The sequence below is a fragment of the Nicotiana tomentosiformis genome, chromosome 2 (genome assembly GCF_000390325.3).
Source record: "Nicotiana tomentosiformis chromosome 2, ASM39032v3, whole genome shotgun sequence".
NCBI classification, from domain to species: domain Eukaryota; kingdom Viridiplantae; phylum Streptophyta; class Magnoliopsida; order Solanales; family Solanaceae; genus Nicotiana; species Nicotiana tomentosiformis.
In genome coordinates this window covers 135,755,000-135,827,088 of record NC_090813.1, presented here as the reverse complement: position 1 = coordinate 135,827,088, position 72,089 = coordinate 135,755,000, and the positions used below count along the sequence as shown (strand labels likewise).

The following is a 72,089-nucleotide window of genomic DNA, read 5'->3' as shown; positions in this document are numbered from 1 at the left end:
CGTGTTCGGGGCATTAAATGTGGAGAGACGTGCGTCTAATCAACCTCCAGAAGTTTTCAAAGGGAGTCATAGTAATTCTAGCTAAAAGAGTGTTTTTACCAACTTCCCGGTAACACAAAGTTATGTCACCGGAAAGCAGGGGGACTATCTTTATAGCGTACAATACAGCATGACACGTGGTCATCTAAAGGAAGGACATGTGGAACCCAAAATGGGGATGGCCACCGAACACAACTATTCCGCTTGTCACCGGAAGGAATAACGATCATATATGTGTATTAAATGCTTCGTGCCATGTAGAATATTAATAAAGAATATTTTGCAGCATTAAGGGCGACGGTCCATTACAAGGAATTTGGCATTTATATCTACCATTATATCTTCATCAATGGCCCTCATAATTAACATTAAAGGAGGGCACGATCCTAGGACTTCCTTCCCTAGACACGGCTATAAATTGAGAGCCCAGTTATCATTGTAAAGGACATGAATTCTCTGGCTAACTTACACTACATTCTATACATAAGCTCTACTATTCCATCTATATTTTAGTGCTAAGTATTTTATATATCTTCAGTTATTTCTTTATTTTTAAATAAAATTAATTAACTTGGCTAGAAACAATGAACAAATTCAACTGTACCATTTTACGGGTAAGCATTACTCAAGAACTATGACATTAATATCCTATATCATCAGGGAAAGGCTAATGTTGTGGCGGATGCTCTTAGCCAAAATTCATGGGTATTTTGGCTCACTTAAAGGCATATCAAAAGTCGTTGGCCAAGGAAGTTTACCGACTTTCTCGTTTGGGAGTTCGTCTTGCAGACTCTAGTGAAGAAGGTGTGGTTGTGCAAAATAGGGCTGAATCATCACGTGTTGCGGAAGTCAAGAAGAAGCAATACGACGATCCATTGTTAGTACAATTGAAGGAGGGGATTCATAAGCATAAGACTATGACTTTTTATCTTCGTATGGATGATGGTACACTACGGTACAAAAGGCGATTATGTGTTCCAAACGTGAATGATCTTCGAAAATGAATCAAGATCGAGTCTCACCAATCCAAGTATTCCGTGCACCCGGGCTCTATAATGATGTACCATGACCTTAAGGAAGTATACTGGTGGAATGATATGAATAGGAATGTAGCGGACTTTGTGGAAAGATGTCCAAACTATCAACAAGTAAAGGTCGAACATCAAAGGCCAGTGGGTTGTCACAAAACATAGAAATTCAGATATAGAAAGTGGAGATTATCAATATGGACCTTGTGGTCGGACTACCTCGCACACCTTGCAAATTCGACTCGATTTGGGTGATTGTGTACCGACTCACAAAATCAGCAACACTTCTTACCTGTTAAGGCTACCGACCCATCGGAATATCATGCTCAGTTGTACATCAAGGAAATTGTCAGGTTGCATGGCACTCAAGTTTCTATTATCTACGATCGAGGGGCACAGTTCATAACTAACTTTTGGAGGAAATTTTAGCAAGGTTTGGGCACTCAGGTGAATCTAAATACAACTTTCCATCCACAGACCAGCGGGCAGGCTGAGCGGACCATTCAGACACTCGACGATATGTTGCGCGCTTGTATTCTTAACTTCAAGAGTAGCTGGGATGTTCATTTACCACTCATAAAATTTGCCTACAACAACAGTTACAATGCTAGCATTCAGATGGCACCGTTCGAGGCTTTATATGGTAGAATATGTAGATCTCACATTGGATGGTTTGAGATTGGAGAAGCAGAGTTGATAGGTCCAGACCTCGTGCATCAGGCTATCGATAAGTTTAAGATCATTAAGGAACGGTTGAAAACTGCTCAGAGTCGCTAGAAGTCCTATTCGGATGTGCGTTGAAGGGATTTGGAGTTCAAGGAGGATGATTGGGTATTCTTGAAGGTTTCCCCCATGAAGGGTATAATGCGGTTTGGAAGAAAAGGAAATTGAGTCTGAGGTATGTCGGACCGTACAGAATCATTCGAAGGATTGGTTAGGTGTCTTACAGGCTTGAACTACCTCCAGAGATGTCTTTAGTGCACCTGGTGTTTCATGTATCCATATTGAAGAAGGTGGTTGGAGATCCGTCACTTATTGTTTCGGTTGAGACTATTGAGTATAATGATGAATTGACTTATGAAGAGATTATAGTTTCCATTCTTGATAGGCAAGTCTGAAAGCTGAGAAACAAAGAGATTGCCTCCGTGAAAGTGTTATGGCAAAGCGAACAGGTCGAAGAGGCTACGTGGGAAGCCGAGGAAGAGAAGAAGAAGAAGTATCTTCATTTGTGTGAATAACTATGTTGTATTTTCCATGAAAAATGTTAAAAGCTAACTTTCTACAAATTATGTTTCCCCTGTACAGCTTATGTTAAGGATACTCCTTTTTGATTATGTAATGTTTATTGCGTTGTGGCCAATGTTTTTTCCATGTTGTTTTACATCGTTGTGTTATGGTTATGTTGTTAGGACTGGTTATGGGATTCTCCGGTAGGTGCATAGGCCTAATTACAAGGGAGACTCTGGCGAAGCTTTTGGAAATTTAGGGAGTTAGCCAAAATTTGAAACTGCTGGTGTGTCAAGTAATGGTTGAGTCCCATTGGATGCTAATAGCATATTTTGACCCTCATTCGAGGACGAATGATCCTAAGTGGGGAAGGATGTAAAGACCTGTAAAATTTTACCTAGAACTCGGGGTTTCGTGGTGCCGATATAGGCTAATGTATTTGAGTTGAACAGTGCGTTGGGGAGTTGATGAAAAAATATTGCAGAACATGGCATTTCTACGGTCCATTATGCGACCGTATAACTACTCCACAGACCGCAGATCCTCCGAGGAGTGAAGCAGATAAATGGTCAAATTTTGAAGGTCATTTTGCGGTAAAATATGCGACCGCATATCATTTTGCGGGCCGAATTTCTTTCGCAGAGTTAGAACGAAGAATTTCTTTGGGTGATTTTGTGGTCCATTATGAGGCCGCATAACTGGTATGGGGGCCGCAGACTGGACAAGGCTAGACCAGTTTTGGGGACCATAAAATGGATCGCGAACTTGATTTGCGGTGCACTCTAGGACCGCAGAGTTGAGTTCAGAGGGTTTATTTTCTAATTTTATAACCCGATCCCATTTTGATTAAAAACTATTGAGGCTCGTTTAGAAGGCAAAATCTGGTGTTTAGAGAGAAGGGAATAGAGCTAGAGTGAGGAGGAAGGGCATCCAACACCTCCATACATCAAATCCTTGCCCAAACCTTGAAGCTCAATAAGGAAAAAATTGCAAATTGTCTACTAAAGAGGTATGGTTCTAGCCCTAGCCTTCAATTTCGATTTTTTTGTGGGGGATAGGTAATGGGGAAATGGTTCTTGAGAATACGAGTTGGTTAATGATGCATGCATGTGCTAAAAGACCCTTGTGAACAAAATTGTACACCTAGTGCTCGATTAAATGCCTATATTGGCTAAAGCCATAAACCTCTCCATAATTAGATTGAAGTCGCTAGGAGTTTCAGAACGTTGTAGTGATTTAAGGAAAGCTCAAGTGAGGTATGTTGGCTAAACTTCTCTTTTAGAATAGAATCCCATGATTCTTGTGTAAGTCACAAGTGTGATTGGCCTATGATTCTGGTTCCTCGCATCCCGAGTTATTCCTAATAAATTCGATTATTCCAATTAAGCATTGTGATAGAAATTATATGTTCAAAATGTGTTTCAGTTGCTCCTATCACATCATGATCCTCCAGGAATGTGTTCAAGTATGGTTTGTCTATTGAAATGTTATGAGTTCAATTCATGAATCAAATAAAAGTTATTATGCCAAATTGTGAAAGAAAACTCAATGTGCTTAAGACTCGTGATTGTTCATATACATGTTTAACACCTTTGTCCAAAATACTTTTATTGTTGAAATTTATGATGATTCTTGAAAGTGTAGGAAGTAAACATGAGATATAACGTGCAATCGCCATGCCAAGAATGGAAACTACACTTGTGGAAAATAGCGCCAATGAAATGAAAAGAAGTGTAAAAGTATGTAATGTGTTGTAACTCATTTGCATAATAAATATTTTGGGATATCGCTTAGTTGCCTAGGGAGGGTAGGTTAAATAACCTAATCCCGATACTATACGTGCCGGTGTAGGAGTGATTGAGGGGTAAATCCCCATATTGATGTGTTGAGATTATTCCCCTTAAATGGGATGAGATTGGTGTGTTGAGATTATTCCCCTTATTTGGGATAAGGTGATTGCTAGCTGAAAGTGATATCGATCCACATGCCATGTGGTGAGATGTCTTAGCCGATCGGCTGAGATCGGACACCGTGTCGCGCACATGGTGGTGTTGTGATTGGATATCTCGGGGTGATATGGCTTAGCCGATCGGGCCGAGATCGAACTCCGTGCTAATAAAATGGTGGTATGTCAATACTAAATTTCTCCCAACTCAAAAATAATGATATTTACTCGAAAATCTTCTTTGTCTTAACTTGACACTTTAATGTTGTTCGAGGCCCCCATTGATTCCATGTTTCATTCTCATTTTACTGCTACTCATTCTATTGAGAGGGTGTTTAGTCTTACATACTAGTACTATTCCATATGGACTAACGTCCCTTTGCTGGGGACGCTGCATCATTAATGGATGCAGGTGGTTCCGCAGCAGGCGACATTGATCAGTGATAGCAGTACACCCTCTCGTCAGCTGACTTGGTGAGCCCCACTTCTTATCGGGGTCTTGTATCTTTTGTTCATTATGTATGATGTTTTGAGGTATAACTGGGGCTTTGTTGCCGGCACTATCATAGTAATCTTGTATATCAGTTAGAGGCTCTGTAGACACAGTGTGGGTTGTATATTGGTGTTTGGGAAGTCAAACTACAAATGTTTTATTTGTATCACATGTTCCCACCTCTAAACTATGAATGTGTAGTGTAATATATTCGGAAATCTTTAATGAAGTTCTAACGGTAATGAAATTTTGATTGTCCATGTAACCTTATCATTGTCTAATTAATGGAATACATCTTCAGTCTATTCATGGGTATGGTCGGGTAGGAAACATCTAGCAGGCTTACTTGACCGGGTTATCTCGATTGGGAGTCGGTCGCGCTCCCCGAGTTTGGGGCATGACACACTAGCTCTTCGGGTCGTCTAACATTCTCTCTTAACTAGGGACAGATGCCATACTAAGGTAAATATTTATCCCTTCTATGATTCTCGTGCATATCTTCTGAATTTTCTAAACATTCTAGTATTCATATTTGACTATAGTATTTTAGAGTGCACTATCTGGGTGTCTCACAAATAGAACAATTACCATGTTTGCAATATCTTTCGGAAATGTCAGCTAATGCTAACAATCCATCCACCATTTTGTGTTACGCTATCCCCAGCTAGATCCTGATATCTCATCCCTCTCTTAAACATTTCTATTTGCTCCTATTGGGCACAACTGAGATAGGTATGGCCAATTGTACATACCTCTGTTACTATTGAAGGTAACTCAAAATGTGTATATTGCTCTACGTGCATTGTAAATACAAATAATCCTCACTAATTGGGTACCTCATACACTCTTTCACCTTGTTGTTGTTACATGTTCAAACTTATACTTTTACCTTCTGATACTCCCATTGTCTGCTATTCTCGGGGTGTGTTTGATATTCCCATCTTAGGGTCTTAAGCTGGAAATTTGCACAAATGGTATGCAGGATCTGATAGGGCCTCAAAAAGGGCCACGTCATCAAGAACGCTATCTCTATTAGTGCCAGTACTTGTTGTTGTATTATCCCTCTAACTAGATATAATCTTCAAATTGCAAACATCTCTGTATCATTAGCAAATATAAATCCCGACTCAAACTCTTATGACTCAGCCCTATAGCAGGAATTTGATTTGAAAGAAGGGTAATGGACTCCTAAATGCCTTGTAGCTTCCTATTTATATAATGTGATACACAACACATCTATAAATAAGGCTCTACTAGACACGGCTTATAGACTCCCTAGGATAGAACTGCTCTGATTCAAAGTTGTCACGCCCCAAACCTGGAGATGCGTGGCCAGCACCCGGTACCATACTAGGCCCTAGCATACCACTCTCTAATTGTGAACTCTTGAGGGGTAACCCTAAACTTGGGCCGACGAGACCTACGTGCAAATTGTGATCAAATTGCCATCCTTCCTTTCGGAGAAGTTAAAAAATACTATGATGGCTCCGTTGCTTTATATGTTTATTTTTTATTTATTTTTTTGTCTGTGATTCAGCAATCCCAAAGTTTCTTTTTAATCCGATCAAATAAGGAAAAATTCAATACCAATCAAGGCCGATGAGGCCATATTTTGAATCATCTACAAATAACGTCTCTACCATTTAAGGGGTAAACATACCCCAAAAGCTCATATACATAACTGTACATGCTGAAGAGGCCGCCATAAATGTCTCTGACCAGCAATACCAGACTGAACATATACACAGGGCTGGCAAGGCCAAAATACTGATTTACAAAATACATAAGACTCGTCTACAAGCCTCTACAGATAACTGAATTGTGTCATGGTCGGGAAAGGGCCTTGACCTACCCATCAAACATGTATATATAAAATGGAGTCCAAATTCTAGACCTAGTAACTCTAAGGAAATGGAGCTTACCGACCAAGATAATATTTGAATCCATCAATTCGGGATAACACAAAAAACAACAATAACACAAAAATCCAACATATATACACCATTTTTCGACCTTATATCCATCATAAAATACCACAAAATAGCCCAACACGCCCTAATCACTTCATACACAAAACGACAACCATAGTAGTGTCAAACAACCCAAAATTGTAATGACAAATGACCAGCCCAGAACCCCGCCATTATGTGGTGTTTCTCGACATCCTTCCTCCTCCCAAACTCAATAAAAATAGTAGCAAAATAGACAACCCAACAGCAACATGAAACAACCCACAAAACAGTCCACTACAAGTTAAACAACTCGAATTCTCAGCTTCTAATCACCGTCCTGTGAGTTCCTCTAATCTTTTGACTGGAAGAAAACAGTACCTAACTGAACATAATTTCCCGATAAGGGAGAATACGATAACTTATGAGACTAGGATAATGTACATAAATTCAGGAGTATGAACTTCTCTTTATGTCTCGTTATCAAACGCATGTAGTTGCGAGATCATGTCAAAATGAAGGAAGGGTTTAGCCTTAACATACCATATCACAATCTGTCTAATAACCACGTTTAACTTGACTTGTTGCACTTTAATTAACAACAACGATAATAATGCTATTGTTAAGCTATGAAAGATGCAACTACCATGCATCGAACGACAAGCTTATTTATATTAAAACGAGCAGCATCTCCTCTATAATCTTTACTTCCTATCAATTCGGGATAACACGAAAAACAACAATAACAAAGCAATCCAACATATATACACCATTTTCTGACCTTATATCCATCATAAAATACCACAAAATATCCCAACACACCCTAATCACTTCATACACAAAACGACAACTATAGTAGTGTCAAACAACCCAAAAATGTAATGACGAATGACCATCCCAGCACCCCGCAGTTATGTGGTGTTTCTCCAACCCTTAATCATCCCAAACTCCATAAAAACAATAGCAAAAGACACAACCCAACAGCAACACGAAACAACCCACAAAACGGTCAACTACAAGTTGAACAACTCGAATTCTCGACTTCTAATTACCGTCCTGTGAGTTCTTACTATTGTGGAACGAATATCTTTAGCTTTCCATAAGAAAAAGGGATGAAAGAGGGCAGTTTAATTGCCTTGTTTGGTGAAGATATTAGCTCCTAACTTGGTTCTTCAACTCTTAGATTTTCCTCCAACTAGAACTTGAAAAAAAGAGAAAATCATTTAGGGTTTTGTGTTGAATATTTGGGAGAGGCTTGCTAGGGTGTATCTCTGATTTTTGGCTCTATAATGAGTGGAATATATGAAGGAAATCAGGCCTTATAAGGTCCCTTTCGCCGACCCCAACTAGCCCCTTTATGTTGACTTATTAGGTCCTTTCATTTAAGCAAGTAGATGACACACCTACTTGTCACCTATGTAGTCTGCATTCTCGCAAAAATACAAATATCTCTATACTCTGATGTCGTATCGATAGACGGTTTAATGTGTTAGAAACTAGACTTGTAGATTTTGAATTTGGTAAGTAGATCATTCCGTAATTCCTAGTATATTTGGAGAACAACTCAGCTACATTTGACCCAATATTCAGCATATTTACGGATGTAACTTGTGATGACCTTTGCCAACTTTTGTTTAACAACTCGCTTGACTTCAAACATAACACACAACTATCATACGACTAAAATAACTCATAACATAACATGATTACCATGTTAAGCACCTTAGTCTCACCCCAAAAGTACATGTTTTAACATTCCCAACTTGTCAACTTTCGACGAAACTTATTTTCTTCAATTCGTTTAGCTTCTAAGCGTTCCAACCCTCTTGGTACTTGTTATTCATGATCTTAAATATTTGAAACATCCACGGCAAATGATTAACTTGCTTTAGGTACTTTAAAAGATAATCTCATTTCTGAGCTTACTTCAATTACTTACAACATACTCTCACGTATGAAAACATTGGGGTGTAACAACTACACGATCGTGTCTCAACCTTCGTGGTTGCGAATAACATATGAGACACCAGAAAACCTAGCAATCCAAAATGGGAGGAAATGGCCCGTAGACCATTAGAAACACACTGAGGCCCCAGAGACATCTGTCCGATCATACTAACAAGTTCCATTGCATAACGCAGACCTGCTCGAGGCCTCAAATTACATCAAACAACATCGAAACTATGAATCGCATGTCAATTTAAGTCTAATGAACTAATAAAATTTCAACTTCTACCACTCTAGTCGAATCATATCAAATCAACCCAGAATGACCTCGTATTTTGCATGTAAGTCCCAAATGACCCATCAGGGCAATTCTAATTTCCAAAATCTCAATCTGAACCCGATATAAATAAAGTCAACTACCGGTCAAACCTATCAAACCTTCAACTTTTCAATTTTCGCCGAAATGCATCAAATAAACCTACGAGCCTCCAAATCCAAATCAAGACATATGACTAAGTTTAAAATACCATACGAAGCAATTAAAATCATCAAAACACCATTCTAGAGTCGTCTACACAAAAGTCAAAATTCGGTCAACTCTTATCACTCAAGATTCTAAAACAAGAATCATTTTTTCAAATCAATCTCGACCACGCACAAGAGTCGTAATACACAATAGCAAGCTACTCGAGACCTTAAGCCGCCAAACGGAATGCTAATTCTAAAAATGACCAGTTGGGTTGTTACACAATTAAGTTTATTTAAATTAATTTTAAAGAGGCTAAAGACTAAATGGCTATAATTGCAATTCCACAATTAAATACAAAATGGCCATCTCTTAAATAAAACCAGTCCAATACACAGGCCCAATTCACATCTGACCCGGTCCAAACACCTAACTTTATTCCGCTTTGGCAATCCGCCCCAACGCCTAAGAACCAATGGAAACTTTCCCCACCACCCATCTCCACCACTCACATAAAAAATACACACGTATGAGTTGTTAATCCATTCGATCAACGGTCCACAATTTATCTTAATTTCCCTTTAATTTTAATGCCTCCCAGATCCAATCTCAGTCATTAAAACATATGGATCCAATGGCTAACATATTTTCTCGTTTGTAACTTTTAGCCCATGAATTATCAGGGTCGTTGATCAAGTGATCCAACGGCCCAGATCTCATCCACTCACTTTAACTTGGAGACCAATCGATTTAACACCAAACCCTAAAATCATTTCATCTAAGACCAGCCGCCCCTCCTTTCCCCATTCCTCTCTATTCTTTCAACTCCCATCACCCTAATCAATCAAAAACGATGCACATTTGTGCAAGGTCTTAAATCACCCACGAAATCATTCTCATTGTTCCCTAAATCCACGAATCATGCCGTCTTCTTCCCCGTTTCATCACACATATTTAAAAAGCCCCAAATTCGAACCCTAGCCTAAAACATTAAACTTTGAATCTCTAGATTTCTCTTGTGCTATATCAAATCGGAGCATGTATGAATGTATCTCAAAGCCTCATCATGGTTATTCGAGGTCCATAGGTCAAATGCAATGAACTATGGACATTAAGCTTTATCCGATAGTTCTTGCCTTCAGCGGTTGATCCCTCTCCTCCTAGGTGAAAAACCCCACTGATTTCCTTGTGTCTTCTGTGATTTCACTCGCTTTTCTTCCATAGTCTAGTCTTCGTCACTCTCTTCTATCGTTTGTTTGAACCTATTGAAACCCTATTCATTGAATGCCACTATAAGTACGACCTTAAATTATAATACCAAGCACAACCTAATACGAGTACACAATAGCTTAAAGATTCAATTCACAATAATAAAAAAACTTAGGTTCTAACTGATTCTTCATCTTTTCTCTCTTTCCTATTCAGAGTTCTATCCACTGGTAATTGTTTGAGCTTGTGGTACCCAAACGGCTAAAAAGGTTCTTTGTTTGGTTTGCTGCTCAAAGGAAGGCCAGTGTACTTTTACCATTTCTCTCTTTTAATTGTTTTAGTTAAAATCATGTCTACTATGTTGTTCTCTAATGATTTTTTCTGTTCATGATGCATTGTTATTGATCTATGTTTGATAATCATATTTCCCATATGAACCAACTGTTTTTCGTAATACCTTGAAACTAAGTCAATACTAGTCGACTACCTTTGTAATATTAATGAATGTTTATTTAAGTTAAACAATATGCGTGCTGATTAAACTTCTATAACTATCTAAAGACGCCTTAATGATCCTTTACATTTGCTCTGACTTTAGACTTCCCTGATGTTCTACTATGGCCTTCATGTTTTCATGCCTCGACCTCGAGAAGCGCGACTGGTGCTCAACAGAGTTACCTTGATTGAGCAAGCTTGCACATTTCCATCTACCTAACTCACCCACAAATAAAGAGAAGAGTGCATTTCACTAATTAGTCAGTAAGAAATCATGTGAACGACATTGGTTCCTTTCCATTAGTTACATCATTAACAAGTCTTCAAAATAATACATTGTACAATCATAGTTAAAGTGGAACAGATGATACAATTATAATTTTTTAGTTTAATCTTCCCAAAAACAAATACAACCCACACTATGTCTACGGAGCCTCTAACAGGAACAAAAGAGTGATGTGACAGTGCCGGCAAAAAGGCCCTGGCTATACCTCAAAATGCTATGTACAAAGGATAATAGATATAGGACCCCGAGATGAAGTGGGGCTCACCAAATCAGCAGAGGAGAGGGTATGCTTCTATCATTGATCAATGCCACCTATTATGGAACCACATGCATCCATTAAAGATGTAACGCTCCCAGCAAAAGGGATGTTAGAACATATGGAAAAGTACAAGTATGTAAAACTAAACACCCTCTCAATAGAACGAGCAACAGTAAATGGAGAATAAAACATGAAATCAATAAAAGACTCACACGGTATCAAGGTGTAAAGTCAAAGGAGAGGTAAATTTCAATAGGATTTGGTAATACATGTTGGGAGATCTTTAGCACCGATACACCACAGTGTTTTAGCACGGAGTCCGATCTCAGACCGACCGTCTAAGCCGTCTCACCCCGAGACGTATACTCACAATACCACCATGTGTGCGGCATGGCGTCCGATCTCACCCCGATCAGTTAAGCCGTCTCACCACATTGTCGTGTGGGTCGACATAACATCATATCTTGCTAGCAATAATATCATCACATCAAAGGGTAAACATCTCAAGACACCAATCTCATCCCATATAAGGGGAAATAGTCTCATCACATTAACATGGGGATTCTCCCCACAATCTCTCGTACACCGGCACGTGTAGTTTTAGGGTTAGGTTGTTCCGACCTACCCTTCCTCGGGGGCTAAACGATACTCGCAAGGCATTATTGTTAAAAGTACTTACCACTTAATTCATATTCTTTTACATGTCATTCATTTGATTGGAATCATTGGTCATAACACGATATTATTCTTGACACGTTAGCCGTATTTCTTAATTCATGCTCATTATTTCACTTTCAGTCATTAACATGGATAATCAGCAACAAGGCCTTTCAAATTAGGACTTTAAACACCTACTTGAGAAACTTTAGGGTCTTAGGCACATGTGAATTCTTACACAATTGACATGATAGATATCATAAAAATTCACGCTTTTAAATCATAACATAGTAACACACATCCCATACTTAAACCACATTCTCAAACATTAACTCAACTTAACAAGAATCTTTGGAATAAATATTGAACGCATAATTATATCGACACAAGGCTTATTTGACGAAAATTCAATTTATAAAGACCATCATGAGACTTACAAGCACATTGCGGGGTTCAATTCTAAGAGAAGAGTTTAGCCAACATACCTTGCCTCGAGCTTTTTAATTTACTACAATATTCCGAAAATCCTAGCCACTTCGATCTATTTAGAGATATAGCAAAATTGAACACAAATTAGGAAGGAGTTCATAGTTCCAGCTCACTTGAGCATTTTATCAAATACTAGGTGTGCATTAAAGTTTCAAAGTCCTCTTATGGTGGATTCTTTTACCCCACTACCCAAAATTCACCCAAAAGAGTTCAAAAATCCTCCCACTACCCTTGATGGTACATGCATGTAAAAATAAACAACTCCCACATCCAAGAATTGCTTGACTTAGTACCTATTTTTAATTAGAATCACGAAATTGAAGGCTGTGGAGTATAAACTTACCTCTAGGATGAAGACCTAGTGAATTCTCCTTGCAAATTCTTCAACTTTGAGCAAAACTTGATGGATGATGAGCTTAGGAACTCCCTCTCTCACTCTATGTCACTCCCTCTCTATATACATATACGTTTTCCCCTTAAAACGATCCCCAAGGGTGTTTTATAAGAATGGGGTCGGGTTCAAAAATTAAAAAATAGGAGCCCCGTCACATGTATGTGGTAGTATATGCGACCGCATAACGCTTCTGTGATCCGCACAATGGGCCGCATAACGCTTCTGCGATCCGCACAATGGGCCACATAATGGCCCCCAGAACTGCGCACTTCTGCCTCACTCTGCCACTGCTATATGGTCCGCAGACCCATTCTATGGTCACACACGATACGCCACAGAACCTCCCTCCGAAAAATTTTATGTTGGGTCTGTGGCCCACATAATAATTATGTAGCCGCAAAATGGACTGCATAATGGTCTAAAATTTTGTCCCAGTTTTCTGCTTCGATCTACGGCAGATCTGCGGTCTGCATATCAGTTCTGCAACCACAGACTGGACCGCATAAATGCCCTGCATTTCCAAATATTTTCTTCAGCACCACGAAACCCCGAGTCTTAGGTAAAATTATATGGGGTCTTATATCCTCCCCACTTAAGATCATTCGTCCTCTAATGAGGGCTAAAATACGCCATTAGAATCCAATGTAACTCGACTGCTATGACACACACCAACAGTTCCCAAATTTCGACTAACTCCCCAAATTTCCAAAATTTTCACCAGAGTTTCCCCTGTAACTGGGCCTATCCACCTGTCAGAGAATCCCATAAACCAATCATAACATCACAACCATAACACAACGATGCAAAGTAATACAGAAACAACGCCGACAATAACGCCGATAACAACGCCATAAACATTGCATTACTAAGAGAGAGTACTCTTAATATAAGCTGTACAGGGGAAATTATGATTTGCAGAAAATTAGTTCTTAACATCATAGATACAATTACATTGCAATTCAAATAATTTAGGGTACTTCTTCTTCTTTTCTTCCTCGGCTTCCCAAGTGGACTATTCAACTTGTTGGTTTCGCCATAACACCTTCACAGAGGCAATTTCTTTGTTCCTCAACTTTCAAACTTGCCTATCAAGAATGCCAACTAGAATTTCTTCATAAATCAATTCTTCGTTACGCTTAATAGTATCAACCGGAACAATAAGAGACGGATCTCCAACTACCTTCTTCAACATGGACACATGAAACACAGGGTGCACTAAGGACAATTCTAGAGGTAGTTCTAGCATGTAAGCTACCTGGCCAATCCACTGACTGATCATGTATGGTCCGACAAACCTCAGACTAAATTTCCCTTTCTTACCAAACCGCATTACACCCTTTATAGGGGAAACCATTAATAACACCCAATCATTTTCTTTGAACTCCAAATCCGTACGATAAACATCTGAATATGACTTCTGACGACTCCAAATACCTTAATGATCTTAACCTTTTCCATAGCCTGATGCACAAGGTGTGGCCCTATCAACTCCGCTTCCCTAATATCGAACCATCCAATGGGAGGTCTACATCTCCTACCATATAAAACCTCGAATGGTGCCATCTGAATGCTGGCATGATAATTGTTATTGTAGGCAAATTCTATTAGCGGCAAATGATCATCCAAGCTACCTTTGAAGTCAAGAACATAAGCGCGAAACATATCCTCAAGGTTCACCTGAGTACCCAAACCTTGCTGAAATTTCTTCCAAAAATTAGCCGTGAACAGTGACCCTCAATCTGAGATAATAGAAATTGGAGTGCCGTGCAACCTGACTATTTCCTTGATGTACAACTAAGCATACTGTCTTGCTGTGTTTGTAGCCTTAACAGGTAAGAAGTGTGCTGATTTCGTGAGTCGATCCACAATAACCCAAATCGAGTCAAATTTCTGAGGAGTGCGAGGTAGCCCTACCACAAAGTCCATGCTAATCATTTCCCACTTCAACATTAGGATTTCTATGTTCTGTGCCAACCCACCGGGCCTTTGGTATTCGGCATTCACTTGATGAAAATTTGGACATCGCGCCACAAAGTCTGCTAAATTTCTATTCATATTGTTCCACCAATAGACTTCCCTAAGATCATGATACATATTTGTAAAGCCCGGGTGCACGGCATACCTAGAAGTGTGAGCCTCGGTCATGATTCTTTCCCGGAGACCATCTACATTTGGAACAAATAGCCGCCCTTGGTACCTTAGGATACCATCATCCACGCCAAGAGAAAAGGCCATGGTCTTATGTTTATGAATCCCCTCCTTCAATTATACCAGCAATGGATCGTTGAATTGCTTTTCCTTGACTTCCACCACAAGCGACGATTCACCCCTATTTTGCACAATCAACCCTCCTTCACCAGAGTCCGTAAGACAAACTCCCAAACTAGCCAACTGATGAACCTCATTAGCCAACGGCCTTTGATATGCCTCCAAGTGAGCCAAACTGCCCATAGATTTCTGGCTAAGAGCATCCGCGACAAAATTAGCCTTCCCCGGATAATATAGGATGTCGATGTCGTAATCCTTGAGTAACTCATGCCATCTTCTCTACCTCAGATTCAATTCCTTCTATTTGTAAAGATATTGAAGGCTCTTATGGTCCGTGAATATATTCACATGGACCCCATACAAATAATGACGCCAAATCTTCAATGCAAATAGCACCGCCGCAAGCTCTAAGTCAAATGTTGGATAGTTTGTTTTCATGATTCTTGAGTTGCCTAGAAGCATAAGCTATCACCTTGCCATGTTGAATTAATGCACACCCAAGTCTGATACTTGAAGCATCACAATATACCACAAATCCATTTGTACCCTCTGGTAGAGTCAACATTGGTGCCGTAGTTAATCTTGATTTCAACTCTTGGAAGCTCCTTTCACAAGTGTCTGGCCATTAGAATTTATTAGTCAACAAAGAGGCAAGAGTAGAGAACCCCTCCACAAACTTCATGTAATATCCAGCTAAGCCTAAGAAACTGCGAATCTATATTGGAGTAGTAGGTCTAGGCCAATTCTTCACGGCTGAAATTTTCTGGGGGTCAACCTCAATTCCTTCACTAGAGCCGACATGACCCAAAGAAAGTGGCAGATTCAAGCCAAAATTCACATTTTGAAAATATCGCGTATAACTGGTGCTTATACAGAGTCTGCAAAATTGCCTAAGATGATTGGCATGGTCCTCCCGACTCTGCGAATAAACAAGAATATTGTCAATAAACATAATCACAAAGGAGTCGAGGAATGGTTTGAAGACCCGATTCATAAGATCCATGAAAGTTGCGGGGGCATTTGTTAGCCCGAACGACATTACCAGAAATTCAAAGTGCCCATACCGGGTCCTAAAAGTTGCATTCAGAATATCCTGCTCCTTGATCTTCAGTTGGTGATACCCGGATCTTAAATCAATCTTGGAGAAGTACTTAGCACCATGCAATTGATCAAACAAGTCATCTATCCTTGGTAACGGGTACTTATTTTTTATTGTAACCTTGTTGAGCTGCCGATAGTTAATATACATTCTTAGCGACCCATCCTTCTTTCTTACAAATAGAACTGGTGTGCCCTAAGGCAACACACTTGGCCGGATGAAACCCTTCTCTAACAAATCTTTTAATTGTTCTTTTAGCACTTTCAATTCTGTTGGTGCCATTATGTAGGGTGGAATAGATATAGGTTTCATTTTTGACATCATGCCGAAATCAATCTCCCTATCTGGCGGGATCCCAGGGAGCTCATCCAGAAAGACCTCCGAAAATTCTTTCATAATAGGCACAGACTCAAGTGTAGGTGCCTCAGCATCAGTGCCCGTAACCCAGACCAAATGGTAGATACACCCTTTGTTAATCATCTTTGTGGCATTAAAGTAAGAAATAAACCTACCCTTCGGCACCACATTATCCCCCTACCATTCAATCACTGACTTGGTTAGAAATTCAAACCTAACGGTTCTAGTTGGATAGTCAAGCTTGGCAAAACATGAATAAAGCTAATTCATTCCTATTATTACATCAAAATCGACCATCCCCAATTCAATAAGATCGGCCATGGTGTCTCGACCACGCACCGTGACAACACAATCCCTATAAACCTCTGCGGCCACAATAGACTCACCAACCAGAGTAGGTACAGAGAATGACTCATGGAGGTTTATGTTATATCCCAAATTCTATAGCAAGATAGAGAGTGACATAGGACAAGGTGGAACCGGGATCAATAAGAGCATACACATCATGAGATTGGACAGTCATTATAATTGTGACAATATTTGGAGAAGCCTCTGAACTCTAGCGACCCCTCATAGCATAGAAATAGATGTGTCCTCTAGAACTCTGTGTGCCACCCCAAGCTGTACCACGCCCTGCGGGTGCTGGGGTGCCTCGAGGTAGATGAGGTGCTGCTGATGTAGTAGCTGCAGAACTTGTTGGATGTGTTGTACCTCTGCCCATGCTCTGGTGAGACGAACGACAATCCCTCTGAATGTGGCCCCTTAAACCACACCCGTAGTATATGGGCTGGTACTTGTAGTAGGTCCTAACATTCTTATTCCCACACCTAGGGCATGGGGGCCTCCGATGCTGCTGAAATCTCCCACCAGACTGACCCTGCTGGTAGGATTCCCTATTTCCTTGGCTGGGCCTAAAATGGTTCCCCTACTACTGACTGGGCCCTGGTGGCAGTGCATGGACTAAAGACTGAGCAAAAGACTGGGGTGGCTCTGATGACCCTCCCCTGAAAGTAGTCTTACCTCCACCACCACCACATATACCATTGAATTTGCCCGCTGACCGGGCCTTGTTGCTACTCTCTCGCTCCATTCTATTCTTCAGCTTGCGGGTCTCTATGGCTTGAGCGAATGCCACCATCTTACCATATTTCATGTCAGAATTCAAGGCAGTTGTAGAGGCCTCATTAATAACCAATGGGCTAAGGCCATGCACAAACTAGCATACTACAGCCTCCATTGTAGGCAACATGTAGATGGCATATTTAGACAGACGTGTGAATATGATATGATACTCCCACACACTCATGCTACCTTGTTTCAAGTTCTCAAACTCAGCGGCAGGGGCTGCCTTAGTCTCGGCAGGCAATAAATGATCATCAAAAGCATCGGCAAACTCACTCCATCTCGCCAGAGGGCTTCCCTCCTCACGGGAGTCCTACCACATCTCAAACCAAGAATAGGCCATTATTTCAGATGGTAGGAGGCCAACTCTGCTCCATTCATCTCAGTAGCACGCATAACTCAGAGGGTCTTGTGCATCTCATCAATAAAATCCTGGGGGTCCTCCTCAAGATCAGTACCTGTGAACACTTGAGGGTCCAATTGGAGAAATTTGTTCACCCTGGAACTAGTAGAATCCCCTGGCTGACTAGCCGAAGTGGGTGCATCATCTGATCTCTAGGCCTGGGAAGACACTATTTGAGCCAACATCTGTATGGCTCCTCTAAGATCCCTATTAGATATACCGAGGCCGGAAGCAGTGGTTGGAGGTGGAACTGGAATATCAGTTGGAGGGATCGTTGCACCCTCAGTGGGTGCAGGAACTAGTGTGGTCTGACCAGGTGTAGTGGTATCAGGCAGTGTAGTAGTTGGGGAATATTCTCACCCATCGGGTGCTCACCCACATCATCAAGTAAAGGGCCAACTTCCACTTTTGGGGTGGCATTGGATCCTTGACCAGTTCTTGCTTTCTTCCTAGGCGCCATATACTGAAAATTAGAGCAATGCACGAGTTAAAGGAGGAATAATCTTACAATCAGTTTTATCCCAAGTAGCCTCATAATTATAGATATGGTCGAAAACACACCATAAGAAGGACTCTACTAGACACGGCTCGGAGACATCCTAGGACATTTTAAAACCTTAGGCTCTAATACAAAGTTTGTCACACCCCAACCTCGGGGAGCGCGACTGGCGCTCAACAGAGTTACCTCGATCGAGCAAGCCTGCACAATGCCGTCTACCCAACTCACCCACAAATAAAGAGAAGAGTGCATTTCATTAATTAGTCAGTAATAAGTCATGTGAACAACATTGGTTCCTTTCCATTAGTTACGTCATTAGCAAGTCTTCAAAATAGTACATTGTACAATTATAGTTAAAGTGGAATAGATGATACAATTACAATATTTTTAGTTTTACCTTCCCAAAAATAAATACAACCCACACTATGTCTACGAAGCCTCTAATAAGAAATAAAAGAGTGTTATGACAGTGCCGGCAACAAGGCCCCGGCTATACCTCAAAATGCTATGTACAAAGGATAATAGATATAGGACCCCGAGATGAAGTGGGGCTCACCAAAATTAGCAGAGAAGAGGGTAAGTTGCTATCACTGATCAAGCCACTTGTTATGGAACCACCTGCATCCATTAAAGATACAACGCCCCCGGTCAAAGGGACATTAGTATATATGAATAGTACTAGTATGTAAAACTAAACACCTTTTCAATAGAACGAGCAACAGTAAAATGAGAATAAAACATGAAATCAATAAGAGACTCACACAGTATCAAGGTGTCAAGTCAAGGGAGAGGTAAATTTAAAATAAGATTTGGTAATATAAGTTGGGAGATCGTTAGAACCGATACACCACCGTGTTTTACCACGGAGTCCGATCTCAGCCCGAGACGTACACTCACAATACCACCATGTGTGCGGCATGGTGTCTGATCTCAGCCCGATCGGATAAGTCGTCTCACCATATTGTTGTGTCGATCGACATCACATCATATCTTGCTAGCAATAATCTCATCCCATTTAAGGGGAATCATCTCAACACACAAATCTCATCCCATATGAGGGGAAACAGTATCATCACATTAACAAGGGGATTCGCCCCACAATCACTCCTACACCGGCACGTGTAGTTTCGAGGTTAGGTTGTTCCGACCTACCCTTCCTCGGTGGCTAAACGATACTCCCAAGGTATTTATTGTTAAAAGTACTTACCACTTAATTCGTATTCTTTTACATGTCATTCATTTTATTGTCATCATTGGCAATAACACGATACCATTCTTGGCACGTTGGCTGTATTTCTTAATTCATGCTCACTGTTTCATTTTCAGTCATTAACGTGGATAATCAGCAACAAGGCCTTTCAAATTAATACTTTACACACCTACTTGATCAACTTTAGGGTCTTAGGCACATGTGAAGTTTTACACAATTGACGTGATAGCTATCATAAAATTTTACGCTTTTAAATCATAACATAGTAACACACATCCCATACTTAAACCACATTCTCAAACATTAACTCAACGTAATAATAATCTTTGGAATACATATTGAACGCATAATTATTTCAACACAAGGCTTATTTGACAAAAATTCAATTTATAAAGACCATCACGAGACTTACAAGGACATTGCGGTGTTCAATTCTAAGAGAAGAGTTCAGCCAACATATCTTGCCTCGAGCTTTTTAATTTACTACAATATTCCGCAAATCCTAGCCACTTCGATCTATTTAGAGATATAGCAAAATTAAATACAAATTAGGAAGGAGTTCATAGTTCCAGCTTATTGAGTATTTTATTAAACACTAGGTGTGCACTAAAGTTTCAAGGTCTTCCTATGGTGGATTCTTTCACCCCACTACCCAAAATTCACCCAAAAGAGTTCAAAAATCCTCTCACTACCCTTGATGGTACATGCATGTAAAAATAAACAACTCCCACACCCAAGAATTTCTTGAATTATTACCTATTTTCAAGTAGAATCACGAAATTGAGGGCTATGGAGTAGAAACTTACCTCTAGGATGAAGACATAGTAAATTCTCCTTGCAAATGCTTCAAGTTTGAGCAAGAATTGATGGATGATGAGCTTAGGAACTCCCTCTCTCACTCTATGTCACTCCTTCTCTCTAGGAATATATGTTTTTCCCCTTTAAAATAATCCCCAAGGGTATTTTTTAAGAATGGGGTGGGGCTCAAAAATTAGAAAAATAGGAGACCTGTCACAGGTCTGCGGTCGCATATGCTACCGAATAACGCTTATGGCCCCCGGAACTGGGCACTTATGCCCCACTCTGCGACTGCTCTGCGGTCGCATGATGCGCCGTAGAACCTCCCTCTGGAAAATTTCATGTTGGATCCGCGATTAGTTATGCGGCCCGCATAATGGTCCGAAATTTTGCCTCACTTTTCTGCTTCGATATACGGCATATCTGCGGTTCGCATTTCCAAAAAACAATTTGCACCATGAAACCCCGGGTCTTTAGTAAAATTTTACGGGGCCTTACACATGTCAGCTATACTAATATTTCCTTAGTGTTACTTGTATCATACACTTGAAGTTGTTTATCTGATAAACTAAACTAAAATGGATATGGACACTTAATGATAAATACTGTCACGCCCCAAACCTGGGAAGGCGTGGCCGGCACCCGGTGCCATATTTGGCCCGAGCGTACCACTCTATAATTGTGAACTCTGTAGGAGTAACCCTCTACTCAAGCCGACGAGGCCTACCTTACAAAAATCAAGTCCGACGAGGCCACCATGAATGTCTACAACCAGCAATACCAAACTAACATGTACACAAGGCTGGCAAGGACACAATACTGATATATAAAATATACAGGACTCGCCTACAAACCTCTAGAGATAGCTGAAATGTATCATGGTCGTGACAGGCTATTCATCAATTCCATAAATATGGCGGTTGCATTTGTCAACCTGAAGGACATGACAAGGAACTCGAAGTGGCCATATCGGGTCTTGAAGGTTGTCTTCGGAATATCTTTCTCCTGAACTCTGACCTCGCGGTAGCCCGACCTCAAATCTATCTTTGAAAAACAACTAGCCCCCTGCAACTGATCAAACAAGTCATCGATCCTTGGAAGTGGATACTTATTCTGGTCTTTCTGGCACTTGTTGCATGAATACTTTAGTTCTCACGCATGCTGGAATATTGTGCAATTCATACGATCACAATAATTTATTTTGATTTTTTTTCTTACTTCCCGTTCATTAGCCATGATAGGCGCTACTTTCTTATGGAGTGCATACAATGTTATAGTGGGACTATTGTTTCAAGATCATTTCTTCTTTAGGTCACTATGCTTATGTTGAATCCTTCTTCCTTATTTCCTCGGCTAGTCTTTTGTTGTAGCACTTAGGGGAGACCATCTGACTCCTGTAAAGCTGCGAGCTTATTACATCGTATACCTGAAGGAATGTTTGGGAGAAAGATATTCCGAAGATAGCCTTCAAGACCCGATATGGCCACTTTGAGTTCCTTGTCATGTCCTTCGGATTAACAAATGCACCCGCCGTATTTATGGACTTGATGTATAGCTTGTGCTAACCATGATATAGTTCAGCAATCTCTAGAGGCATGTGGATGAGTCATCTATATTTTGTATATCAGTATTGTGGCCTTGCCAGCCATATGTACATGTTAGTTTGATATTGCTGGTTGTAGACATTCATGGTGGCCTAGTTGGCCTTGATTTTGGTAAGGTAGGACTCGTCGGTCTAAGTTGAGGGTTACCCCTCCAGAGTCACAGTTATAGAGTGGTACGCTCGGGCCAAATATGGCACCGGGTGCCTGCCACGCCTCCCCAGGTTTGGGGAGTGATAAACTTGGTATCAGAGCAGTTATATCCTAGGGAGTCTACAAGCCGTGTCTAGTAGGGTCTTGTTTATAGATGTGTTGTGCACCATATTTTATAAGCAGGGAACTACAGGGCATTTAAGAGTTTGTTACCCTTCTTTCAAATCCAAACCGTGCTATAGAGCGGAGTCATAAGAGTTCGAGCCAAGACTTATGTTTGTTAATGATATAATGATGCTTTCAATTAGAAAAAATATAGCTAGCCAGAGGGATAATAAAGCAGTGAGTAAGGGCATTAGCAGAGAGAGAATTATTGACGACGTGGCCCTGTTTGAGACCCTATTAGATCGTGCATACCAGATGTGCGAATTTCCTACTTAAGACCCTTTAACAAGAATATCTAATATACCTCACGAATAGCAGGCCATGGGAGTATCAGAAGGTAAAAGTATAAGTTTCAACAGGTAACAGAAGCAAGGTGAAGAAGAGTACGAGTTACCCAGTTAATGAAGATTATCTAAATTTCCAATTCAAGCAGAGAAATATAAGGATTCTAAGTTACCTTCAACAGAAATAGAGGTATGTACAATTGGCCACACCCATCTTAGTTATGCCCTACGGGAGCTAACATATATAGTTTAAGAGAAGGATGGGATATCAGGATCCACCTTGGGTTAGAGTAACCCAAAATGGTTAATTGAGCCAGGGGAGCTAAAAGTGAAACAATGTTTTGTTGATGTTTTCGGAATAATGTGATAGACAAAAATATTAGCAGGAGAATAAGAAGAGAGTAAATGAAGCATTATGAATAAGGTATGATAAATGGGTGATAACGGTAAATCAAAATATGGTAGGATGACAGAGTCTATGGTCAAGTAAAGGAAAGGACAAGAGGTGACAGGCCTTGAGACAATAAAAGAGTATAAGCCATGAAGTCATATCCTTATTTCGAGAAAATGAGTTGGTGACTCCAACTTAATTACCAGAAGGCTAAGTTAGACCCCTCGGAGTAATAGAAATCATCATAGGCTAGTAAACAAAATAAATGGTACATGAATTAGGGATAAGAGGATTGATAATAGTCGACATCATGATAATTCCAGAGACTGTGTTCTGGAAAAAGTAGAATGGACAACAGGAGAATAACCTTTAAAGGTCATTCAAGAATATGCTTCCCTAAAGCAAGCACTGTGATCATAGTTAAGCATAAGGGACTAAGTGTGCTAGTTACACTAGGAGTCAACCTCGTGCGTACAAAATTCAGATATCCTTTATACATAAAGGTTACCACAAGGCGAGTAAGAGTTAGTGAATATCTGAAAAGATGCCACACATGAAGAGGTAACTATGGAATTCTTTCTCTCTCTCCTATCGACTATTGACATAGAATTGTTTGCGCGCCTCTGGAATTCCGAAATCCTCATATAGGCATGTCCCCGATACTATACTAGTCAAAGGAATAGTAAAGGAAGAATGCGGTAAAAAGGCGGAAGGGATGAGATTGCATTTATTTAGATCCTACAGATATGTTATGACTCTAGAACATTATGCAAGCAAAATGGCAGGGAGATGCAGTAAGGATTCCCTCCCGGGATGTTATTGATAAATAAGTGCGAATGAACACTTGATACGTAAGGAGCCAATGCGAGAGGTAAGTTAAGACAAAGGAAACAATCCAAGAGATATTACGCGGAATATAGATATGAGAATGGACCAACGAGTAGTTAGTAGTTGATTCAGGAAGAGCCTAGTTATGGCTAGACAAGAGGATACAGATAAATCAGCAGATCATGCTAGATCAACCTAGTGAACCCCAGCATAGGGAATTCAGTCTCACAGATACGACATCGTAATCCTTAAGAAATATTCAGATAGAAGTTGAGGGAGTTATAGTTTCCGTATAGGTGTCACTAAAATAAAAGAGAGTGTCACGGGGGAGACAATAAAAATTTAAATTCAGAAGTAACCCTATGAGAACAAGGGAACGGAGGTAAGTTTACGGCTCCATTTCATCCATTTTTTCTACTGGAGATGTATAGAAAGTCGTTCTATAATTGTAATAACTCACGGGACGGTGATCGGAAGCCATGAGTTCGAGTTATTCACTTGTAGCAGACTTTTTTATGGACTATTTTATGTTATTGTTGGATTGTGTTTTGCTACTATTTTATGGAATTTTGGAGGAGAAAGGATGTGGAGAAACACCACATAAATTTAGGGTGGTGGTCTGGTCGTTCGTCATAACATATTCAGGTTGTTTGACACTACTACAGTGGTCATTTTGTGTATGAAGCGATTGGGGTCTGTTGGGTTGTTTTGTAGTATTTTGTGGTGTATATAAGGTTGGAAAATAATGTATATATGTTTTATTGTTGTGTTCTTGTGTTGTTGGTATTATCTTGAATTTGGAGGAAGCAAGGATTATAGGGAAGATGCTGCCCGTTTTAATACAAAATAAACTTGTCGTTTGTTGTGCGATAGTTGTACCTTTCGTAACTTAATGATAGTATTATTATTGTTGTTGTAGATTAAGGTGTGTATAGGTGAGTTCAACTTGGTAATTGGAAAGATTGTGATAAGGTATGTTAAATCTAAACTTTTCCTTCATTTTGGCATGATCTCGTAACTACATGAGTTTGATAATGAGACATAAAGAGAAGTTTGTATTCCTGGACTTATTTACATTATCCTAGTATCATAAGTTACATTATTCTCCCTTATCGGGACTTTATATTCAGTTAAGTATTGTCTTCTTCCAAGAGAGCATAGGGTCTATATATACAGTATTACAGTATTTTCACCAACATCGAGCTATAATTGATATTTATGCTTAAGTATTATGTTGAGCCTTGTCACTAATGTCTGCCTTTTCTCTTTTGTACATGCAACCGAACTGGGCTTGCTGAGTTCTCAAGAACTCAAGCCCAAGTTCCAGCCCGAGTCGGAAGTCACTGAAGTTGCAGCTGTTCGTTGTTCGTTGGGCCTAACTTTCTTCAGGCTCAAACTATGAGTCCATTCCCTTCCTTTATTACTTTACATTATCTGTTGTTACCTTTATGTATGCATGAAACTGATAATATTTGAGTGAATGCTTTTCTTTTTATCTCTTTGAATTACTTTAGCAACCTAGGCAAGCTAAAAACCATAGTTAAACTAAAAAGAGGTACTATATCTTCAGTAGTTGAATAACTTCAACTTGTCTAATTATTTCTATTATCCAGTTTTCACTTTCATTCCAACTAACTGATTTTTTTTTTTTTCTTTTTTGAATTTTTGAAGTTCAAAACATATTTGCAAAGTTGACAATACTCTTTCTTTAAAAGCCAGAATCTGGCAAATAATTTTAAAGTTGAGTTTTCTACAAACCAAACGAACACAGTCACGACTAAAGAACTTCAAACGGTTTTCATCTAAACCTGAATGCAGAATTTGCAAATAAGTTTTCAAGGTATATCTAAACTTATTCCTTTAGTAATCCTTATTTCACTAAGGTTACACAAACAACCATTTCGTTTCAAAAGTAAAGTATTTTTAAACCTAGCCATATTTACAAAGTATACAAATAAAGCATTATAAATATACTTTCAAAAGTTCTTTCAATTACACAAATATGAACACTTTTCAAGTTTTTTATAAGTAAAACATATGCTCCCTCTCTCTTAAAAAAAATACATATACTATCTTCCTTTCAAAATGATAAGTTTTAAAACATAATATAAGGTAAGCCGTATACTTCTAAGCACTAACCAAGTAGAATATAAACATTGAATTTCCTAAACCTAGTCTAAGTCCTATAGAGCTACCTTAGGTAGATTTTAAGGGGTGCCAAACACATTTCTCTTAGAAGAATAAGAACCTTACCAAAATCTCACTAGCTAGTAGACTAATAGAATAATGGTTTAACAATTAAACAAGTACTCTAGTATACCTTTAAATATTAGGTGGCGACTTTCTTTTATTATCAACAAGGAAACCACAAGTTGAATCTTGTTTTGACTCGTGCAAAATAAGATGCAACAATAGACACTTGAGAGTTTATTGCAGTACCTACCACATGTTTTGTGCATAGCTTATCTGGATACAGTGCACAAGAATCAGTCAGTTGATAATAATCCGACTGAATCATTCAATGCATGGATTTTGATTGCAGGGCAAAAGCCAATCATTAAGATGTTGGAGGAAATTAGACTCAAAGTCATGAACATGATGAAAAAACATGAAGAAGAAGTTAGGACATGGAGCAATGAGTTTAGTCCAAAGCGCCGAGAACTCCATATTGAATTCATGGAGATTGCTCAAGTTAATTCCAATGGAGAAAATGGATATGAAGTTATAGAAGGATCTGGCGAGCATTGTGTGAATTTAAGCATGAAAAAGTGCACTTGCAGGGCATGGAACCTTACAGAAATCCCATGTCCTCATGCTATTAGAGATATAATTTACACAGGGGTGACCCTTTAACAGAGATGCACTGGTGGTACAGTAAGGAGGTATTTTTACTTGTTTATAGACACAAGCTCCAACCTGTTAGAGGAGAATATTTTTGGAAAATTGACCCATCACAAGAAATGGAGCCACCGGAGTTGGTGAAGTTAGATGGCAAGCCTAAGGTTAGGAGAGATAGGCAGAAGGGTGAGGTAATTAAAAGGCAAGGAGTATGGTCACAGTCTATAAAAGATAGATTCATGACTTGTGGAAAATGTGGACAACCAAACTATGATGCAAGAACTTGTGCTCAAGTAATCTACAGTTTGCACATTTATTAGAAAATTTTATACTAATTTATATTTTCTAACTTTGTTTTTAACAGCAACCAAAGGGGAAGCATCTAAGTAAGGGAAAACAACCTTTGAAGAGGACGAGCACTTTGTTAGATTTTGAAACTGAAGATGAAATCCATTGTTCCATACCACAAATGATAGTCAAGAAAGTGGATTTAGCTTCATGCCTACACCTAGAGTCGGCCACCCAAGTATGGTTCCAAATTTTAAGTTCCTAGAGATGGAACATGATGAAGGTGATGTGGTTAGGCCAATAGTGATATTAGAAGTAAAGACAAGACTTCACATGAGGCAACATGTAAACATACCATCTAAGACAAGGTCAATCAACTTTACTGATAATCACACTGGTATTAGTGAGCCCGCATATTTTCCATATTCACCAGTAGGCCTAATCTAGAAGGGGAAAGCAACTACATCTTCAAATCAGTTAGAAAAACAAAGGCAACAGAAAATTAGGAAGTTGAAGATAGGAAAAGGAAAATGATCAAGCTGTTCTATTTAGTTTTGTGATATGTTGGGATGTATACTGCAAACTTAATGATAGTCTCCTGTTTAATGTTCTGTTAATATTGATACTGATAACTGAATTGGATATCATAGTATGACTTAGGTTTTGTAAGTTTTTGGGGTTATAGTATGACATCCAATCATCAGTTTGACCTACCATCTTTACTATTTTTGGTGATATATAATTATTGCATTGACAATACTTCGTGATGACCAATATTTAATGTTAGTGAAGTTATTGAAGTTTTAAAGTGATGATGGTTCAATGCGTGTAATTGTTGTCATATTCTTTCAAATGTCCAAGAAGTGAATGGATTATTTTTGAGACTTGACCAATGTTATTTACAGCCGGGTCAATTATTATTATGATTTTTGGACTTGTGTGTATTGATGTGTATGCCTTGGAAGACCTGACCATTTATAGTTGAACTCGTTCAGTTTAGTCATACATGCCCTGATCATTGAAAAATCAGAGTGTGCCCTAATTGCCTAATTTTTTACTGCAAATTTATGGGTAAGTTGAAATTGAAATGTGTTGGATTTTAAGTGTGCCTTACTGCCTAGTTTAAGTGCTTAATTTTTTGTCCAATTTAAAATCCACATTAACATGTCATATAAGGAACTACAAGTATTGAGGCATTACAATAGGTTAAAAACCACGCCAAAATATTCATCACAAAACATTACAATCCAGGTGACCAACACAAAACATTCATGACAATCTGAATTTTACAACAATTCACTTCATCAAAAACCTACGGCACTAGACAAAATGCAAAATTTATTTCATCAACAATGCCACAACAAATCCGACAAAAAGTGCAAATGAAACCATAACGAACATCTTCATTTACATCACTCTCACTTCCATCTCCTTTGCTTTATTCACTTCAACATCATTTATAGCCTCCAAAATATCAACCTTTTCCATCAATTTATCCCTTTCAAGCTTGCACGCATCCGACAACATATTCAACGTTGTGATTTTGTCAATGGAAGCATCTAATTTAAACTTAAAATTGTTGATTACCATCAATACTTTATCCGGAATGACCTTATCTTGCTATTCCCAATATCCACAACCATAATCAATAACTATGTTAAAGAGCAGAAAAATAGAACTTCAAAAAAATTCAAGTAATGAATCACAAGCAAAATTCAAACTTACTTCAGGTTTAGCACACTTGTAGAATCTCTTTACGGGGTTGTTTGGAGTCGTCGAAGTGAAGTTGTTCGCAATCTCCCCACAATAGTACCCCCTTCTCGATGTAACACTTGAACTAGATATTGAACCAACTTTTTAAGACTACCTTATAAACGAAGAAGAACAAAAAAATCTGAATTACAAGTTTTAGCTTTTCAGTTATGGAAGAGAGAGACATAGCGCTTCTATTGCTGGAATAAAAAATAGAAAGAATTACAAGAAAATACACGTGACATCACACCATAACAAAAAATGGCCCATATTTTTAAGTTTTACCCGACCTAGCCCATATTGTACATATTTTGAAAGCACTAGAAAATTCAAAATTTGTGTTCTTACAACCATTATTTCTAAAAGCTATGGAGTTAAATCTGTGTTCTCACAACCATTGCTTTCACTCTCTCTTCTTCTCACATCTTCTACATATACTTCAAGAGGCACTGTATTTTTTGCTTCTCCCCCTATGTCACCTGGTTGCAATGTAAGAAAATTGAAGAGTAGAAGTCCACCATTGAAGGCCATTCAAAGCTTTGCTTTCGAAAATAGGATGTTTTGAGTTTATTAGTTGTTTGGATTGAGTGTTGTTCCAATTGGTTGAAAATATCAAAATGAGTTCAAAATTTAAATTTGAAGTGATTTGGAGTAGATTTGAGCAAGATTTGAGTTAAATTTCAGAAAGATGCAAGGAAGAAGACGAAGTCAATTTTTTGTATAAATATGTATAATCTTGTATAATAGCGTATATGAGTGTATAAATACATCTTATACACCTTTATACAAGCGTCTATAAACGAACTTCTTCAACGATCTTTAGTTGTAATTCTTGTTCAAAACCAATCCAAATCTCCATTAAATGACTTCAAATTTTATATACAAATTTTGTTATTGGATGAGGTTATATGCAAACTTAAGATTATTTTTTAATATTTAAATAATATTCTCATTTTTCAACATTTTATTTTTTGTGATTCCATGTACTTGCTCATATTTTTTATTTTCTTTATTTTCTTCTTCTAGCATAATTGTGCTATTATTCTTTTAATATTTAAATAATATTCTCATTTTCCAATATTTTATTTTTTGTGATTTCATGTACTTGCTCATATATTTTATTTTCCTCATTTAGCATAATTGTGCTATTATTCTATTTTCAAACTACACCTCATGCTATTAGAAACAACAAGTCATTAATAAACTTGGCATATAATGAGTAATGTCATTAAAGTAAAATCTATTATTGAATGAGGTTATAAACTAATGTTTTCCTTTTCTTTTGAATTATATTTACATAATTATGCTGAAACTTATTTTATGTTATGTTGTAATTTTATATAAGAGAGTATTATGTTAAATATTTTTTGGATTTTGAATTTATGTTATATTTTTTATTTCATTTTATTTGCTTTAGTAGTATTGACTTATTACTTTAGATTGCTTGCCGTTCATTTTTCAGTTAGAATTGATAGATTATTTTTCGTAAAACATTTGAGTAATGTTATGGTATTATATTTATAAATATTAATATTTTTATCAAGCATGTAATCCATGATGTTCTTACAAAATATGTACTTTTAGTTTTTGTAGTTAATTAAAGTAAAATCTTATTAATTTGAAAATATATGTAAATTATTATTCTTTATATTAGTTACGAATACTATATGATTAGTAATTAATATATTTTCAGAAAATAATATGTATCTTAAATGTCAAATTTAATACTTATCATTTATAAATCCATATATTTGTTAAATCTTAACTTTTAATTTTTGATAATTAATTTTATATTTAAAATTTAATCTAACTGGGTAGTTACACTTGGGTGACCAAACATGTAATTACGCTATATAATTACAAATAAACAACAACAACAAAAACAACAATAATAAACCCAATAGTTTTCCACAAATAAACAAATCATCATAATTACAATACAATGTAATTACTATATAATTAGTACCCTAATAATTATACCAATTTCAATTGGTGACTTTCCAAATAGACCCAAGAGATTCAAAAAAAAAAAAATTTAATAATAACCAATAGAAAGTTGACAGGTAGCAGTTGAAATTTAAACTTGGCCACAGCTGATTTTTACCTCTCCCCGACCTAAACCCTCCTAATTTGAGTCTAAAACCCTGCCTCCTTGTACAATCTTCCTCGTATCAAAATCACCTCTATCTATTTCTCAGGTTCGTTTCGTTTCGTTTCTTTTGTGTTCTTTATATGTTTAATTGCTCTTTCCCCATAATGTCCAAAGCATGAAATCCTTTGTCTATACAGTCGATTGAGTATGTCTATCATAGAATTTCACTCACCAGTTTCATGATTTTTTTATTTGTCGCAAATTCGTGGAATCATATGTTCTTGCTAACAGAGAATCTATTTTACTCCGACTATTATAGCTGGTAAGCTCAGATAGAAGAAGAGTGTGCTGTAATAGCTATAAAGAAATACAAAGAATTGATATAGTCCAACCCTACTAGTTTGAGATTAAGGCCTAATTTATTAATGGGAGGGAACTAGGGATGCTACTTTATTTTCCAGTGGCGTAAATGAATTATGGGTTTTAGCTTATTTGCTTGGTTTACATATCAAATGTATTGTGGGTGTTCTTTCTATTGGTCAAAATAAAAGGGTGTTCTTGAAAAAGAAAGTTTTTTTTTTTGTAGCAAAGTAATCGATGTTATATGCTGGATTCATGGATTTCTCCAGCAAATAATTGATATAGTGAACCTCAACTAGTTTGAGATTAAGGCTTAATTGGTTGATAGAGAGATGCTACTTTATATTTCCAATTTGGAGTAAATGAAAGATGGGATTTAGCTATTGGTTTACGTGTCAACTTCATTGTAGGTGGCTCAAAAGAAAAGGGCGTTCTAGAAAAAAAGAAGGTTTTTTGGTAGCAAAGTAATTGATTATATATGCTGGATTCATGGATTTGTCTTTATTACTTGCAGTTGAGTTATAAAAGTTGGCAAGACAATGATAAAGAGGCGATTTTACAAGCTTGAACACGGTGATCGGGATGCTCCTTCGGAATCGTCTTCATCTTCCGACGACTCTGAATTGGAGGCAGCGGCAACAGAAGACGAAGAAGAGTATGAGTATGAGGAGGAGGATGATAATGACACAAAGGAAGAGGATGATGTTGCTCGACTGACAGGGGGAAATGAATCTTCTTCTGGTATGTTTATCCTGATGATTTGCAGTTGCTTTTTGTCCCTATTATTTGCTGACATTATAATGCTTCGAGGTATTTCAAGAAGTGGAATGTCACGACCCAAATCCCATTAGAGGCCGTGATGATGCCTAACACCGCTGTCAGGCAAGCCACCAATAATTGATTAACTTAATTATCCATTTCACAGTATTTTTGAAATCATAATTTCCTTCAATTAAATAGTAAGAGATAGAATTTACAAAGTAAATGATAGTATTTTCATAACTACAATACTGAATAGCCATAATCACCCCAAAAAACCGGTGTCACAAGTACATGAGCATCAACTGGAAATATATTAAAATACAACATCTGTTTGGAAATACAATTAGACAGGAGAGGGTAGATAACTCTGAAGGAGACTCTGTGTGCTGCGAATTCGTAACATGGGACGCAGCTCACCTAAGTCCCCGCAATAGCCGCGCCTCTGCGCCCACAAGTCTACTAGACATATATGCACCTGCACAAAAATGTATAGTGTAGTATGAGTACGTAAATCAACGCGTACCCAGTAAGCATCTAGTCTAACCTCGAAAAAGTAGTGACGAGGGGTCGACTCCGACACTTACTATGGGCTAACAATAAAATAACGATATTATACTTAAGCATGGATTGTATGAAACATCTATAAACTCAATAACAAGAAGTGAGTGGACAATTCTTTTATTAATAGGAAATTTTCCAAATTTATTCTCGTCATTTAACATTTGTATCTCAGGCCAATGATACAATATCAATTATTATTAATTCCAAAGATTTATCATGCGCAAATCATGCTGAGGTCGTACGGCCCGATCCAACATAAATATTTAAATTGTGCACTGCCGAGGGTCGAACGGCGCGAACCATAGATGCATCTATCTGCTACCGAGGCGTTCGGCCCGCTCCATGAAAAGAGAAAATACATTTACAACAACCAATTCAAGATTTATTAAGGGGCAATTATTCAAGGGAATACCAAGTTCTCATTAACGGTCAAGAAAATGAAGTTTAACCTTTTACAATTCCTTTATCAAGTTTCAATACTCCCTCCGTTTCAAATTAAACGAGGTACTTTCCTTTTTAGTCTGTTCCAAAATAAATGACACATTTCTAAATTTGGAAATAATTTAACTTTAAACTCTTCATTTTACCTATTTTACCCTTAATGAGAAGCTTTTATAACCACACAAATATCATGACCTCACAAAACTTTTACCCCTTAAGCTTTTAAAACCACAAGTTTCAAAAGTCTTCTTCTTTTTTCTTAAACTTCGTGCCGAGTCAAACTACCTCATCTAAATTGAAATGGAGGGAGTATGATTTAAGCAATTAAATTAACAATTAGGGCGCAAACATCGCAAGTATAACATGATTTGGGTCCTAGACTCCCCGAACATAAGCATAATAGTAGCTACGCACGGACTCTCGTCACCTCGTACGTACGTAGCCCCCTCAAATAGAAGCACCTATTAAATCAATTTGCCTATGGGGTTAATTCCCTCTTACAAGGTTAGAAAAGAAACTTACCTCGCTCCGAAATTTCATAACCGGCTCCAAAGCCTTTCCAACAGCTCCCATCGCTTCAAACTAGTCAATAAATGTGCAAATCCATAAATATACACTCTAGTACTCATTATAATTCAATTTCCAACTCCGCTCGAAAAGTCGATAAAATCACCCACGTGCCCGGGTTCTGAAAATTTCTGAAGATAATCATTACCCATAACACTACGAACTCAATTATATGATCTATTCCCAATTCCATGTCTAACTTTCGGGATCAAATTCCAAAAATACCAATTTCTAGGTTTTTCTTCAAAATCCCAAATTTCTACAAATTTTCATGCTTGAATCCATAAAAAAATCCTTGTATTTAACTCACAATAGGTGGGGATAACTTACCTTGCCATTGATGATGAAAACCTCCACTTGAAGCTCTCCAAGAATCGCCCCAAACCAAGAGAGAATGAAAGAAATGGGCCAAATCCCGTCTTAAAACAACTCACTGCCCAACCCCGACCTTCGCACCTGCGGTCCTTTTGCCGCTTCTGTGACTCCGCTTCTGCGGAGGATTACTCGCAGGTGCGGCTCTCCCCCAAGGCCGACTCCTTCGCTTCTGCGCTCCTTCACCGCAGGTGCGCATCCGCTTCTGCGGAAAATCTTCCGCACCTGCGGATTCCAGTCCCTCACTCCCTTCCGCTTCTGCGACTTGCCTGGCCGCTTTTGCGGCGTCGCACCTGCGGCCCTTTTTCCACGGGTGCGATTGCACCAGCAACCAGAAAAATCCCAGCATTCCCTTAGTTCAAAAATTGATTCGTTAATCATCCAAAACTCACCCGAGACCCCCGGGACCCCAATCAAACATACCAGCAAGTCCTAAAACGTCATACGAACTTAATCGAGCCTTTAAATCACATCGAACAACGCTAAAAACACGAATCACCCTCCAGTTCGAACTAATGAACTTTGAAACTTCAAACTTCTACAATCGATGTCGAAACCTATCAAATCACGTCCGATTGACCTCAAATTTTGCACACAAGTCATAATCATCCAAACTCCAGCTTCTGTAATCGGAATCCAACCTCGATATCAAAAAGTCCACTCCCGGTCAAACTTCTCAAAATCATCCAAACTTTCCAACTTTCGCCAATTGACGCTGAAATGACCTACGGACCTCCAAATCAACCTCCGAACACGCACCTAAGACCAAAATCACCATAAGGAACTATTCCCAGGCTCGGAATCCCAAACGGACATTGATAACATCAAAATCCATTCCAACTCAAACTTAGGAAATTCTTAAGCCTTCAAAATGCCAATTTTCCGTAATAAGCGCCGAAATACTCCCGGGCTACCCGACACTCGACCCGAACATACGCCCAAGTCTGAAATCGTCATACGAACCTGTTAGTTTACAACTATGTATATAGTGTAGTCTTGTCCCACATTGGAATAGGAGTAGTATGTCCTTGTATAGTATAGCTATAAATAAGGACCTCTTGTATTGTATTGAACATCTAATATCAATAACATATTTTCTTCCGTGCTTTCTCACATGGTATTAGAGCAATTGTGAGAGATTTATCGCTGCGCATAAATTCCAGTGACTCCGGGAAGAGAAATCAGTCACCGAAAGTCTTTTTCCGGCGACTTTTTCAAGGTTGTTTGCGTCTGCTTTATCTCCGTCAGTTTTGTGCAAAATCCAATACTACCACAAGAGTAGTCACTGTCTGGCGACCAAACCCCAGTGAAAATCTCCGGCAGCCTCCTCCTCACGCGCCACCAGAAGCTCACGCTCCGGCGCGTACGACCACTTCCGGCCATTTTTGAAAAACTTCCTTCAGAACAGTTGGGTCGCCTGGTAATTCCGATCTTACCCCTACTATTTTTATTTCATTCCGACCACTTTGAGTTTTTTCCGGCTGCTACAGTACTATTCTGACAGCTACAATATTTCTTTATTATGTTTCTGTATTTCCTTACTCTGTTTCAGTAGATTACAGTTGATTCTTTCTCTTGTTTGGTAATAATTTGCAATAATGTTTTTGGGATTTGATGCTTTTGGGTCTAGAAACATGAGTTCTGGAAGCTCTAGTGTTATTATTACCTCAGAACCTTTAATGGGAGATTCAAACTACTTAGCTTGGGCTTCATCTGTCGAGTTGTGGTGTAGAGGCCAAGGTGTTCAAGATCATCTAATCAAACAGTCTAGCGAAGGAGATGAAAAGGCAATAGCACTTTGGACAAAAATCGATGCTCAGTTATGTAGCATCTTGTGGCGATCTATTGATTCCAAGTTGATGCCCTTGTTTCGTCCATTCCAGACATGTTATTTGGTTTGGGCAAAGGCACGCACCTTATACACTAATGACATATCTCGCTTCCATGATGTGATATCACGAATGACAAACTTAAAGAAGCAGGAAATTAGATATGTCTACTTACTTGGGTCAAGTACAGGCAGTCATGGAGGAATTTGAGAAATTGATCCAAGTTTCTGCTAGTGTTGAAAAACAACAAGAGCAGCGATAAACGATGTTTCTCGTTCTTACCCTTGGTGGACTTCCTAATGATCTTGATTCAGTACGCGACCAGATTTTGGCTAGTCCGACTGTCCCGATAGTTGATGAATTATTCTCTCGATTACTCCGCCTTGCTGCAGCACCAAGTCACCCAGTGATCTCATCACAGATACTTGATTCCTTTGTTCTTGCATCCCAGACAGTGGATGTTCGGGCATCTCAAACTATGGAGCATAGACGAGGATGAGGTCGTTTTGGAAGATCTAGACCCAAGTGTTCTTATTGTCACAAACTTGGACACACTCGTGAAATGTGTTATTCCTTACATGGTCGTCCACTCAAAAATGCTTACATTGCTCAGACTGAGACTCCGGGTACCCAGGGATTTTCTTTATCTAAAGAAGAATATAATGAGCTCCTTCAGTATCGAGCAAGTAAGCAGACATCTCCACAAGTAGCCTCAGTTGCTCAGACTGATACTTCTGTTACTGGTAATTCTTTTGTTTGTGTTTCCCAGTCTAGTACTCTTGGTCCATGGGTTATGGACTCAGGCGCTTTTGATCACATCTCTGGTAATATATCACTTTTGTCAAATATTGTATATTCACAGTCTCTTCCCACTGTTACTTTAGCCAATGGATGTCAAACTAAGGCAAAAGGAGTTGGACAAGCTAATCTCTTGTCTTCTATCACCCTAGATTCCGTTCTTTATGTCCCTGGCTGTCCTTTTAGTCTTGTATCCGTTAGTCGTTTGACTCGTGCCCTCTATTGTGATATATATTTTATTAACGATTCTTTTATTATGCAGGACCGCAGTACGGGACAGACAATTGGTACATGACGTGAATCAGAAGGCCTTTACTACCTTAACTCACTCAGTCCTTCCACAACATGTCTAGTTACAGATCCTCCAGATCTAATCCACAGACGTTTAGGACATCCGAATTTATCCAAACTTCAGAAGATGGTGCCTAGTTTATCTAGTTTGTCTACATTAGATTGTGAGTCGTGTCAGCTTGGGAAACATACCCGAGCCTCCTTTTCGCGTAGTGTTGAGAGTCATGCAGAGTCTACCTTCTCCTTAGTTCATTATGATATATGGGGTCCTAGTAGAGTCAGTTCAACCTTGGGATTTCGTTATTTTGTTAGTTTCATTGATGATTATTCAAGATGTACTTGGCTTTTCTTAATGAAAGATCGTTCTGAGTTATTTTCTATATTCCAGAGTTTCTGTGCTGAAATCAAAAACCAATTTGGTGTTTCTATTCACATTTTTCGCAGTGATAATGCCTTAGAATATTTATCTTCTCAATTTCAGCAGTTTATGATTTCTCAAGGAATTATTCATCAGACATCTTGTCCTTATACCCCTCAACAAAATGGGGTTGCTGAGAGAAAGAATATGCACCTTATTGAGACTGCTCGCACACTTCTAATTGAATCTCGTGTTCCGTTGCGTTTTGGGGCGATGCAGTTCTCATAGCTTGTTATTTGATTAATCGGATGTCTTCATCTCCCATCAAGGATCAGATTCCGCATTCAGTATTGTTTCCCCAGTCACCCTTATACTCTCTTTCACCCCGTGTTTTTGGGAGCACGTGTTTTGTTCATAACTTAGCCCCTAGGAAAGATAAGTTAGCTCCTTGTGCTCTCAAGTGTGCCTTCCTTGGTTATTCTCGTGTTCAGAAGGGATATCGTTGTTATTCTCCGGATCTTCGTTAGTACCTTATGTCAGCTGACGTCACATTTTTTGAGTCTAAACCTTTCTTTACTTCTGCTGACCACCATGATATATTTGAGGTCTTACCTATACCGATCTTTGAGGAGTTTACTATAGCTCTTCCTCCAGCTTCGACCACAGAGGTTTCATCCATACCAACCGTTGAGGAGTCTAGTGTTGTTCCTCCTAGTTCCCCAGCCACAAGAACACCACTCTTGACTTATCATCGTCGTTCACGCCCTACATCAGGCCCAACTGGTTCTCGTCCTGACCTTGCTCCTGCTGCGGACCCTGCTCTTAGTACACTGATTGCACTTCGGAAAGGTATACGAACCACACTTAACCCTAATCCTGATTATGTCGGTTTGAGTTATCATTGTCTGTCATCTCCCCATTATGCTTTTATATCTTCTTTGTCCTCGGTTTCCATCCCTAAGTCTACAGGTGAAGCGTTGTCTCATCCAGGATGGCGACAGGCTATGAGTGACGATATGTCTGCTTTACATACAAGTGGTACTTGGGAGAAGACCCGACATTTCTTATCCTGTGAGTGTTGTAAGTCAGTTTATGAATTCTCCATGTGATACTCATTGGGATGCATTTGTCCGCATTATTCGGTATATAAAATCGGCTCCAGGCAAAGGGTTACTGTTTGAGGATCGAGGTCATGAGCAGATCGTTGGATACTCAGATGCTGATTGGGCAGGATCACCTTCTGATAGACGTTCTACGTCTGGATATTATGTTTTAGTAGGAAGCAATTTGGTGTCCTGGAAGAGCAAGAAACAGAATGTAGTTGCTCGATCTAGTGCAGAAGCAGAATATCGAGCAATGGCTATGGCAACATGTGAGCTAGTTTGGATCAAACAATTGCTCAAGGAGTTGAAATTTGGTGAAATCAGTCGGATGGAACTTGTGTGCGATAATCAAGCTGCCCTTCATATTGCATCAATTCCGGTGTTCCATGAGAGAACTAAACACACTGAGATTGATTGTCACTTCGTCAGAGAAAAGATACTTTCAGGAGAGATTGCTACAAAGTTTGTGAGGTCGAATGATCAACTTGCAGATATTTTCACCAAGTCTCTCTCACTGGCCCCAGTATTGGTTATATATGTAACAAGCTCGGTACATATGATTTGTATGCACCGGTTTGAGGGGGAGTGTTAGTTTACAGCTATGTATATAGTGTAGTCTTGTCCCACATTAGAATAGGAGTAGTATGTCCTTGTATAGTATAGCTATAAATAAGGACCTCTTGTATTGTATTGAACATCTAATATCAATAACATATTTTCTCCCGTGCTTTCTCACAGAACCTATTGGAACCTTCAAATCCTTATTCCGAGGTCATTTATAAAAATTCCAAACCTTAGCAAGTTAGAATTTTTCTTTCCAAATCAACTCCAAACTTTCCGAAATTTGATTCCGGCCATACGTGCAAGTCATAATACCTGAAGTGAAGCTACTCATGGTCTCAAACCATCGAACGACGCGCTAGAGCTCAAAACGACCGGTCGGGTCGTTACATGGGACTTATCTAAAACTTTTTGTCTGGTTTCTGGATTAGTAAATCTAATGGCTGGTATGTTTAGACGATTGTTTATTGTAAAACTCCACAAGCACATAAGTTATGGTCTCTATTAAGTTATAAATCCCACATAGACCCCTCTAGCTTAAAAGATCTTGGGCCGCTCCACTCATTGCTTTGGGTTGTATGTTCAGATACTTTCAAGTGTCATCAGCAGCTCCCTTTGGTAAGCCCATTCTCACAATAGTAAGTCCATATTAAGTTTGCATGTGACCACCAAAATAGGACATGTTTGAGAGAGTGTTGATTTCTAATTGTACCATATGTATTGTGAATTGATTTTCGAGGGGGTTTATAATGGTTTCGGGGACTCCATCTATTCCCTTAAGCTCTTGGGTTGGATGCTCGAATACTTATACAATCTTCTCGCGGTATCAGTGATAACAGATCTTTCTTCTCCTCGCCCTGTTTGTTTTTCTTTGCTGCAGGATATGAGAGTGAAGATAGCTCTGCCCATGAAGTTAATCCCGACTCATCTGGTTGGTTTTAGTCTACTATCCCATAGTTTTGTTGGTTATGAGTCTGACTGCGTTTTGCTTGAAACATGTTCTGCAATTTTTCGTACTTGTGTTCACAATATGTTGGTACTACTCCACCTATGAGGAAGGTATATCTATGAATTATAATGATGAAAGTTACTATATTTCCCCATTCCTTATTTGTAGGATTAACATGTTATCTACTATTTCCAAACTCTTGCTCGAATAATCATTACACTGTGAACGTGGATTATAGCCAAGGAGCAAGGTGAAATTCTGAAATCACCTCCCTCTTCGAGAAAAAAAGATAAAAGAGAAGTCTGATGCTATTTTCCTTAATTTTGGGGAGATGCTGCCCTATGAAATTATTGCTAGTGTGAAAGCTACAATTTTTGAGCTGTGATGTGGAACATGAAGTTTCTGCAGAATCTATGAATTGGAAATTCTATTGAATCAGGGATATCAGTTACTTTCTTTTGATTGGTAATTCTTTACTAACATTTGGTGATAATTTAACCTATCAAGTCGATGAATAAAATTATGGAAGCATGATTTTAAATTTTCTTAATATTTAATTTGAAACCAATATACCTCTTAAGATTATATTTAGTGCTGAATGAGAACTGATTTTGCTGCTACCTCTAGATGGCGATTGTCTTGTAAATTATGCAGTTGTAATTGCGTCATGCTGCTGTTCTGAATTGGCGTCAGCCCAAAAAGGAAACATCGTGTTGTTTGCTAAGAGTTTGTGTTCATAAAAGTATCTTCTAAAATAAAAGATTATGAGAAACATTACTTGAATATCATAAAGTGCAGTATGGAAGGATTTATACAGGACGAAATACTCGGGTAAAGCCAGTACTGGTTGCTCTTTTCCATGCTGCTTTCATCAACTTCAAAATAGCTACTTCTTGATTTTATATGTTGCACGTGAGCTATAATGTTATATCTTCCTTTTTCTATTTCAGAAAAATAATTTAAATGCTTAGGGTTCGTTTTTAGTGTTCAATTCTAATTGATTTCTAAAATGTACTAGTAGTAGGTCTTCCATCGAGTGATGAAGATGTTACAACTCTGAAGGACACCAAGATTTCTGGTGAAACTCATTTGCTTGAGAAGGGCATTGCAGATCTAGATAATGCGCGGAATAATTTTATGCCTGAAGAGGATGATATTCCACGTGATGCTTTAGACTATGTCTTGAAATGTAAATCAGTTTTTAAGTGCAGGATATGTCCTAGAATCGTCTGCTTGACAGTGCAGACTCTAAATGCTCATCTTAAATCGAAAGTAAGCCTTCATTATCAGTCCTTTCATTTTCCAACTGTAATTCAAGCCTTCATTATCTTTTCATTTTCCAACTGTAACTAAGTCACTTCTTTAGATCGTATTCCATGTAAAGCTTGCGGTGCTAACATCTCCCAGTCACCACTGACCAGTGCAGGGACTACTACTACCTGCAATTTTACTCTTTCCATGTTAAAGAATCTTAAGCTACACGTTAACTTACGTACACAATTGAGACCTGCAGTGACTGATCTAACATAAAGTATTCATGATTCTTACAGAGGCATGCCCGCTCTGAAAAGCTGTTGAAAGAAGGGAGGCTTAAACTTATGCTTACCGAGGATGGAAGAATCGATGGAGAAATTCATCCTGAAGAGGATAGCCCAATCGGTGGCCAGGTTTGTTCATTTGCATTTTACTGCACGTTGAATGTTTTGACCAAGTGAAGCCTCATGTTTTCATAAATTGCTTACCGTCATTATCATATGAATCATAACAGAACCCTTCAGCATCAAAGAAGAAAAGCAAAGGATTGAAGAGGCAGCACAAGGGGAAGAAGTTCAATAAGGTACATGCTAAGATCTGTGTCATGATAGCCCTTGTTACTCGTTTGAAAATATATTGTTAGTCTAAAGATGAATTTTCAAATTCAACTGCAGAATGAGGAAAACTTTTTGCCCGTGGATGGTGCTACAGATTCAAGAAAGAACCAGTCCAAGAAGAGGCAGAAAAACAAGTGAAGAACGTAGTGAGTCTTGGCATCTTGCTGTTTATTCATTGAGCTAGAATCCATGAGACAAGAAGTTAAGGAGCAATGGAAACGAGCACATGAGCATGAAGAATCAATCCATGTTTGATGGGACGAATTAGTTGTGATTGCTCACTGCTCACTGGTGTCACCCAAAATATTACATTTCTTTTCAACTTTTGAGCAGAGAGCAATTTTGTACTGGGATGTTGGATCTGAAGCTTCATTCTAGTAAATGCATGACAGAAATGCCTTACATTTCAGACCGTTTTGGCAAATCTGTTTCATAAAATGAAATTGTTTTCAAATTTATATTTTTATGATGTTATGGCTACATTGACGGATACCCCCTTCACCTTTTATGGATGCGACTGCACCCCTAGTTATTTCTTCAAAGATAAAACACAAATCTTTCAACTGTTTACCCTTGAAGGCATGCTTGCTGTGTGTGTGTGTTTTTCAATTCCGGTTGGAGGTATCGCATGAGATTTCCTTGTCGAATGTGAGTTTTACTAGACTACCTCTTTCATTGCTTTTAAAGCCTTGTAAAGGCCAGAATATTTGCAAAGTGGTGGCTTAAGTCAGGTACTGCATTATCTTGTTTCCGATTTGCATCATTATGCAAAATGACTAGCATACAGCTAAAAAATAATGTAACGGCACCATAAATGGTGTAGTTCTTCGTCATAATGAAATTGCCCAATCTAAGTACTGTGATTCACTGGTTGCCAGCCAAAAATGTGATTATGCATAATTTCTTGCATTTATGAACTCACTGATTGTAATCTTGACATTGGCTTACGTAGATACAAAACTATATCAAGGTTATCAGAACTATATGCTCACAACAGTGTCTTCCGAACTCACATTTTTTGGAGTAGACCGTAAAGCTACAAGTGGCATCTAATATAAGCAGAATTTTCAACCCCATTCCTGAATGCATACAGAAAGACAAACAACCTAGGTTACCAGCCACAAAATGCAATTCGAGTTCATACGCACTTTAACCAGAACTCTATTGCGATAGACGAAGATACCAACAAAGAGTTCAATGCTCAGATCAGACATCATCCATAAGGAACTAGGACGAGATGACGTCAAACCAAAACGTTAGGAGTTAGGCTAAAAGTTGTATCATCCTTCCAGTTAAGCTCCAGCCTCATCTGAATCATTCTTAGGTGAAGGTAGTTGTTGCTCTTCATTCCCAGCTGCTTCAGCCACGTGATCTGATGAAGGGGCTTGCTCCCCGCTTTCACTATTTTCAGGGTGAAAATTGATGGGGAACTTTGTTACTCTAGGTTTGTCTGATAGTATGTTTCTTTGAATCTTGTCAATTAAAACCTTTTGTGGAGGTTCTTCTCTTAGCTTCTCATCATCATAATCATTGTTCACATAGTAGCCAATTCGTACAAATTCTTGACCCAAATAGGAACAGGTCAACAGGAGCACAGTGACACCAATTATATCCTCTTCACGAATTCTGGAAGGATCTGGAGGGTCCGCCTAGTATTAGCAGTGGAAAACATTACACAAATCCGATCAACAGAAAGGCTTAAACCCAGCTAAAAACAAGTTGCTTGTCAAAGCAGGAGGTAATACCTGCAATACAAAGCGGTAATTTCCAACATTGACGGGGCCAACAAGCACACTTTCTAGTTGTTGGTCATACGTCTCATCCTCGGCAGACCCAACATAAATGAGTTTCCATTCCAAGTCTGCATGCAAAATAAGTAAAATAGAAACCAAAATAAAGCTGTTAATATAACCAAGTAAGACTATATTAATAGAGAGCAACATCTTTAGTTGCTTTAATTTGTAGAACAGTCTATGCCTACGAGATCATAAACAAGAAAAAGATCAATTTGGTGGGAGCAGTTCTATGTGCTTGTCAAAGGACGAACATAGATATATTTAATGAGAATGGATAGGCAGTCCAGAGATGATTCTCTAGTATTTCAATTCCTAAAAAGAAAATGAAGAAAAAAAACACTACTATTACAAGTTAAAAGAGACAATTAGCAGCTGGTCATTATTACACGAACTCCCATCAAGGGCTCAAAATTCATTGGTTGGTTATTGTACGAAGCAGAAGCCATTTTGTGCCATACCGCATGATATAAGCAATCTGAAATGCAAATTTATATGTATCTAAAATAAAAGCTCCATAACAGCAGTAGCCTCTCTTCCCTCCTCCAAACCAATCTTTAGTATGTCATAAATAAAAGAGTCATCAAAGAAAAAGAAAAAATGAATTATGATCTATTCCCTGTTACTTCTCAAAACTCAAGGAGGTATTTACATTGTCAAATAATATGACGATTGATTGGCAAAATCTCAAGCCCCCAGAGAACTTACAATCAGGCAAGTAGAATCTAAGTTGCCCGGGCCGGGGTGGAGCTAGAGACCAAGGTGCGGGTTCGGCTGAATCAAGTAACTTTGGTCCAACCTCTGTATTTGTCTTAGAAAATTCATTTAATATGTACAAAACATTAATTTAGAACCCAATAACTTAAAAGTGCTAAAATCCTGAACCCATAAGTTTCAAATTCTGGCTCCGCCTCTGGGTGCGGATCTAGAAGTCGGATCATTCGAGATGTAAATTCTAAGATTTGAGGATATGGATCCTAGTACGAGTACGGGTGCAGAGATCTGGTTAAAAATAATTCAAAAATAAAAAAAATATAAAAATATCTCTAAATTATGAGAAATTTTGTGGAATACTTACGTATAGCTTGTAAAGTATGGATTTCTTTTTTATTCTCAAGCTATAGATAAGTAAATGATTGATTTCCTAGATAAGGTATGCTATTTTCTTCAAATTTATCCTAGTTTTGGTTCTGATTTCGGGGAATCAATTTGTATCTCGTCTGGAATTTTTTCGTCCGTTGTGGTCAAAGTGCCCAAAATTGTTTGACCAGATGCGGTACGGATCCCATACCCACTCTCATACTAGTGTCGTGTCGACACGGGTGCAGCATCTAAACCGCTGTCGGAGCAACTTAGAGTAGAATAGAAGGTTCCCCCCAAAGTCAACCTCCTAAAGGGTGCAGAAATAACTACAGATTTATATTGCCAAATAATATAACTACAGATTGACAATGCCTCAAGCCCCCAGAAAACTTAAAATAAGGAAGCAATTCAGAAGAGTAGAAGGTTCCCTAGAAATTGCTAAACTATTAAGTCGCCTTCCAAAGTCAACTACCTAAAGGGTCCTTAAAAGTTAAGACAGATAACTAAGGAGATAATACGGAGACAAGTCCATTAATCCTATCCGTTACCCTACATAAATGAAGAGGATACTGGAAGTTATTATAATACAGAAGTAGCAGAGTACTAAATAATAAATATGATCGCATGGAATTTCTGCAGATATATTAGAATTGTAACATCTCTTTGCTAATCATGAAAAATATTGTGATATTAGCAGTGTGTGTGTGTGGGTGCAGGTGTTTGTGCATATATATATATATATGAATGCATTCATAACGTGCAAATTTGAACAACAGAGTTGGACTTTATTCAGACTACTGCTGTAACAAACAATGCTGACACCACTTCCCTCTCACCTTAAACCAATTACAATAAAATCGACAAGGACATACCTAAATGCTTCGATGCTTTTGGTATTACAAGCAAATGGTCTAAATTGGATCATCAAATTAGCAACAGGGAGCAACTGAAAAGGAAATACAATGCAGAGAGCACATAGCCAGAAGTATATTCTTCAGAAATCCCAATAAAGACGATATGATACATTATATTACTTTGCTAGTTGAATTGTACCAAAAACCTAGCAATTAATTGGCTTACTTATCTGCTTTATACAGCCACTATAAGGTTCAAGGGAAAGTGAGGAGTTATGATTATGGTCCACTCCTAAGAGAGATGGAAGAGTGAACATACTGCTGAAATACTATCAGATCCTTCATTTCTGTTCTGGAAATAATTTAATACCTAAGCCTAGTATGATCTGTGAAATCATGTTTCCTCACCCAACTGGCTACTTTGATGTAGCGAGCAAGCCGACAAGCACAGCCTAAATATACATTATTGGTGGAGACAATTGGTAGCAAAAGGATCACAACTAGTTAACAGCCTGAAAAATATTACATTCATTCCAAATTTCTTTCACAAAAGTTATGCACTTGTGTTGGATTGGCACTACAAATCTAATCCAAATAAAATAGATACAAATAAGTATAGATGGGAGAATAAATTATGTTTCCTGGGAGACTCTTAATTTACTAATGATCCTGGCATGACCTGTGTCATGGATTCCACACAAAGTATCCCACGCATTTTATGAGCCGAATATTCAGATAGTTTCCATCCAAATTTATTTGGGACATTAACAACCAACCAAATATTCACATACTATAAATTCCAGCATAATACATGACTAACCAATCGATAACCAACAATGAGAGGAACCACAAAAATCACTATTAAGAACCCTATGTCAAGCGAACCAACCAAATTAACACAACCATTATGTATCCTATTACGGGAGGACTGTTAAACCAAAATGCCATTCAGCACTAAAAGATTTGGCCTTGGATGTTTCCGCTCAAACACAACACACTTTAGCAGAATAAAAATACACTTGAAGATGTTTACTCTTCAGGAGACAAAAGTTGACCTCGATCCCGCAATTTGACATATAGCTTTGCTAGATGAAGACCACTATCTTAAATAAACATTATCTCAGTGATATATATAAGGAATTCTTACATGTTTTCCATTAACTTAAGAAACCTAGGGAAAGATTAAGCACGATAACTATTCAATATCGAGCTTTGACATAATAGAATACGTATTAATGTAAAGTCTCCGATTTATTAATTAATCAAAGAATCGGTTAGCTTACTACAAACCAATTAATTTTGCAACAATTATCAACAAATCAACAACATTGTAAAAGTCAAATTTCTTAATAAATAAAAATATTAACTGGGTATAGGAGACGGTACAATGAAGCAAAAGCAATAAAATCACAGCAATAAACAAATATATGAATAAAATTCAATAAATTGTACAAAACTTAACAGTTTCTTTTGAGTACAAAAATCCTAACTAGGTCAGGAAGACTATAAAATGAAGCGAAAGCAAAGTATCAAAGTACAAACGAATATATGAAAACATGAAATAGGTTATGAACAATTGATTGTTTCATCAAATATCAACGAATTGAAAACATTGAACAACTTGAACATCAACTTTCTGACTTAAAATAGGTCTTCGAGATGATACACCAAAGCAAAAACAATTAAATCATAGCACAAATTAGTATATGAAAGAAAATGAATCCAATAGATTGCAAACAATTGAGAACGATTGTCAACGAGTTGAAAACACTTCAAACGAAATCTCGGTCAAATTTCTGATTAAAGGAAACCCTAATTAGGTCTCTAAGATGATACAATCAAGAAAAAACAAGAAAATCATAGTTGTACATATGAATTACGAAAAAATTCAACAGAAAAAGGAAGTAAGAGAGAAATCACCGTCTTTGAGAGGAGCGACGCACTCGTAAGAGATTTCAAACTGGAAAGGCGCAAGAAACGACGCCGGATTGTCTAACACGGCGACATTCGTGATGTTCACAGCACTCATTGCATTCAAACTGATTAGAGTTCTAATTTGAGAGACTCTTCGTCGTGAGATTCAGATAAGAGGAAGTGAGAGATTCTGGAAGTTTCATGAAATATACAAGAAATTATTCGGAGAATTGCGAGAGAATGAACAATTAGAGGCAAAGGCAAAAGAGAGAAGAAGCAGCTCAGTTATGGTGGGGGGGGGGGGGGAGTGGGAAGTGCACGGAGGAAATGCGCCTGGTGTTTTATTTGATGACTTGGCTTTTATACGAGTGACCGGTTGTTCTTGGGGTTACAGGCTATAGCCGGTTTCTAGTTTTGGCGGGAGTTTGGTTTCTTTCTTTCGTGGATAAAGGTCTTCTAAAGCCCAACGTTGAGTGTCCCAGCATGATCTTTTTTGGGCTAATGGGACTTGCGGCTCATTTAGACTAACATTTGAAGCTAAAGTTGGAAAAATAATTGTTGAAAAATTGATCCAAATAGTCGTTCATCCAACCGTTTAAATTAAAAATAGCAAACAGATATATAATTATTGTATAATCTATATATACTAGCTATAAAAAGTAAAAAGTAAATCCAGCTTGATATTTGTGTAAAGATCCCATAAAGTTAGACACTGAAACAATTAATTACGAAAGTCTCTGTTGATAATTGTATTATTTTGAAAATAAAAAAATTGTAAGAGTTAAAGATTTTAAGTGCGGAGGTTGAGAAATTTCACTTAAAGCGCACCTTCAAACCACAGATTGAACTTCGGATTTTTATCCACATTCAAGTTCAAATTTTCTTCTCAATTTGTCATACGAAGTAACGCCAACTTGCATGCTGAAACTTCTTGATTTGCAAGTGAAATCCACAAATAAACATTACAGAGTATTAATTCGTTTATGCAGTGAAGTATGGAAAACCATATAAAAATGGTAGCGAGGTATTCATAATTCTCGTAAGATTTCAATATATAGCAGTTTAAATGTTTGATTTTACAGATAATGGAATATTTATAAAATGTTATTTGAACTAGAGTGTGGCAAACGAAGACTGAGTGCGTACTAAGTCATACAATTCTTCAATTTGTTCCGTTCAATTGAAACACTACCAGTTAGATCTTGGAATGAAATTCTCATATTTTTTAATGCAAAATTTGGACTCTGTTTGGAATGAAATTAGCAGAAAGAAAATACTCCTATTGCTCACATTTGAAGTTTCTTGTGGCCTGTAATTGCTCGTTTACCATCTTTAACATGTTATGTGGTCTCTATTAGATTCATTGTGGACCAAAATAGTTGCTTCTATGCAGTTGATTCGTTGCAAATGACAATGTCTCTGTCTGATGAATGTTGCTTATCGCTCCTAACATTTTCTACATTGTCTAAACATGGGATGAAATTATGTTCATATGTTAAGTTACTGGCAGATTAAGAATAGAGTACATTTATGTATGTGAGATGATTAAGGTGCTTAAAAGCTAATATCTGAAAAGCATTAAACCTATCGTCCTACCAATTGCAGTCATCGTAATAATTTCAGTTTTCATGCACTATTCTTGGTGCTCTCTTTCATTGCGTGTTCAGTTGTAACATCAATAAAGTACTTCATATATAAAGCTCTTTATTCTTTTTCACTTTTAAGAAAGTATACATCAACAAAGGGCTTTACATGTACTATATAGCAGATCGCACGGCCAAGGAAAAATGAGATCTTAACTTTGAAGTTAAGAAGCCTATAGAATTAATGTACAAAATACATCAAATTCTACGTATATTCGATTGATGGGTCTAAGGTTATAGAAAGAGGGAAAAAATAAAACAAAGGGGGCACTGTTTGATCAAATCCAAAGATTCAAATGAATTAGAATGTAGGTGAGGTACTGGCAAAGGGTGCAGCCAAGAATTGTGAAGCCAAGAGTCCCACAAACCATGCAGAAGAGTTCAACAGTTTGAGATACATGATACATTTTTTTCTTCTGCTTCTTGTGATCATAACATTCACTTGTTGCAGTATTTGAGTAATTCCAACCTTGTATACACGTCAAAGATTTCTCTAATCTTTCTTTGATCCTCTCTCTTTCTATTCTTTCCCTCAATACTTGTAAATGTGCATCAATAACATGCCATGATCTCCCTGCCGTAATATCAACTTTCAATTAAAATCACCAAATGCATCATTCCATTGTTGTATCTATGCAATGAGAATAAAGCAAAAATACCTTCATCTTTATGGCTCTGAGCTCTGACTTGTGATGGCTTTTGACGGATCATCCTACATTTCCTGGATGGTACGATAATTGCTGGATAATTAATAATTGAAGAAGCCATTTGTTTCTGACTTGCACCTTGATTTTAACATAACATAGCCATAAGCCAAGAGGGTTTTAACTTTTAAAAGCTGCAGTGATGAAGTTCTCTCAATTTTGCTTCTTCTAATCGCATGCCTCGATATCTGTTTCACTTCTCCTATATATATATATATATATATATATAGAAAATCAATGACCAGATCCGTTTATCGGCTCTCTAATAATGCCACGAAGTTATCTTAGTGATCACGGGAAACTAAATCGAAAAATTTAAACAAAGAAAGAAGAAAGCAATAGATATCCTTTTTTAGGAGTGTGTCTACAAAAGAAAAAGAAGTCATAACTAAATTTTGTAAGGTTTCAAGGGACCACGTTAATTATGGGGTTAATATTGGCGGGCGTACATGAACCGGGTTGGTTCGGTTTTTATCAAAACCAAACCAAACCAACTATATCGGTTTGGATTGGTTCGATTTTGTCGGGTTTTTCGGATTTTCGATTTTTTTTAACTTAAATATTATTTCAATCTTACTTTGTTAAATGTTTGATAAATAAATATATATTTAGTAAAAATATAAAAAAAATTGACAAACATATTATCGATTAAAATATTCTTATGGGAGAATTCTATTAATCCGTAACACATAATAGTTGTTTTTTTTTTTGTCGCATAACAATAATTTTTTGTTGATGTACACTTTCAGGTTAACTGAATTTAGTAATTAAACATAAAAATCAATATGATACCTAAATATTATAATCACTTCACATTCGAAAAAGATATAAGAATTTAATAGATCTTAACATATGATATGAATATGAAAGAAGTATGCGATAGACGTATTTCGGTAACACTTGATAAAAAAGTGATTATACAGCCCATTATTTAAGGTCAATAAATATGGAGCACTTCATATTCTATTCAAATTTATATCCCGCAAGAGAATCTCAAATATTTCTAGACATTTTTTAAAGAAAATTCTATATAAAATCTTAAAAGTATATATAAAAATTATATATTTATATGTCGGGTTGGTTCGAGTTTTTAACTCAATACCAAACCAAACCAAGTCGGGGTTTTTAATCGGTTTGGTTTGACTTTTCAGTTTGATGCGATTTTTCGGTTCGGTTTGTACACCCCGTTAGGGCAAAATAGTTTATCTTGGGAAACTATCAGCAATACCCGAATCGTATACTCAAATAGTTGTAAAATTTTGGTTCCAAGCGTAGAATTGAGGGTAACAAATACCTTTTGAATATACTACTTATCCACAAATAATGTTTACACAAAACTATAGCATTAATTTGCCATGACTCGGACTAACAAATTAATCACTACGTAATGGAAAAAGGATAATTTCCAATTTTTTGTTGGATAACAAATTAATCACTTCATTTACCCTATGAATAAGGGCGTATTTTAGGATAGCATTCAAATTTCTAACTAATGGTAGATTTTTCATGTATTCTACCAAGTATTGCACTTCCTTTACAAAATGAGTATTTTTCAAAATCTGTTATCCGGAGAATTCTTACGAACGAGAGATTTTTCATGCATTCATCCTTCACGCATAACACTTCTGTTCAAAATGAACACACAGGAGGAGAAAAAGAAATTCACTGTATCAGATGCATCAAATTTCAAGGGAAAGAATATTAAAATATGCTGTACAATTATGAGAAAACAACTGTAGTAAATTACAGAGATACAAGAGGAGATTCCACCTGTGAATTGGCCAAAGTGCTTTAAGTAGCAAGTATTTATAGTATACCCATTTGAGAATCAATGTTATCAATCATCATAAGAAGCATGAGGTGCAGCAGTGCAGCCAGCGTCAAATGGATCTTCAGACCCACAACAATGCCAGTATTGAAAAACTTTACCACCGTCAGGGGTGTCCATGGTGCCACCAGCATAAACACTCTCAAATTTCCTCCTTGTTTCTCCTGCGCGAACAAACACGAGGGAAAACAAAGATGAGTTAAGGTGCTATTTCCTTCTGCAGAAAGAAGCAGAAGGGCTTAAGGGAGAACATAATGTTTCTATATTTTCTTATTCTTGCTAAACTCCCAGTACCTTCCATTCAAAAGCAATGCAGACGCAATGGGAATATGAAAGAGAAATCACATAATTGACATATATTACTTAATTAGTCTTGCCAAAGGTAAATTCCGCAGAAGGGGTTTGCTTTTTCCTTTCTAAAGAAATTGCTATTGTGAGTTATTTATTCTATTTAACGGAGCAGCTTTGCCATGACGTTCACATCATACAACACCAGGGAGATATTGGTTCATCATTACATAAACTTGCATTAACTAAGATCTAAATGCTCCACCTTTCCTATTTTGCTTGGCCTACATCAAGAGAAGAAGGTTATATTAGCTTAGGAAGTGATGATTGGTAGATATATCGAGAAGGTTGAAATATATGCATAGTCTTTAGAACTGCGACCATGGTCCTCGTCTTTAAAAGTTGATGCTTTCCAGGGATGACTCTTGCAAATCAACACCTTATCCACTCAGAAGGACTTAGTGGTTGAGGCATGGGATTAACGGCATGGAAATCTCATATTCGAATCTCAGCTACAACACTTTGGTGTGTACACACTTGCTCCAACTTTGGTGGGTAGGATTACCTTGGCAACTTGTGCAAGTGGGTTTAACAAGTTGTAATCAAGGTGCCGCACAAGTTGATCCAGACACCACCGTAATTTTAAAAAAGAAAGATACATATATCATCCAGCCAAAACCAACTGACCTATCCCAAGTTTATATACATTTAAAGAGAGAGAGATTCTACTTTTCCTCTCTACTCCAGCTAAATCTTTATTTCTAAGATTAACTAACTAAAAATCGAGTCCAAAAATACTCATTTTATACGAGCTCTTAAAGCATGCAACTAAAAGTAACCTGATTGATTGAAAAGTTCTTGCGGAAAAGCATAGAACTACTTTTCCTCTCTACTCATTTTGTGGAAAAGTTCTTGTTTGTACAAGCAAGGCAACACTAGTTGCTGATCAATAATAACAAAAATCACTACACATCAATCTCAGACTAGTTTCGCTCGGCTATATGAATCTTCTATATCCGTCTGTTCCATTTGAACCCTTTACATTCTACTATTGAATAGTTGGAGATTCTCAAAATCTCACATCTCTCCCTACAATGTCATACAATTTCTAATCAAACTTAAGAGACTCTTGACAAATCTACTTACTATTGTGGACCACAAAAAGAAAAAGAAACTGATGACAAGTATATAAAAAGAAAATCAGGGCAAACCTTTTGCCACCAACACCTTTACCGAATGGAACCAGCTTCAACTCCGAGAAGCCTAAACCCAATTCATATAACAGTTTTACCTTTACCAAATAAAATTTTCAACTCAAAGAAGCTTGACCCCCATTCAGTCTAAAATTTCACTCCATGTTCCTACATAAAATTGTACTGCCGAATTGTCCAAAATGATAATGCTGCCACGACCCTTCAAGCAGGATAAGGAAGGACAAGAGGGGTCGTTATTAGCAAGCTTAAGTATGACTCAATGCTGCTCAACTAGCACACTTTTAATGGAAAATCCTATCGTGAGTGAAAACATTCTCAACTTTTAACATGTTCAGAGAGTTGGCATCTTTTAATAAAAACAACATCGGGTAAATTACACTAAACAACAATTGCGTATCTCTTAAAAGAAAGTCAAAACCGCAATGTATCCTTACCTGCACGCTCTTTGTCCATTTTAATTAGACATAAGTTTGACCTGACACAAAGTTTAGACACAGAGTTTATATCACATAGTACTTTAACCTGTAGATAGACCACAATTAGAGATAAATATCACCTTTGAGTAACTATACGATAATTACAAACTTCCCCGGATGGAAATAACTCAGCCCTCCCTACACTAAACAACAATTGCGTATCTCTTAAAAGAAAGTCAAAACCGCAATGTATCCTTACCTGCACGCTCTTTGTCCATTTTAATTAGATATAAGTTTGACCTGACACAAAGTTTAGACATAGAGTTTATATCACATAGTACTTTAACCTAAAGATAGACCACAATTAGGGGTCGTTTGGTAGAGTGTATAAGAATAGTGCGGAATAAGGTGTATTAGTAATGCATGGGTTAGTAATGCAAACATGAGTTATGCAGATATTATTTCTTATCTACTGTTTGGTGTGGTGTATTAAAATTATAATGCATTGCATAATTTTTAAGAAAAATAGTTGTTTACAAAAATGCCCTCTATATTCTCAAGCTTTAAGGGATTTCAAGGATAATTTTGTCTTTAACCATACTAATGCATGCATTAATAGCCTTGGTATTACTGATGCCATGGTTTTCTATGCATTACTTATACATAGGATAATACCAAGTATGATGTATAACTAATACAAGTATTAATTCTACACAGGTAGAAAAAATGTACCAAACAAGGTATTAGTAATGCATAGAGCTAATGCTTGCATTATTTTTTCTTATACCTCCTACCAAACGACCCCTTAGAGATAATTATCACCTTTGAGTAACTATACGATAATTACAAACTTCCCCGGATGGAAATAACTCCCCCCCCCCCCCTCTCCTAAGCGCAGTGAAACAGTTATACTACTTACTTTTTTTCTTCATATTCCATAATGTCCAAAGACTGGAACATTTGATTCCTAATAAAAAAGAAGAATTAAGTTACCTATAGGAATTACCAAAATTAAAGGTTTTATCTACCTATTTTAAGAGATTAGTAACTACTCGCTCTGTTTCAAATTAGATGAGTTACATTCCTTCTTAGTCTGTTCCAAAATAAATGACACATTTATATATTTGGAAATAATTCAACTTTAAACGGTTCATTTTACCTTTTTGAAAAGTTTTTATGATCACTGAAATGTCCTCACAAGGTTTTTATCCCTTAAGTTTTTAAAACCACGAATTTCAAAAGTTTTTCTTTTTTCTTAAATTCCGTACCGAGTCAAACTAATGAAACGGAGGGAGTATGTTAGTACAGATGTGAGAGAAGGGGTACCTCCAAAATGAGCAGTGTGGTAACGGCAAGCACGAGGGTGATTGAGCAAAGGGTCGAACTGGGTCTTGCAATTCTTGCACGTCCGGAGATTCTCTGTTTGTTTCTCACAGCATTGAACTGACAATCTTGTGGCCCGCCTTTTACCCAAATCAAGACTCGGAAGTGACCTGAATATCGGAAGAATCGTGGTTCGATTTCGACGACAGATGGAAGAATTTGTATATGGGACTACATGATTTGGACATAATTGTGTGGCCATGGACATTCGAGCTGTAACGAAAATGAAAGACCAAAAGGTTTTTGGCAGGGAGACCGGGGGGGGGGGGGGGGGGAAATATCGGGGCTATAACTGACGACAGCCTGGAAGTTGATGGTAAAATGGTAAATTAAGTTAAATTTGGGCAAAAATAAAAGAAAAAATGGATCAAATCAATGAATTATGATGATATAACTATTACTACTATAAAGTTTTTTTTAAAAATAGAATTTTAAAAGTCTCTTTATATTTTTTAAATTCCGTGATCAGTCTAATTATGTAATATAAATTGAATTGTAAAAAGTACAAATTAATCATAATAAAATTGTTTACGTTATAAAAGAATTAATCATAATAAATAGTAGTAATTTTTATGCTATTAAATAATTGGTTGTGACAAGTTATTTTGTTCTCTTTCCGGTTATCAATCCTACTTACCAAGCTTTGCCGATGTGGGGGCTTTTGCATCTATACCCGGTTTTGGAGTCACAATTGAACTTATAACCACTTTATAAAAATATTTGCAAGCGTACCCACTTTACGATCAACTTTAGACTTATCGGTCTGAAGTTAAAAAAAATAGTTTGAAATGAAAAAATTGCACTTCAAATACACTTAAAGCCAAATAGGTCTGAAGCACAACCAATGGTTTCATGCACTTAAGGCTAATAAATCTGAAGTGAAAAATTGCACTTCAGATGCAATTAAGGCCAAAAGTCTGAAGTGAAAAATTGCACTTCAGATGCACTTAAGGCCAAAAAGTCTGAAGTGCAACAAACGTTTTCTTCACTTAAGGCCAATAAGCTTGAAGTTAAAAGTTGCACTTCAGATGCACTTACGGCCAAAATAGATATGAAGTGTAACCAATGGTTTCATGCACTTAAGACCAATAAGTCTGAAGTGAAAAATTGCACTTCAGATACACTTAAGGCCAAAAGGTCTTAAGTGCAACAAACGTTTTGCTACACTTAAAACCAACAAGTCTGAAGTGAAAAGTTACAATTCAGATGCACTTAAGGCCAAAAGGTCTGAAGTACAACAAACGTTTTGCTACATTTAAGGCCAATAAGTCTGAAGTGAAAAATTGCACTTCAGATGCACTTAAGGCCAAAAGGTCTAAAGTGCAACAAACGTTTTGCTACACTTAAGGCCAATAAGTGTGAAGTGAAAAATTGCACTTCAGATGCACTTAAGGCCAAAAGGTCTGAAGTGCAACCAACGTTTTTATGCACTTAAGGCCAAATAGGCCTGAAGTGCAAATTGCCCAAAAACAGAAACTTGTTATTCGAATAATAACAATCTAATATACGATTTAATACCTAAATCTACTCCAGATGAGTTCAAATTTGAAACATAACTTCTAAATATCACCAGAAATAAACCTCAATCATCAATTTGTCAAAATAATAGTAAATCTAATGAAACTATTTTACAATTAAGAAAAATAAGAAGAAGAAACCCTAAGCAATAGTAAAAAATAAAGTGTCATAACACCTCACTATTCTAAAACATCATAAACTACATTAAAATATGTTAATAACCACCATATAAAATTATTGTCACCCAAAGAAGAAGAAGAAGGATGAGGAGGAAGGGAAGGAGAAAGAGGCGTGAAATTGTTTAAAAAGTAGGTTCAAGTTAAAACTTTTAAAAAAATAAGTATAGGTTAAATAGGGGCGACTAACTAGGGCGCCCCGTGCAATTTATTTGGTCGCCCGTGCAATTTTTAATCTATTCCCTCCTACCAACCCCGTCTTACGAATATAGTGCAATCGGAGAATCGGGACAAACATTAAAGTCAATTTTTTGTTTTCTTGTAACCTTTTACTATTTTTTATATAGTGATTGTATGTGGACCAGTTTGTAATTTTCGATGCTACAATTTCTTACCAACACAACACAAGTATTGAATACCAAATTTGTCCGCCAAAACTTGAGGTAGATGGGAGGAAATAAGCTACAACATTTATTCTTGTTGGGATTTTAACCCTGGTTTCCGATGATATCATTTCATTGACTGAACCACGACATTGTCTAACATTTTCTTTTGGTTATTAAATAATTTTTTTTTAACATCGTTGATATCTCAAAATGGATAATCACCTTTCGGCTACTCATCATCCATGAGAAGCTACGTTTGATCACAAACAAATTAACAAAAGAATGTTTATATCCATACATTTAAAAATTATAATCCTATGCACATAAGATAATCAACCTACACCAGAAGCCAATAATTGTTGGCATCGTCTGATAATTGATATATAAACGAATGAAAAGGCATAGCCGAATCTATCGAACGAAAAAAAGAAGCAATCATAGAAGAACTTTTACAACAAATTCCCAAATTAACATATATACAAATAAATAAGGAATAATACCCTACCAATGGTGTCACAATTGTGCTCAACACTAATCTTCTGCACCCCCAAATTCCTCTTCCCTCATTTTCATCGCCTCTTCGTTGCATGCACATCTTTCCTCTAAAGTAAAGGGAAGCTAGGAGAAGATGGGTGCTCTTCACTTTCTATCAAACTTTTGCACTGTCACTAACACAAGAACCAATAGGAAACCCATGCAGGTAAATCCTTTTTTTTGTACTCTTTTCTCGCCTTTTTTTGTTTTCTTTTCTCTTTTTCTCTTTGGTCATTCTTGGTTTAAATTTTTGTGATATTGACAAATTCTGATTTTTATCTTGGCAGACAGTAGAAATAAAAGTGAAAATGGACTGTGATGGATGTGAAAGGAAAGTCAAGAATGCCGTTAACAGTATGAAAGGTTCTTTACTCTAAAGTATAAAGCTCTCTTCATGAATATAAGATGTGTTTAACGTTTAAATATTAAGAATACAAATAAAATTGCTTCTAAAGTTATATGGTCTTCTAAATTCACTGCGGTGAAAAACAAAAGTCAAATTCAAACTGCCGTTGGATGTACGCTATTTTGATTTTATAATTTGAGTTATAATACTGATGCAAAGAAGGTCTAGTAAGAGGCTCTTAAAATGGAGGCTTATTGGTCTCAAGTCATATAACGAATAAACGTTTTATGTCCATTGTCCATAAGCATATAGAATTTGTCCCTTTTCTTTTGTCAAAGGATTTAAGTTATACATATATAATGTTAATATTATTTATATTATTAATGAATTTGATTCTATAATAAGAGGTTAGTTACTTTTTTCCCAAATTACCAATTTAATTTATCATAAACATTTACTAGTGCCTAAAACATGAACTCTTAGTTAGAAATAAAGACTTTGCTGATTATACCCAAACTTTATCCTCTGAAATGAAAAGAACTCAAGTTGCATTGGATTTCAGGTGTGAAAACAGTGGAAGTGAACAGAAAGCAAAACAGGATAACAGTGAGTGGTCATATTGATCCAAACAAAGTACTGAAGAAAGTAAAGAGCACTGGGAAAATGGCAATATTCTGGCCGTATGTCCCTTATGATCTTGTCTCCTATCCATACGTAGCTCAAGCTTATGACAAAAAAGCTCCTGCTGGTTTTGTTAAAAATGTTCCGCAGGCAAATGCAGAGGAACATACGATTGATTACTTACCTCTTCAGTGACGACAATCCAAATGCTTGTTCCATTATGTGAAAATTATTGATGTAACTTCTACGTACATGTAATATATATCTCTTGGTTCCACTTTAATTTTCTTCTTCTTTGTCCTTTAGGTTCAGGAAAAAGATATCATTTACTTGTTCTCTTCGGTGTTCATGGTTCGGTTTGGATCGGTTTTTCCCTAAAAAAAACAAACCAAGTAAGTCGGTTCTTAAAATGTTAGAACCAAACCAAACCAATTAAGTCGGTTTTTTAGCGATTCAATTTTTGTCGATTTTTATTGGTTTTTCGGTTATTTATCGTTTTTTTTCTTATTATGAGACATACACTACCAAACACATATTCCGGCGACTACATTTTCAACGTAACACTATCAACCCAATTGCTCTTTGAGAAATCTATCATTTACCATGATATATTGATGATAATTGAATCAATTAGTGATGAATAATTTAAATACTCAATTAAAAATCAGTTATTTTTAACATGAAATAATTCTTGTACTTAGCAAAAGCAAACTACCAATCAAACTAGAATGTAAATGCAAAGAATTAGATTATTGTAATAGCAAAGAACTAGACTTAAAATACAAACGACTAATATGTACCATAAAAAAATACATACATATATATATATATATATAGGTGTAATAATAAATTTAAATAGCTACTTCTACAGTCAGTTTGATTTGTTTTTTTCAGTTATTTTTTGATTAAAACCAAAACCAAACCAAATTTGATCGGTTTTTAAAATTCAAAACCAAAACCAAATCAAATCTAAAAAGTATCGTTTTTTCGTCGATTTGGTTCGATTTTTAGTTCGGGTTATCGGGTTTTCATGAACACCCCTAATGAAGATCATGTTACACTTAAGTTTCAATGATGACAATAAGGCAAATCCAATTCACTCACTTTGTCTTGTTTATTACGGTAACTCAAAGAAGATCCAGAAACAAAGTGAAGTAACATAATGGAAGATATACTTGCAGTAAAACGGGAGATTCAAAATAGAAGGGAAACACAATGGGAGACAATTTGAGTGCTGCCCCTTTCTTTGATAAAGCATGGAGCACGACAATTTGAGTGGGAAACACAACATAATGGGAGATAATTTGAGTGTTGCCCCTTTCTTCAATAAAGCATGGAGCACCCCCTGAATTTCGGGCATGGAGCACTTAAATGAATCCAGCTCATCTCTCATGAAGGAATCAAAGGCACCTCTCTTGAGCCAAATATCAGTAAAATATTGCGGGCATCAATCAAAGACCAATCTACAACAGCTCTCAAAACTCGCCTATAAGATGATTGGCAAGCTCAAGGATTAGATACGCAACTACAACATCTGTTTCTAAGCCTTTCTATTCCTTAGCACAACCACTGTATTCCTGAGTCTACAAGTGTCTCAAAATATAGGAAGAAGTAGAATACAAAAAGAAAGTTGCGTCAACTCTATAAAGAATTATAGTTGCTGTACAACGTCGGTAGTGAACGTTCACAAAATCATCACTACTGTAAATATTTATCAAGCTCAAAGAGAACCCTTGTGACCCAAGGGAACTGGATGTAGGTACCATACCGGTACTAAACCAGTATAAAAATAGTTGTGTCTCTTTTTACCGTATGCTCTTTTCATTTATCTCTACTAAAGTCAAATACTGTATACAACCTAGTCGACTAAATCCACACTTAGTCAACTAAGTTTTTAAAATTAGCCACAATTCACCCCCTCCCCCCTTGCATTTTCAGATCAAGCTGAATAAAATATAGTGTGTACGTACTTGATCATCATGGAAGAGTAAATTAATAAAATCAGCACAAATTGCTCCCAAATACATTCCTTGACTCGTTGTTTTGTTAGGGACCGAACTATGTTGGGATTATAATGCATGAATAATAATAAGAATAATATTAATACTTTAATATTTAGTATTTATGATTTTTTTGGTTTAATTGCATTAAAAATACAATATACAGGGTGAGTTTGGTACGGAGAAATGCAATGTTTCGTTAAAAAAAGGGAAAATGCATAAGTACCCCCGAACTATAGTCGTTTCCAACTGCACACTTTACCTTTGCGGATGTCCTATTGTCGAGCGCAAAACATAACACTAAATTGATGCTCTCTAACCAAAGATATTATAGTATGATTATCGTCTCCACATGAATTAGATTTAGATAATGTTTAAGTAATTTCTGGCTTATTTGCTATTCAGGATGATCAACACTTGATTTAGAATGACTACAAACTACGATTAACTACTAAAAGTAAAGCAATTGACAATTGATTGTGAAGAACTAGAGATTAGCAGAATTAGTTTGTTATTAGTGTGGGAAATAAGGGTCATTACATGATAAGTGCAAGATTGTTATCCTAGAATTGACACTATTAAATTTCACTCTTAATGTTCTATTGATTCTCTCGAATTCAACATGTTATTATCCTATTATTCTAACTCAGGTTACTCTCTCGATTAAACATATACCGTTTCAATAAGCTAATATGGAGTACGGCGAAACTTGCAAGAATCTAGTGGTAAGAATGATCGAAGAGAAATGTCTCTCGAATATTTCTCAATATTAATTCAAAAGGTAGATCACAAAGCTCTTCCAATTACTTTACAGAAGTACCAAAATAAATCAAGGCATGCGTTGTAACAATATTTAATATTATGCTCCTCTTTCGATTAAACACGATAATGAATAAAATCACAACTAGAGTTAAAGCTCTTCCAATAAATTCAAGAAATCAAATAATAATTAAATCCACAGATAACATTCAAGCCACAAAATCATGTCAAACCCTAAGGTAAACTACTCCATAATCACGGAGGAAGTCATCACAAAGAAAGTTGAAGAATAAGAAAATATGAATTCAATCCAAACTCTGGTGTTGAGTTGAGGAAAGAATGATGAATCCTTGTGCTTTGAGTCTCCAATTCTCTTCTAATCTTCCGTAAGTCAAAAGTCCTCTAAAAATTATAATTTTGGTGTATTTATACCATGGCAGCCCCAGACGAAACTATCATTTCCAAGCCAAAGTAGGAAAATTAGATCGCAAAAATACACTAATGCGTCGTGCCCTACGTCGTGCTAGTGAAAATTTTCAAAGAGTAGATTTTTGCCAGACAAACCACTTTGCATTGCCGATTCTCAGTGTAATTTCTTTCGTGCACTTTTTGATATCCAAACTTGGTCCTCGACCCCCAAACGCGATCCCAGTTTAATTCCTTGGGCGTTTACTCAAACTTCAAAGCTCCAAATTATTCAATTTAGCTCCTAATCATCTTCTTAACTCGGAATCATGTCCTGGAAGGCATAGAACACGTAATAAGTACAAATCACCATCATTTAAGCTCAAACACGAATAAAGTGTAGTAATTTGAGTGCAAAATATGGCTAAAATACGGGTTTCTAGCCTACCATCAACACCCTACACTTAAACCATTGCTCGTCCTCGAGCAATCAAACTATATTTCATATAGAGACGACCTACTCATCATATAACTTCCCTAACACATCATGCCAAGAATATTTAAAATAGACAAAGCACCACTAGCCTCAAGACTCGACTCAAAATCACCAATTATTTTTCAAACCCGCTCACTTACTCTAACACAGAAACCAAATACATTACCTTTCCTTCGCAAGTCATGTGCCCTCACATAATAAATAGAGAGTAGTTCCACGCACAATAGAATTCACGAACAAATAGGAACTCAAGATAGAAAGAATTTACTCACTCTCAGAATTAAAATTCATGTTCCACAGAAAATGTACCATAGGCTTGCCCGTAGTGTAATACTCTACAAATTGAGCTCATTCAGTCAAAGATCAAGTACAGCTTTATTTGGGTGTAATGTAGGCTGCGGGGACAGGCATGTAATACAATTTGGACAAAGTGATTACACCTCACGAAGTATTTTAGTACATATACATTAACAATTCAAACTCCACACTTATGTTGAACCAAATACCAACATTCACAACCTAATAGCACCAAGCTTTCAATTTCTTTAAGCATAAATAAGATGAGAACTTCTACTAGCAAAGAATCGATTTGTTTTCCTAATACATATACAAAATCTTTTTTTTCTTTTCAAAGTTATGATTTTTCTTTTCATGAAACTTCATTTTTTTCTTTCTTTCAATTCTTGACAGGTGACTCTCATAAATTTTCAAATAGTGAACCTTTCTCCATTTTTCTCAGTTCTACTCAAAACCCAACCGCACCTCCACTTAGATTTTAACAAGCTCATAACAAATTCAAATGCTCAAAAGAGGTAAAAGGTTCAAACAGATAGTCAATTTAAATAAAGTGGTCAGGCTTATAGTGTGGTTGCCAAAAACAAAACAATTAGGCGGGTCAGAGGTATTTAATTGGTTCAGCAAAGAAATGCCTATATCAATTCCTAGACTGAACATGACTGCTATTTCTCTTTGCAAACATACGGGGCAAGTTCTAGACATCAACTGATATGCACAGAATATCGATAACAATCTCACACACATGTTGGCACATAACTCACTTAAGAACGAATTTATCTCGACTCTCCAGTCAAAGCAGAGTCAAAATCAAACAACTTAAGGTACTACAATACGTGATTCAAGAGATGAGACTAGGCGTCACAACTAAAACACTCACTGCTCTCAAGGCACAACATAGTTAAGACAACTTATCTTCATTTAACACCTTAGCACAAGACTTCTCTATTCCTAATAAAAGAAAAACTAACTACACCCCATTCAAGCAAAACCTTTGGAAAAGAACTGCGGTACAAAAACAACCAAGGAGGAATTGTTACACTACCTAAGAAAATAAAACAAAAATGATAGAATTTGTTTTTCTTCTTCGACTTTGATCTCTCTTCCTCACCATGCAATAATATAAATCCCAAACACAAGTGATGTAAGAAACTAAATGAGTGATTAACAGTGTAATAACAATAGCAATGGGAATGAAACAAGTAAGAAATATACCAAAATTAATTACACAGAAACAAGGCAAATAATGCATCACGGAAGGAAACAAGAAATGTTAAGTCAAGGAAACAAAACAACCAAACACAAGTGATGTAATAGAGAAGTACCAACAAGATTCACTACATATGTACCACCTCGTAGTTTCAAATAACAAAAATAATTCACAATCTTTTCTTATATCACCACAGGAGTCTTGTATTTAGTTTTGAAAAGTATTTTTTCTGACATAGCATCTCGCGTTTTAGCTCACCTTATCACAACGCGTGGCTTCAAGTACTTCCCCTACTAGCAACACACGTATCAAATCCACCTTATCTCACCACATGCGTTTCAACCCCAAAATCTTATACCATTGTGTCACACCTTATTTTCTCGCGAAAGCGGGTTTCGACGTGACAACTCTTTTAAATGGGTATTAAAAGAAAAGAGTCGCCACCTAACGATTTTAAGGTGCGTTAGGGCACCTTAAAATAAACAAAGAAAGATTAGATGTGGATTAGATAATTAAGCTAGGTGATCAAATAAGTAAAGAAAGATGTAGAAGTTAAAACTATATTATAACATGACAAATTGACACAAGTCTTAAAAAATCACAAAGAGTACAATTGTGTCAATCTACAACTAAGTGTGAACATCAAGTATATATAAAGGGTAGGGGGTCCTAAGTTTTTTTTAGCCTAAAGGATCACCCCGTACAACATAAATAATACTTCACAACTCCCTTGGGGTAGGTGTTGCTCATATTATTCAGCGGGCATAGACTATCATCTCCTACTGCCCAATTACTATGTTGAAGTTATTACTTAGAGGTGCACTAATTCAATTCTAAAATGTATCCTATGTGTGCACTACCCGTCTCATGTCTATGGTCCAGGAGGCTTTGGACCTACTATTAGGTGGTTTTAGACTTCACTTAGGTTGCTCAAAATGGTAAAACTAGGTGACATTCAAAATAGATAGGACTGCACATAATTGGAATGAAAGATTTAAGTTGACCTCCACACGTAAGCACAAAAGCACGCATTCAGATTCTTATATTAGGCAGTAGACAATTTCAGAATTAAGACTTAGAGTCGTTATGTCCTATAGGTAGGATCTCTATATGGTTCCAATATTATACAGGCAGTGTTGTAGTTTCTGGACTAACGTATGAGCAGGTTAGAGTGTTACAAGTCCTATAGGCATGATTTCTAATTGTTTGCATAATAAGGTAGTGAAAACAATCCCAGAACTCTTAGTTACCAATGCTGATTTTATAGATGTGCGTCTTAGGCAGGTGACAGTATCCTATAGGCAGGATTTTTAGTGGTTGGTAATTGAAACTGGTTTATGATACTTTATCCCTATAGGCATGTCATCGAAGTATGGAAATATAATGAAGCAACAAAAGTAGTTGATTGGTCGATTAAGATCATATGGTCATGATATTTAGATGGGCAGCATACTAAAAGCAATAAAAGCGATTGACCGATTGATTAGTTGGAGTCCTATAGGCATGGTATCTAGATTAACAAATCATATATTATTACATCCTATAGGCATGTTGTCTAAATGCACAGTAGTAACATAGAAACAAGTATGGCAAATACTTGTACTAACATGTTTGAATCAGTGTACAAGTGATGTGTGCATGATTCCTATAGGCATGATTTTTATGAGTGTGTAGAATAGGAGCATGTAAAACAAAGCATCAAATAAAGCATGTAAACCCCTTTAGGCATGCTCTCTACCCGTTTATATGAAGATTAAAGGATACCCGTTCCCCATTCCACTAATTCCCCAACTGTCTCGTTTACAAATTGTTACAGGCCCAAAATAATGAATGTGAGTGTAAATATTACACACTGAACAACTGCTGGACTAAGAGCAGGCCCAAATGAAAATAACTTAGCACTACCTGGGCCTTCAACAGGTTCATTCTCACTCGAATAGCAGACCCAGATCCAAAAATATCTCAAACAGGAGAGTGTGTCATTTGCACAGCCTAGGGCCACACATGAACTCATGCCAAATCCAGTAATTATAGATAAACAACTTAGTCATATAAGTTGACGAACCACACATATCAATTAATTAAACAACCTTGAAGTAATACCTTATAGGGACATGATTTTATGACATTCAACAAGACTCACATAAAAGCATATTGGCACTTGCATTCTAGAAGATAGGGTGACAAAATTGGTCAAACAATGGCTTAAAAATGACTAGGAGAACCAGTAGAACTTAGTCCCCACATGACATGAAAAACTAACTACATAGGTTAATAACAAATAAAAGAGTTTAGCATGCGCAACATTAGAAAAGTTGGGGAGTCACGTAGGTTAACATGGTAAGCACATATACATCCTTAGCCAAAGCTAGAAGTCTAAAGCATGAAGGTCTGATAGAGTCATAGTCAGAGAATGACAATTACACATAGTAAACAAGCAAGTAGGCATGGTCTACAGCAGTCAACAGACAGCCTAACATGCTGAGTATAACACAGAGATTCCAAGATCTAAAGAATTCATGGTGAATATAAAGGTCAGTTGACACTTGAGAGGGTCAGAATTCACAATAGTCAAAGACTAAATTTTCACATAAAGGCAAGATGCTGCATTTCATCTTACAGACTATAAGTAGTATCAAGCAACGCAAGATTGAACCAAACATGGAACATACATTAAGCTCACAATTGGCTATCATCACAATTAAGAGTTGGTCGCATTTAAAGTATTGGGACACATGAGTTGGTCTGTCATAAGGATGATGAACAAAGTAGGGAGAAATTCAAGGGGAATAGCAGGTAAAATGCATTCGAACACACGCTGGGGTAAACATGCTTGAGAGTTAGAATCAACGTTAAAGTTAGGAAAGTTCAGCTACCAGGGAAAGATGGATCTTCAAGAATAACATCAAAACAAACAAGGATACAAGTAACAACATGCTGATTCGCAGAAGTTTCAAAGATATAACATACAAAACAGGAATTCAAGCAAATAAAAAGGAATGAAATTGCGAGGGGTTCCCAAGGGTTTCGGATGAACCCCGGGCAATGCTTGCATTGAGAAAGGTCGAATAATCGAATTCCGGCGGCCTTGGCATTCAGTCGGCCAAGAGTTTTTGTTTCAGAATAGTGTAGGTCGAGTGAGAGTAAGAATAAAGTGATTCATGTCTCTCTAAAGGGAATTCGGTGAGAGGTTTATATAGTAGTAAAATTTAAACGAACAAACAAGGAAACACGGTTGATCAAACATAATAAAGGAAATAATAGCATACATAATCAATTTAGAATTGGATTAGGATAAAAATTAGGTAAACCCAGTTCAAGATGGAGAACCAAATAGTTAAATTTTTTTTACTGAATCAGACCCATATAACCTGGTGGTGAATGCATCAAGTTGAGAACATGGCGATAATACAGAATCGGAGTCGAATGAATACCTGTTGATGAACTTCCATAAATAACTCAGTACCAAACACATTGTAATGCTTAGGAGATGGTAAGAATATCTGTGTATACAAGAAAGGAAAGGAAACTTCGAAGATTTTCATATGATATCGGATTGGGGCTGTTATTTGAGTGAGGCGGCTATGGTTTGTGAAGTGAGAGGAGGGTTTGAGAGAGTATACAGGCGGTTGCTGAGGGAAAATGGGATTAGGGTTTGGGTGAGGGGATATAAGGAAATGGGTTGGTTTATTATGAGTCGTTGATCATTTGAGATCAACGACCAAGATCAAAAGGGGGTCAAGGTGGGTCGTTTAAATAAGTCGCGACCGGGTTGGTCACATGGGTCATTTGGATTGGGCTTCTGAAGGGTGAAATGAATGGGCCAGGTGCCTTGGGCTTGTTCTTGGTCCGAAAATTCACTTTAACACTGGGGCACAATTAAAATACACGAAATTTTATCAAAACATATTTATAAAAATTAATTAACAAATAATAAAATATTATTTATGCAGTAAAGTGTTTGAAAATAATAGCTTAACATTATAAATATAAAAATTCTATTTGGGCACAAATAATGTAATAACAATATAATTATTCATAGCATATAGGCTATTATTGCAAAATTGTGTAAATAGCTTAAAAGTATAAATATAATTATATGAAATGAAGTAAAATATTATAAAATATATATTTTGGATGAAAATAATACATTTGGATGATTAAGTCATCCCAAAATAATTTAAAGGGGTAATTAATACATATTCAAGTAATTTAAATGCAAGAAAATCAATTTTAAAGCTTAAAATAATTTATAGAAAATTATAAAAAATACTTATATGAACCTTGTTAATTAGGTAATAATTCAAAAATGATATTTTGAAAGTACACTTGACATTTATAAAAATATGAGGAAAAAATTGGGTATCAATACCCGACATGTGTATCAATATCACAATATATCATATGTCGCACCTCAAGTGCTCAATATCACAACTTGCCAAGAAACCAACAACAATAGTATTTTCACAACAAGTTGCCCATTGCTAAACCACAATATGCACAAGAGTATCAGTAATAACAACCGGAAGTGAATAACTCAACGAGAATAGTATCTCATAGCTTAACAATTTGCCTCAACGTGAATTACCACCCTTATAACTTAATACCAATTTCAACAACATATTCCAAGAATAACAACTTCAAGTAAAGAATTCAATGGATAAATAATGAATATGGAATAAAGGAAGCAAAACTTCGACTAAACATGTAAAGCAATTAACAAGTAAGAGATAAGACAAGTAGAACATGTGAAAATAGACTAATGATGATGAACATAACATGATAAGATAACTCAATTAAGGCATGAAAGGAATCAACATAGCTAAAACCGGTAAATTTCCACATTTTGGCCGTGTACACACTCGTTACCTTGCGTACACGGCTTCCACACATCACAATTATTACAAAATAATACCAATCCTAAGAGGTAATTCCCCCACACAAAATTAGGCAAGACACTTACCTCCAAACACGCTAACTCAATAATTGGGTCTATTTATGTTTTACCTTTTGATCATGTTTTTTCTAAAAGTTGAATTATGATTACTGGCGAACTTAAAGCAAAAACATCGAAGAGGGAAGACTAGGGGTGTTCACGGTTCGGTTTGGTTGGTTTTTTATTAAAACCAAAACCAAACCAATTAAATCAGTTTTTACAATTTTAAAACCAAAACCAAACCAAATTAAATACAAACCATCGGTTTGGTTGTTGTTGGTTTGGTTCGGTTTGGTTCGGATTTTCGGTTCTTAATAAACTAATGATAAGTCGATAATAGTAAAACGACACTATACAACAGTATTTTAAGTACTACTAGAGCATAAATTCAAATACCTATAGTGATAGTTCTTTTAACTATTTGCATTTGAAACTGTAGCATATAATATAAAGCAGAGTATTAAAATTATAGCAATAATATAAGATAGATAACTCTACCAGGTGAATTAAGTTGCAGTACATGATAGAATCAAAAGAACAAGCCAAAATAAAGGTTCCAAAGTACAAACATCACTTTGTTAAATCAATGATAAAATATTCATTGTAACAAATTAGAATCTTACGTTCATAAAAATCTTCTCAAACTTTAGCCCGTAGTCTTGCAATTTGAGTAGCTTTTTTTTGACTTTTGTGATAGATATTTTTGTAACTCTTCTGTTAGGAAAAAGTAGATACGTAGGGTTAGAGAATTTGAGTCTTTTAAGGAAAGGAAATTGGCCGATTACTATTACTTTGGGATTAGGCAATCTTTTAAGATATAAGTAGTATAAACCAAAATCTATATATAATAATTAAAATGCAGAAAATATTTAAAATTATTTACAAAAAGATATGATACTTTATATAAATAGTTATTAAATTTTGTATATAATTTATCGGTTTGGTTAGGTTTATTTTTTGTTTTTTTATAATAGAACCAAAACCAAACAAAATATTATCGATTTTTAAAATTTAAAATCAAAATCAATCCAAATCAAGAAAAAATATCAGTTTACTTAATCCGTTTGGTTCAGTTTTCGGTTTGGATTGATTTTTTTGTCAAACCAAGAACAGCCCTAGAGAAGACGATTAAACAAATAATGGGAGAAGAGGGAGAGTGAAAACAAGCACCTATATGCATATTCCGGTGAGAGAAGTGTTAGTATAGAAGAAGAAAAGATAAGAAACAAAAAATCGCCGGAGGTCATCGGCGTTGAAGTTAAAGAAATAATGAAAAAAGAAAAGAAGAAAAGAAGAAAAGAAGAAAAGAAAAAGAAAATAAAAATGGAAATGAATAAGAATAAGAAAAAGAATAGAAAAAGCAGAAAAATATATATTTAATACTACAAAATTATAAAAATAAATTTTTTACTGCTTTTTGCTTTAACTTTTAGAGTGAAATACACTGTATGCCACCTTTGTACTTAGGTGGTCAATATTTTTGCTTCTAAATTGTTAGGGGAATTCACAAAGATAAGGTGTATAGTTGGTAACTGAGTACAGTTCGGGGGAAGGGGGGTGGGGGGGATAATTATGCTTTTTTCTTAAAAAATATTTATTCTAGAAAAACAAGTTTGACTTTCCTAATAGGACTGTAGGAAAACAAGTCCCATAAGTTGCATTTTGCGCCAATTATCTCCTCCCCACCCACCAACATCCTACTTGACCCCTCAACCTCCTGCCTCCACCACAACCTCATCCCACCCCTTTGCCCCCACCCCACCCACTCACCCATCCCACCCCAACTACATCTATCCCCAACCTCCAACCGTGGCCCCCACTCTGACTGCATGGCCCCACCATCTCTCACCCCTACCCGATAGTGTTTGCCATTATATATAAATGCTCTTGGAACAATTTATTTTATTTACTTACCAAACAATAGTAAGTAAAAAATACTTATTTTCTATAAAATTAATATTTTCATGAAAAATATTTTTCTTAAATACAAAACACATCCACGATGTATAATTTAAAACATCCATTTTTGTTTTAAACCTAATCAATAATCTTGGATAAGTTTTCGTAAATTTTAACCTTGACCTTTTTAATAAAATGTATTCGGCACAAGAGCAATTTTGTTATTTTACTTTTTTAATCCAAGTACAGTTAATCCTTAGATTGTTATCCCATATCGAATGCGGTATAAACTAACCTAAATTTCGGTATAAAAGTTATGTCGGTAGCACTTATACTGAAAAAAGTCTTTGCTTCGCGATTCGACCTTCAAATGTCTCGAATCTAGCCACAAGCAATTCGAGACAATCAACTCAAGCTATAAGAATCAATTCCATATGAAAAAGCTATTTTCTTTAACAAAAGTCAAAAAGTCAACACCAAAAGTCAACCCCGGGTCCATGTCTCGAAATCCAACAAAGATTACAAAATTCGAACACCCATTTAATGTCATGACCCAAAATTAACCGTCGTGATGGTGCCTATCGTGGAACTAGGCCAACCTTCACTCAACAACTCAACACCAACAACAATAAGTTTGAAAGCGTTAACGGAAGTATTTAACATTAAAGAAAAACTGTTTGAAACATAAGAAAATCCCAAAGTGATACAATCCAGCCAAAAATCAGGGTGTCACTACGTACATGAGGGTCTAGAGCAGAAAAGAAAATACAGTCTACTATAATGTCTAGAGATATAAACTGAAAGTATGACAAAGATAAAAAAGGAAAGTCAAGGCCCGCGAACACCGTGCAACTACCTTGATAGTCTCCAAAACTCTAGGATCCTCAATCAGCAACCGCCGCTATGACCGGTATCGCCTAGATCTGCACACGAGGTGCAGGGAGTAACGTGAGTACACCAACTCAATAAGTAACAAGTCCAAACTTTTGACTGAAAGGTAGTGACGAACTCAACCTCAACAGGTATAACAAAAATAAATGTGCAGAAACGTAGGCATGCTTTCAAGTCAAATATACAACTCAAATAGTAAAGTAAATATAATTCTGAACAGTGTAAGGTATACAACTCAGCTATCTCTACATGCCAAAGCACAGACTGTATGAAATGCACCATGTGCTCCACTCTTAAGTATTCAAACACTCGGTACTGTATATTGCTATCCGGTCTAGGGAAATCCATCTTGGAACATATACAACACTGACTATAAGTTACCAGTTCTGAGGAAAAGGGCAATCAAACCCTATGGAGAAATCCATCTCCAGGTATCAAGTACTTCGGACAAATCCATGTCCAGGGAAATCAATCCCTCTATAATATCATCCGCGCCCAATAGGGGTATGTTACAGACTCCGGAGGGACTTCTACAACCCAAGCGCTATCATAACCATCAATATAACCGCTGCGGTATGCAACCCGATCCCATAACTGTCACTCATACTCAGGCACTCGGCCTCGCTCAGTCATCAATCTCTCCA

At 37.0% G+C, this 72,089-nt stretch overlaps 3 protein-coding genes, 1 long non-coding RNA gene and 1 pseudogene across 10 annotated transcripts; 2 read left to right on the top strand and 3 right to left on the bottom strand.

Moving 5' to 3' along the window:
* Positions 1-31,003: 31,003 nt before the first annotated feature.
* LOC104095776 (uncharacterized) lies at positions 31,004-42,320 on the top strand. 7 transcript variants are annotated; one of them, XM_009601977.4, is made up of 7 exons: positions 31,004-31,137; positions 31,906-32,132; positions 39,915-39,965; positions 41,008-41,255; positions 41,534-41,650; positions 41,752-41,820; positions 41,912-42,320. In XM_009601977.4, exons 2-7 carry the CDS (start codon positions 31,931-31,933, stop codon positions 41,990-41,992), a joined length of 768 nt encoding a protein of 255 aa, XP_009600272.1. In that variant the 5' UTR covers positions 31,004-31,137; positions 31,906-31,930; the 3' UTR covers positions 41,993-42,320. The 7 variants fall into 7 exon arrangements, with proteins under 7 accessions (XP_009600272.1, XP_009600271.1, XP_009600270.1 ...); XM_009601976.4 differs by having other exon boundaries at positions 41,005-41,255; XM_009601975.4 differs by having other exon boundaries at positions 41,002-41,255.
* A 419-nt stretch (positions 42,321-42,739) lies between these two features.
* Positions 42,740-47,814, bottom strand: LOC104095777 (histone chaperone ASF1B-like). Its single transcript, XM_009601979.3, has 3 exons — positions 47,505-47,814; positions 43,600-43,715; positions 42,740-43,503 (listed from the first exon to the last, which is right to left on the bottom strand). Exons 1-3 carry the CDS (start codon positions 47,611-47,613, stop codon positions 43,147-43,149), a joined length of 582 nt encoding a protein of 193 aa, XP_009600274.1. The 5' UTR covers positions 47,614-47,814; the 3' UTR covers positions 42,740-43,146.
* A 1,351-nt stretch (positions 47,815-49,165) lies between these two features.
* LOC104095779 (uncharacterized) lies at positions 49,166-50,034 on the bottom strand. The gene is made up of 2 exons (XR_011413545.1): positions 49,801-50,034; positions 49,166-49,715 (listed from the first exon to the last, which is right to left on the bottom strand). It is a non-coding gene; the product is annotated as an uncharacterized lncRNA (long non-coding RNA).
* Positions 50,035-51,496: 1,462 nt separating this feature from the next.
* LOC138906691 (uncharacterized) lies at positions 51,497-55,226 on the bottom strand. Its single transcript, XM_070196140.1, has 2 exons — positions 54,918-55,226; positions 51,497-51,837 (listed from the first exon to the last, which is right to left on the bottom strand). Exons 1-2 carry the CDS (start codon positions 55,180-55,182, stop codon positions 51,683-51,685), a joined length of 420 nt encoding a protein of 139 aa, XP_070052241.1. The 5' UTR covers positions 55,183-55,226; the 3' UTR covers positions 51,497-51,682.
* A 2,368-nt stretch (positions 55,227-57,594) lies between these two features.
* Positions 57,595-58,838, top strand: LOC104118430 (heavy metal-associated isoprenylated plant protein 21-like; annotated as a pseudogene).
* The last annotated feature ends 13,251 nt before the right edge of the window (positions 58,839-72,089 follow it).

Coding starts and splice junctions, on each gene's coding strand:
- LOC138906691 (XM_070196140.1), bottom strand. CDS start 55,182: ATGTCCATGGCCACACAATTATGTCCAAATCATGTAGTCCCATATACA. Junction 51,838..54,917: donor CCACACTGCTCATTTTGGAG/GTACCCCTTCTC, acceptor TTGTTCGCGCAG/GAGAAACAAGGAGGAAATTT.
- LOC104095777 (XM_009601979.3), bottom strand. CDS start 47,613: ATGAGTGCTGTGAACATCACGAATGTCGCCGTGTTAGACAATCCGGCG. Junction 43,716..47,504: donor CGTCGCTCCTCTCAAAGACG/GTGATTTCTCTC, acceptor TTTTGCATGCAG/ACTTGGAATGGAAACTCATT. Junction 43,504..43,599: donor ATTACCGCTTTGTATTGCAG/GTATTACCTCCT, acceptor TGCTAATACTAG/GCGGACCCTCCAGATCCTTC.
- LOC104095776 (XM_018770636.3), top strand. CDS start 31,931: ATGATAAAGAGGCGATTTTACAAGCTTGAACACGGTGATCGGGATGCT. Junction 39,966..41,001: donor AGTTAATCCCGACTCATCTG/GTTGGTTTTAGT, acceptor AAAATGTACTAG/TAGTAGGTCTTCCATCGAGT. Junction 41,821..41,911: donor AGGGGAAGAAGTTCAATAAG/GTACATGCTAAG, acceptor ATTCAACTGCAG/AATGAGGAAAACTTTTTGCC.